The sequence below is a fragment of the Hetaerina americana genome, unplaced genomic scaffold (genome assembly GCF_022747635.1).
Source record: "Hetaerina americana unplaced genomic scaffold, ioHetAmer1.1.p SCAF_18, whole genome shotgun sequence".
Classification (NCBI taxonomy): Eukaryota; Metazoa; Arthropoda; class Insecta; order Odonata; family Calopterygidae; genus Hetaerina; species Hetaerina americana.
The window spans coordinates 3,715,520-3,787,608 of NW_027286741.1; the positions used below are offsets into that span (position 1 = coordinate 3,715,520).

At 39.7% G+C, this 72,089-nt stretch overlaps 2 protein-coding genes across 2 annotated transcripts in view; both read right to left on the bottom strand.

Moving 5' to 3' along the window:
• Positions 1 to 9,936: 9,936 nt before the first annotated feature.
• Positions 9,937 to 35,324, bottom strand: alphaSnap (Alpha-soluble NSF attachment protein). Its single transcript, XM_071584339.1, has 5 exons — positions 35,181 to 35,324; positions 22,350 to 22,546; positions 19,102 to 19,391; positions 10,901 to 11,074; positions 9,937 to 10,117 (listed from the first exon to the last, which is right to left on the bottom strand). Exons 1-5 carry the CDS (start codon positions 35,270 to 35,272, stop codon positions 9,968 to 9,970), a joined length of 903 nt encoding a protein of 300 aa, XP_071440440.1. The 5' UTR covers positions 35,273 to 35,324; the 3' UTR covers positions 9,937 to 9,967.
• Positions 35,325 to 47,325: 12,001 nt separating this feature from the next.
• The window catches only part of TfIIA-L (transcription factor IIA L), a 34,214-nt gene continuing 9,450 nt past the window's right edge, over positions 47,326 to 72,089 (bottom strand). Inside the window, exons 2-7 of the mRNA XM_071584376.1 lie at positions 71,708 to 72,023; positions 65,705 to 65,911; positions 60,638 to 60,834; positions 58,999 to 59,220; positions 53,253 to 53,342; positions 47,326 to 50,458 (exon numbers count right to left, since the gene is read on the bottom strand). Coding sequence (XP_071440477.1) covers positions 50,351 to 50,458; positions 53,253 to 53,342; positions 58,999 to 59,220; positions 60,638 to 60,834; positions 65,705 to 65,911; positions 71,708 to 72,023 — 1,140 coding nt within the window. The 3' untranslated portion in view covers positions 47,326 to 50,350. The remainder of the gene's footprint in view (positions 50,459 to 53,252; positions 53,343 to 58,998; positions 59,221 to 60,637; positions 60,835 to 65,704; positions 65,912 to 71,707; positions 72,024 to 72,089) is intronic.

Below are 72,089 nucleotides of genomic sequence, written 5' to 3' on the forward strand. Positions count from 1 at the left end.
TTTGGCAGTCGTGTCGACCGGCAAAATATGGCTAGGTCGTCCACATAGAGCGATGCTATCACCGGGGCATTGATGCATTCCACCACGTCGTTGATGGCTATGGCAAATAACGCCACGCTCAGTACTGAACCCTGGGGTACCCCGTTCTCCCGTGTAAAAGATCGGGATAAGTGCTTCCCAGTCCTTACTTTAAAAAGGCGGTTGGTTAAAAAATTTCTGATAAATACGGCCATTTTGCCTCTAAATCCCCACTTGTGCAACGTGTTGAGGATTCTCCATCGCCACACACTATCATAGGCCTTCTCCAGGTCGAAGAAGACTGCTATGACGTGTTGACGTTGGAGAAAGGCTTCCAGGATGAAGTTCTCAGTGCGCACCAGATGGTCTGTCGTGGACCTGCCACGCCGAAAGCCGCACTGAGCGTCGGAGAGCAGGTGTCGACTCTCCAAGCACCACATGAGACGTCGGTTTACCATCCGTTCCATCATCTTGCACAGGCAGCTGGTGAGAGATATGGGACGGTAGTTATTCGGGTCATTTTTGTCCTTGCCCTGTTTTGGGATTGGTATCACGATGGACTCTCGCCAGGCATTTGGAAAACTGCCCTCGTTCCAAAGTTGGTTGAGGGTATTTAGGACCTCCCCAATCGCAGTTTCCGGAATGTTCCGGAGAAAAGCGTTGTGGATTTCGTCCGCCCCTGGCGAGGTGTAATGGGAGTCTTCGATGGCGGATTTAAGCTCCCAGGGCGTGAAAGGCTCATTGTAATATTCAGATGTAGGACCTGCACCAAAATTGAGAGGGACTCTCTCGCATCGCCTCTTCATGTTCGCAAAGTCCGCGGTATAGCCCTCGTCACTGCTATTGGCCGCGAACTGACTGGCAAATATGTTGCTTATTTCGGCAGGTGAATTAACCACCCGGCCAGCAACAAGCAATGGCGAGATGACAAATGAGCCCTTGGACCCGGAGATTTTCTTAACTTTGTCCCATACCTGACCAAGTGGCGTGCGATGGTTGATGGTAGAGACGAATTCTATCCAGGAAGCCCTCTTGGCCTCCTTGACGGCCCTTCGAGCTCGCGCTCTCAGGCGGCGGTACGATGCCAGATTAGTTGCCGTGGGGTATTTTTTAAAAATAGTCAACGCTTTTTTCCTCGCCCGGATCGCCCTGTCGCATTCCCCGTTCCACCAAGGGACAGGAGCTCGATTAAGATTCCCGGACGTACGAGGGATACTTTTGGTAGCTGCCGCCAAGAGCGTTGAACTTAGTTTCTCGACGTTGTGCAACGCGTCGAAACTTGCGTCATGTTTATATGTAAACGTACGCTTGAAAAGTGGCCAGTCCGCACGGTTAATACGCCACTTTTCCGGAGGTTTTGAAATGTTGGGCGAAGAGTCTTCTTTAACGAGTAGAAGAGGAAAATGGTCACTCCCACAGAGATCGTTGTGGGTGGACATTTTCAGCTTTGGGGCTAGACTTCTCGAGCATAAACAAAGATCTATTGCTGAGAATTCCCCATTGAAGCCGTTAAAGCGGGTTTTTTCGCCGCTATTTAATAAAAACAGGTTAAAATCCTCAATAAAGTTGGATAAGATGCGACCTCTCCTATTACTTTGGGTTTCTGGCCCTCCCCAGAGAGGATCATGGGCATTAAAATCTCCCATCAAAATGAACGGCTGAGGAAGCTGGCGGACAAGGGCTTCAAGGTTCAGGCGGGTCACCGGTGCACCCTCTGGCAGATACACGTTACATAACGTCATCCTCTCAGGGGTGTGCACCGAGACAGCGACGGCTTGGAATGGAGAGTTCAGTTGGACTCGGGAGGTGTAAAGGGCCTCACGAGTCACAACTGCTACTCCTCCTTGGGCTCGTTGGCCACTTAGGTCATCCATTCTAAAAACAGTGAACCCCTTCAGAATACCTTTATCTTCAGCCTTAAATGGGTCTCTTGGAGACAAATACAAGAGGGTTTAACATCTTGGATTAACATCCCGATAAAAACCATTGCAGTTCCACTGCAATATTGAACACATTTAAAGTTCTAAATTAAAATGAATAAATAAATAAATAAGTTGACTAAAAAGGGAGATGACCAACTCTATTGAGGTTATCGCTTGAAGCGATGTTTCCTCTTCCACTCGCTTGCGAAGACCTCTGTATCAGAGATACTCTGGTCCTCTTCAATTACCTCCGGCTTCTTTGGCTTGACTGGAGGCGGCGGGGAAGGTGTATTCTCACGCCCTTTTGGCGTGTTCCCCTTGGTAGTTTTTTGTGGGCTCTTCTTTGAAGGGCCCGCAGGAGTAGGTGGCTCCTTGTCCACCTTACTCTTCGTATCCTTTACCCTTTTGGGTTTAGGCACTTGCGTGTCCATTGGGGATTCTTTCGGAATCTCTGTCTGCGTGGCGATGGTACACTTCACACATGGCGTGGTTGCAACGGAAGCAAAGGACCGGGAGAAAGTTGGGGCGATTAGCGCCCTGTATTTTCTCCTCGCTTCCGCATATGGGATTTTTTCCAATGTTTTAATCTCCATGACTTTCCTCTCTTCTTTCATCTTCGGGCAATCACGACAGTACACTGGGTGTGTACCCTCGCAATTGACACAAAGAGGTTCCGAAGAGCACTCTTTATCCTCGTGCGCGTCTTTGCCACAGCGCGGGCAGGTGGCTTTGCCCTCGCAGCGCGACGCGACATGGCCGAACCGTTGGCATTTGAAACAACGCACGGGATTTGGGATGAATGGCCTCACTGGTACCGATTCATAGCCCACAAACACCTTGTCGGGTAGTCTATCACGCGCAAACGTCAAGATCACGGAGGTGCTGTTCACGTTTTCTCCGTTGCGCCTTGTGGTGAGTCGACGACAATCAGTCACTCCCTGAGAGAACATTTCTCTCTTGATTTCTTCCATGTCCACGTATAGGAGGTCGTAGTGACTGATGACTCCCCGACAGGTGTTAAGAGTGCGGTGCACCTCCACCTTTATCGGAATGTCATGGAGCATTCCCATAGCTAGCAGTTTTTCGCTCTGTGTATCGTTCAGGGTCTCTATAAGAAGTGTACCATCCCTGAGCTTCTTCACGCTCTTTGGGTCCCCAGGCACAATCTGTGACAACACTCTGCGAATTAAGAAAGGAGAAACCTTTTTCAAGATCTCACCTTCCTTTACACACGACATAATCAAATAGCGCTCACATGCGCCGATACACTTTTCTCCCCCGCCGGTGTCCGGACGGGATCTTTTTAGTGGTGGAAAGGGTTTTTCCTCCATAATAATAAATTATTCGTCCCTCGTCCTCCCCACCCGCCACGGAGCCACACATTTGGGACGCCACTCCGCCAAACCGGAGCGGTTGCCAGGGCTAACTCGAGGGATATAGCGCTTCAGGAGTGGTTGTCTGTTTCGGGGTGAATCTTCGGTGCAAGGGCCCACCAAAACCCTTACATCTCCGACCTCCCTACGCAGACCCCCACAACCTTGGCACTCGCCACCGGAGCGAAAACGCGACGGAAGCCGATTGACCGGGAGTGGCTAGCTCCCGGCCTCCCGTTTACACGAAATCCGGGGCCGAAGAGGGGTATCACTCCCCGGTCCATACAGGGCATCCGACACCCTGCTGGGAACCAGAAAGCTCACCCTCCAGGATCCCCTTCTCGCCCTTACGGGTCTCCAGGCACGGCAAACACCTGGGCGGATCGCAGGCCAGATGGTATGGCCGCTCACAGACAGTGGATCCACAGCACTGTCCGGACGCATCCCTTGCTGGCTTGGGGTTTGTTTTCGGGGAACTGATTTTACGAATTCTCCGCCCACTTTCATTCTCTCCTCCAGTTCTTCCCATGCCTTTTTAATCATTTCCTCTGCATACAGGTTGAACAGCAACAGTGATAATGGGCAACTCTGCCTTACACCTCTTCCTAACACTGCCCATCCGTACTTCCCATTCCCCACTCCCACCTGAGCAGTCTGAGACATTTACAGGTTGCGGATTAGCCTACTTTCCCTCAAATCTATTCCTATTTTATTTAATATACTAATTGTTGTTCCCAATTCACTCTATGAAATGCTTTTTCGAAATCTACGTAAAAGGAAAATACATTCTGTTTGTACTATCCATTTGTTGATGATCCTGAGAACAACTTAAGCTGCATTGGATATCTAACTTATTGTTCTGGAGTCTTCATATGATATAGCCTTTACGTTTTTCGGAATAGGGACTAACACTGATCTCACAAAGTCTTCCGGCCAGATTCCTACCTCATTCCAAAACAGTCCATAAAGTTTCTTCTCCCCCATTTTCCTAATTATTTCAGTAGTTCCGAAGGAATGTTATCCACCCCCACGGCCTTTTTTAATTTTATCTCCCTTAATGCCCTTTCCATCTCATCGTCGAGTACATCTGGACCAAAGTTATCTTCATCTACATAATGCTCCTTTTCTATGTCTAACCTTGTTGGCCTAATTTCTTTACCATACAGTGCTTCTACATGTTCTTTCCATCTTTTTGTATCTTTTCTATGTCAACTATTATCTTACCCACCTTATCTGTAACTGTTGGCATAGTTCCTCCCTTCTTACTTCTTGATAGTGAGTGAATCTTGCTGTGCAGCGCCCCAATTTCACCCTTCCTCTGCAACATTCCATATCCTGGCGCTGCATTTTCCACCATGGTTCATTTGCTTTATTTGTTGCCCGTGTGAATTTATTACTTAACTCTTTGTACTTCATTTTCCCTATCTTTGTGTTTACATTCTTCCATTTTCTTCTCTCATCCATCTTTGCAATCATCTCATCTGTTATCCATGGTTTCCTTCACATTTTCCCGTTAACAATTCCTATAGTGTCTTTTGCGGGTTTGGATATCCCTTTTTTGATACATTCCCATTTTCTTCTATGGTAATCAGCTCTTTACCATCGTCCATGATTTCCTCTACAGCCTGTTGATATGCCTTCCTTGTCAATCCATTTAATGCTTCTACTTTCCATTTTCTAACCCGCTGTCCCTGCGTTATCTTTTTAAAACGGACGCTACATTTTATATTCTATGTTGACTACGCTTCCTCCTAATTTCTCTTCATTTAATACTATGGCTCTCAGGGAATGTTTCTTGTTTTTCTATCGCGTGTGGTTTGGGTTTGGCCTTCTGTCGTCCTCTTAATGCTGTTACGTTTGAACGAGTTTAGATCGTAGGAAAAGCTTATATTCAGTTAATTTATTGCATGCTTTTATGCTCTCTAATACAGTGAGCATGATATGGGCCAACCAAGTCGACGAATGAAGATTGAAGGAATCAAGTACACGCACTAATCGAGAATGGACAAAGAAGCAAAGCGGGAGAAGGTTTAGAAATTAGACAATTAGGGTCGATGCTCATGCAACATGTCGAATGAAGAAAGAGGAAACAAGGGACTGGCTTCCATCACGCTTCTGTGTGCGAGTACTTAGGAAATGTTTCGTTATCCCTTCTTTCCGTTTTAATATTAGATGCAGGGTGTTACTGGTCAAAGTTTAGCAATCTCTTATTTTATAATGTTATAACGGAAGCATTTTCTGCCATTTTATTCATATACGTTGTTTTAATCTTGAAAATTAATCGTATAATGTATAATTTACTCTGTTAAGTTCAATTTTTCAACACGCATAGTAACTTCTTGGGATGTATTTTCATTAAATATATATTTCCATCTGAAAAATTAAAATTTTCTTATTAATTGAGTCTGACTTCCTCTTGATTCAAGAGGAATTTAGACTTACTAATAAATTAGATTTTTTAAAGGTTAATTTCATTTAAAAAATCAGATTCTCAGAAAGAGACCAACTGGGAACACTTAATTCTAGTACACTTAATAGGAAATGCTGATGATAATGCTGACATGTATGCTGATGAAAAATTAATGTCAATCAAGTTTGTTTGTACTTGTTCCTTGGAGGGCAAGCATTGTTCGGTATGTGTATGAATTTTAAGTTAAGAAAATGCCTCTTAACCCCCTTCTATCAGCCTAAGCATAATAGTCATGCAAGTCATAATATGGAGTTACATTGCTCCAGGCATAGCTATTGAATAACTTGCAAAATCAATTAATGAAGAGACTACATTATCACTCAAATTGAATGGCCATGCTTATTTTAAGTCGAGTATAACTTGGAAGAAACCACACAGGCAAACATGTTAATCTGTTCCAGGGATCACAAGGTAGCTCAATGAATTAGAATTGGGAGTTTTAAGGGTGTTCAAACTACCCAATTAGTAAGAAAATATGTTGGGTTTGGGCTTGGTCTCGAGAGTAATCAACGAAAGAAATAAAATATGTATTTAAATCACATTTTATTGGATTGAACACCTATAATTACAGATAATTGAGTGCTGACTACTGTAAAAGTAAGCCATGTAAAAAAATTAGCCCTCAAAATTACAGCTTTACAGATATAGAACAAAATTAACTTATCAAGGATAAGCATTGTTCAACGCTTTCAAAATGCCAACCACCACATTGTTCCTGCGTAGACTATTCTAAACTCACTTAAATTTGTATTTTGCATATTTTCATTACCACTGCCAAAAAAAAGATATCCAAGTTCTGTGAACAATTGAAAGGATTGAATGGATCATACATTTAATTTAAACATTTACAAACATATCCAAAAAGAAACTCACGCTAACTTAAATTATATCACAAGAGGACCTTCATTACTCAGGCACAGCCATTGAAATGAATAAATTACTAAATCAATGAACGAAGAGTATATACATTATCACACTGATTCGAAAGTCCAGTTTTATCTTAAGCAAAATGAAATCAAGCAAACATTGGTTGGCCACTCCCCATCACTACAGTGATGCCAGTCAACCATAGGCTCCACAGTTTTTTTATTCCCCTCCTCAATTGCCTCCTTGCCACTAACTAAACTGTCTCCACAGAGCAAAATATACAGCAGCTAAGTATACACGAAATTTTCCTTGAGCACAATTTCTCAAAATGCCACTTTCCTGAATGCCTTTCTTTTTTACTAAATTGTACATCAGACTTAATTCTTCTAACAGTTGATGGAGTAAATTTTGGAATGAACACTTACACATTTGCCTAAAGGTGCTGAAAAAACTAGTCCAGGACAACAGGAAGTGGACAAGGTCCAAAGACACTGGTCACTTCTTATTAACGTGCGAACAACCAACAGAGGACTCCGTGACATTGCATGAACAGCACTCCACTATCGACAAATATTCATTGTCATTAATACTCGTTGAATATCAGGCAAGATCTTAAATGGAAGGAATAGTTACTAATGAAAATTAAATCCAAGAGCAAGGTGACAGAAATCAAATAGCTGAGCTGATATTGCCAAGGCTGACAGAAATGGATATGAAAATAAGTAAAATATGGAGTTAAGGTGTGAAAACTTCCAGTCACCTGCTCCTACGAGGGATTAATAAATTTTGCCTAAAATTCAAGCTGGGTATTACACATGATCGAATATCTTTGGTGAATCTTGATCTTGACAGAAGCATTACTTTTTATGTTCCCTTACCTTGAGGGGGTTGATTAACTTTTGAAAAGGCATACTGCGATTTCGATTGTCTCCTCGAAATGAAAACTGCTAAATATTCCAAGAAAGAGGAACAGTAAAATTCAATTCCATCGGAAATGATATTCAAGCAAAATTTGGGAAAATTATCATCAGAGAAACTGTTTAAAAGTGGAGCCAAATGAGAGAGGAGAAATTTCACGCGTGTGGCCTTTGATTGGCAAGGCAGGGCTTCCCCAGGGATTCACATCGCAATCTCAGCTTTCACTCAGCTGAGCACACTGCCCATTAAGCATATTACTAATTGCCTTAAATGTTCCAAAAAACACACAAGAGTCATGAACCGTTGAAGGAATAGCATTTTACTTATTATTAATATATTTTGAGGGATTTTAATACAACAGTTATTTTAAAAGTATTTCTTGTTTCTGTGACAACTTTCACTTAACTAACCAGCTGAATACAAAGTTTAAAAGAAGTACATAATTAATACTTCAAATGTTTCAACATAATATGAATGCTTCAACATATATTTTCAACCCACTAGGATTTCATCTTATTTATGTTATTAATTATTTTTAAACCTAATAAAAATAAAGATATAAAATATATATTAACCCAAAATTAAAACAGTAACGCTAGTGCTTAACAAGTGAACACCTTGGTCCACCCTATAAACAAACCACTGTGCAAACAATGCATATAGATTTCCCAAGCAATAATGGCTGAACACTAACTTGCATCAGTTAAGCTCAACCTAGAAAAACCTCTGGGGCATATTTACACACAGACGTGCCCACACAAACACACACACACATATATATATATATATGTATATTATATATACACACCCACATGTTTACATGTATGTGTGCATATATAGATAACATATATATATATATATATATATATATATATATATATATATATATATATATATATATATATATATAATATATATATAATATATATTTATATAAACATATATATGTACATATATATACACATACACAAACATGTACATATACACACATATATACACACACATGCACACGCATATATACATATATAACAACAAAGAACTCAACAAATACTTTCTTCAAGCGATATTTCCAAATAATTTCACTATGTACCAACACAAGAGTGAGCTGAAATGTGCAGATCATGCTATTACCACCATGGCAAATACAACCATGGACAAAAAGCTGTCAGAATGCAAGTTAAAGGATACCACTTAAAACCTCTCAAATATCCTGCATTACCAATGTAGTGGGTAACTCTTTACTGATATTAACTACTTTCTCTCTCTCTTCACTATGAGAAATATTTCATGTATACACAACTAGATATGAATCCATAATATGAAAACTTGGTTCAGTATTCCTTAATAGCATCGACAAATATTCATTACTCATTTATTATGTTAGGCAATGCAACATTTTTACGCATTAACCGCCTCTCAAAAACTTTTTGCTAGGCATATTAGGGGATAGCTCATTATGGACAAGGGTGAGAATGCTGTCGTGGCACGACTGAGGGGGTAGAGGTGTGCGAGGAGGGGAGAGGGGCTGGAGGAGGGGGAGGGGGGGAAGGAGAGATCAGACCCCCTCCCCCATCAAGAGGAGCTGCGGCACACTCCTCGTGCAGTGCCATGCATTCAGGTGGGGATGAGAGGAGAAGAGATTGGGGAGGGGGAGGGGCAGGGTTGGCACAGCTGCCACCCCCCCCCTCCCACAATCCTGCCCAAATGCAAGGGCTATGGAGAAATATGACCCACACACACACACAAACACACACACAAACACACACACAGGCATGCACACATTCATGCAAATGCATCCAACTCCCAAATCATACGTCTTCCCAGATTGTGAAAATGGAATGACTCCACCAAATGGAATACAAACCTCTCTCTCTCGTGGGAGAGATATAAGAGGACACACTAAATTTTATTTGGAAACCTCATTATTCTTAGCTACATCTTAAATCGGCTAGTTGCTATGCAATAAATATTCTTTAAATCAACAATTCATTTCTTTACTCACTTAGCGTACCAATTCACCATCACCACCACCTGGGTAATAATTATCCGTCCAAGCCTGAAGAGATTCTGAACGACAAATTTGAATGAAGGGAATTGACAATTTTGTTCATACACTCGGGATGTGTCCAAAGTCAAGTTTGTCATGAGAGTAAGATAGCACTGCAAGTTAGTTGCAGCCAAAATACCTAAGACCAGGGACCAAAATTACTTAGTGTGCCATGCCCTTATGTACAGACTCCTCTTTAGACATAATCCCACCAGAGAGGCCAACTCGGGGTCACAATGATTTAAACCTTAGTGACTTCGCGCTGACTCCCTCCAACGACACCCCCCCTCCTCCTCCCTCCCCTCCCCCCCCCCCCCAGCATCTCGCCTCGCAGGCACCCCTCGCGGCCAGCTCAGCGTAGGTCGGAGTTGTCATTGATTTGCTTCTTAATGCGCAGGAGCATTGTGGTGTACCACTGGTCCAGCCGTGAGATGGAGTCATATTCCTTCACCGCTTCCGTGAATGCCTCCACATCCTCCTCCTCCATGTGATCCATGAGCACCTGTGGGAGCGTGCGTGCGCAAAACGCAACAAACAGGGAGAGAGAGAGAGAGAGAGAGGCAAACGTTTAAGAGTTGAAGAGGAAGATGGCCAAGGCATGCGTGTCCACTGAACGAGGGTGATCTCTCACCAGACAGAAACACACACTCTGACTAATAAGATATTCGTTTACATATTATGGATTTTGGATCAATGATTTCTGAAGTAGTAGCCTCAATATCACATCCAAAACTAATAACGTACCACTTGTACATACCACTCATGAGAATCAGACAAGAATATTTTTTTACTGTTTAAAATATCCATTCCACAAAGAAGGCAGAAATTCACCGTTAATGTTTATGAAGTTCTTCTTTAGTCTCCCAAAGGACCTTGTTCCATTATTATTATTATTATTATTATTATTATTATTATTATAGGCAATCAACCATAAGGTTATATAGGTTTTTAATGGACCCAATAACCAAAATCATACCTAGCCTCTCCCAAGAAAACACCAACCCAATATCTTACTTTAACACAAGCACTTCTTCATCTCTCTGTACTTCCTTCAACCCATCCAACATCCCTATCCTGTTCCTGTCCATTCCTTGTTCGCCCAACATTCTCCCCTCTATTACAGTCTTCAACATCGCACTGGCAATCAATATGCCCTCCATCCTTTTTTTCTCTCTCCTTATGATTTCTTCCTACAATCCCCTCTCCTTGCCCACCATTCCCTACACACATACATATACTTACATATATTTTATAGATGCATGGCCACTTAATTTACATCACTCACCTTCAATAGTTTACATTCCCTGGAATCCTGAAAAGCAGGATACAGATCTTGATATCGCTGGACAGCTTGCTGGGCATTAACCAAGTCGATGCACAGGTGGCACAGGGCTGCTCGAAAAAAGTATTCCCTTGCACTGTATTTGAGGAGGGAGTTCTCGAGTGAGGATGAAGCAACCTAATTTAAGAAAACAGAGGAAACCACACATGTAAACAACTTTCACACACGACAAGGGTTGAATAAATAGCATCGGTAATAGGTGTTCCCTAAGCCGTGCATGAAGTGCTAAATTCAGCCCTATTTAGTGTGCGCATGATTGCAGGTCGTATTGACATTGACAATGTGACAAAGGACATCATTCCCAAAGGTCATGACGGTCAACCAAGAGCAGACGGGAGTCTCTACTTGCGATGACCGTCTAAAAAGGAATCGCGACGATTACCCAACCCCATTTGAGTCGCAAATAAGCACGGGCAGATTATTTCCTATTCCCTATAAAAGTGAAATACTCCCTCAAAGGACAGTGCCATGGGACCCTAAGTGCTGTCAAATAAGCTTGAGTGCATACTATTGAGGACCTTACGGAATACGCCCACCAGGGAGCCTTCATGTCTTGGCGAAGCGACTGTCAAGAAAAGTGTGTCGACGCTCAAGGGATGCACTCCAAAGAATTTTGAGCCATTGTATCACTATCTGAAATAAATTTACTTTTCCAAAACTTTCCCAATACTTTTTATGCAAACTATGCATGCTGCACGACACTGACATTTGAATTTCCTTTCAACATCTCCACTGTTAGTTTAATATTCTTAAGGGCTTCACTGGAATTTGTTGCATTTTAAGTCAAGTGACGATAAGAAAGAAGACTGAATAAAATATTTCAAAAAATCACTGAATAAATAAAATTAGTACTTTTCCACAAAAAATAATGTGGGGGACAGCTTTTGGGCAATATGGTGGTAGGAGTTTAAGGGAAAAACATGGTCTGTAGAGGTTGTCTTCTGGCAAATTGCAAATCATAAGTCTTACATGGTGTTCATAACTGTGATATTAATAGAATTCATTTTATGTTGAATAGACTTCTAAACTTTCCTCATTCAATTAGTAGCTTTCTCAGAGAACATGATTGAAATGATTGCAGTGAAAAACATATACAGTCAGGACTTCATCGTAAAAATACCTAATATGAGCATTGTCCAAAAAGTAAATCACGCTTTGAAATAAAATATGAACTATTTTTCCACATAGTCGCCATTCAAATAAAGGTATTTAACATCACGATACACAAACTTTACAATTCCATCTCTGAAGAAATCTGCCACCTTCCATAATAACCACTTTTTTAACCACAGCATGTAATTCTGCCTCACTGTTGCAAGCTACATCTAGCAAGAGATCTATAGTCATAAATCGACAATTTTCACGAATGTTTTCGTTTATATTCACGATCAGTTCATCTGTCACAAGGCTAGGCTGTGGTCCTCTTTGTGAACATTGGTGTTGTGGCCATTTTTAAACGGAATGCACCACTGCCTCACTCCACCTTCACTCATTATTTCCATCTCCATACACTTCAAAAAGTCACCCATGAATTTCAATTGCCTCGTGGTTTTTGCCAGTAAAAACCTAACCACAGATCGCACTTCACTACTCCTAGGGATTTTCTATTGCAGCACACATTTTAGCAGTTCGCAGTATGCAAAGTAGAATAACCACGGTCTGCTCACACTACCACAGCAGGATGCATACTGAGTGTAAGGACGTTTAGACACCAAGATCATGGCTGTAGACCAAACCAACCTCCACAAAAGGCCGAAACATAAGTTACTTTCTGGATAGCACTTGTAAGAAACTCTCTACAAGAGCAAGAAATTTAATGCATTCATCCTTAAGGTAACGAGGAAGAAAAATTTCACAGGTGTAAACTTCCATGCTAAAATCATTTCTCTGAAAAAATAGGCGATCTATTCCCAAAAGAAGAATTTAGGATTGCACACAGCAACAGAAGCAATCTGCTAGCATTTTTCAACATGACCAAGGACAGAGTGAAAAAAGTGGCATTTACAAACTTAAATTGAGAAGATTGCAGCGCAGTCTACATATTTTATTTATTTATTTATTTTTATTTTATTCGGTATTAGTCCGAAAACAGCACATTTTGGCCTTTACATCGAACTATTAACAATGATAACAATGATCACATTTACAAACACCCAAGCCCTAGGTGGAGGAAAACTCACCCAGGCGGGAATCGAACCCGCGACCCTTGGAATGGCAGACGAGGACGTTACCCCGCGCCATCAGGGACAAAGGTTAAGATTGTTCTAGCTACGCGCCGAGGGGCACAAGCGGAATCTCAGGCGGAATGGGTGTGTCACCCAATCCTATTTCACCAAGCACCAATGGGAGATGGACCACAGCAGTGAGCTTGATCCGGACATATGTCACCTCAAGGAAAAGGGACATAAAGTGGACACAATGGAGCAGGGAGAATTGAGTGCACATAATTAGTACACAGTTAATTTCTAATCATGTCTTTTATAAAAATGGTAAGTTCCTACATTTTTGTATCACTCGTACTGTGGAAAGTGAAAGTAAATACAAGAAAAAGAGTTTGATATTTTTCAGTATACTAGGGTGATTTGAAAAATTCTCATTCTTGCCCATAGATGGCATTACTACTCCCATTATTTCTTTTCTCTCACGCTGGCGCAAATGTGAGTAGAACACCAAGTGAAATTGCAAGCCAATCCATCCAGCAGTTTGCCATTGGCAGTCATTTGAAACCGTTGTGGTGCGTGTCTTGTGAGAAAAGAATAAAAATTAGGTATTGTGCAGTGATCAAATTCTTCATAAAAGAGTGTTTGATGCGAACTGAAATTGATTCAAGTATCAAAAATGAAATTGAATACTGATGCAAAGGAATGCAGGCCGTGCTGTTTCCCACTTACCAGACCATTTCAAGGTCAATACATGAAGCCTAAAGGTAGTCATATTCTTATTTTATAAATAAATTGTTGAAACATTCTTTAGTAGTAATATCCTAAGAGAATTGGATGTTCATATGTTGAGCCAAAACACAAACGGTAGTCAAATCCACCTTTCAGACTCATGCTATGCACAAATCGAAATGTTTCAAGGGCTGTTGACAAATCTTTAAGAAATATTCAATAATTAAAGTACGAATAAATTACAAACGTAGGTATAAAATAATAATTACAAATAAAGTTGTTCGCGTGAAATTTCTATTTATAATTGTGTAAGTTTCAATTTCTGCACCAATGATTTTCCATAAAATGCATCAAATGATCACTTATTCAAAAACTGTTTAAAACGTAATGAGCCAGATACTTGCAAATTTTTATGTAGATATCAAAACTAAGCATTATAACATTTTGCAAAAGATGATTTTTACAGGAATTAGTAGAAATTTGGATGGAGAAAATCAAGAAAAAAATGATTAGCCATTTTAAGTCATGTTAAGCCAAATGATGTACGGCTGCAACCATGTAAATGTTTGATGCAAAATAGATTTTAAAAATGATACATCCGAAGGCTGAATTTTCAGTTGTCCACTCAAACCAAATTTATTTGAATTTCAACATGATTTATTTATTTTGAAAACTACATTAAATTTATAGTCATGCATTAAACTAAAAATATACTCATTAACCCTTGACATATTTGAGTCTAGGTTAAAATGTTACAAAATTAGACTAAATTGGTGCTACTACTACTTGGTGATAATACTATTTAATTGGTACTATTTACATGCATGCTGCTTATCTACGTTGTCTATCTAGGTCAATTTTTCTTTTGCTACCTTTTCATGCTGTTAACAAGAGAAATTGCAAGTGCTCGAAGAGTGAATGTTAATGAAATTAAGAATACAAAGTAACTTTCCAGTGTCCTTTATTAGCGTACAACCGGTTTCAACGCTCAAGCGTCATCATCAGGTACAAAATAAATCAGTCGCAGTCCACTTATATACCAATCATGAGGGAGAGGAGGGGTGGGTGCGAGAGGGGGGGGGGAAGAGAAGGAGGCGAAAGAAAGTGGGGTTGCGATTGGCATTGATGTGGAGGGGGTAGAGGGGTGTTCAGCGTCAGGACAGGTGCTTGGTGGGTTCGCAGTGGGGTGGGAGGTTTGTCGGGTCTATCTGTGAGGGATAGGGGTACTTCCAGGATTGGGGAGAGGTATTCAAACAATAAATCGTTAACCAAATTAGCCGTTTATAAATTCTTCCTGATTTACAGCTCTTCCCACTTGTCCATCCTCATTCCTTTTTCCATCTGGTGTAAGAGTTCTGGGTTGAAATCACTGCCATGATTTTCTTCCCATAGATGCTTGGCAAAGTGTGATTGCTTGAGGTCACACATTCTAAAACAGCGTTTATGTTCCTCCGCCCGTGTCTTTAATGACCTCCAATGACACTTAACACCCCTCTCCCCCCTCCACATCAACGCCAATCGCAACTCCATTTTCTTTTGCCTCCTTCTCTTCCCCCCCCCTCTCGCACCCACCCCTCCTCTCCCTCATGATTGGTATATAAGTGGACTGCGACTGATTTATTTTGTACCTGATGATGACGCTTGAGCGTTGAAACCGGTTGTACGCTAATAAAGGACACTGGAAAGTTACTTTGTATTCTTCATTTAATTAAAATGAATTTCCACAAGGTTGAGCCAGGAACAATTGAATAGTGAATGTTAAGTTTATACCAATGTTGAGTTCCAAAGAAACTGCGGGAGATGCCACAACAGTAACTTTTAACGGAGTCATCCGCTAATGTGCATTTCAATGCAACAATTTCAGAGTGTAAAATTCATTCGCCTTGACTGGGATTCGAACCCAGATCCCTCGATGTCCAACCGAGTGCTTAACCCAGTTAAGCTACCGAGACGTCCTCTTCAACTCTGAAATCTGGGGGGCTTTAAAGGAACAAGATGTCGAGTTTGAAGATACCAAAATTTCAGAGTTGAAGAGGATGCCTCGATAGCTTAACTGGGTTAAGCACTCGGTCGGACATTGAGGGATTCGGGTTCGAATCCCGGTCAAGGCAAACGATTTTTACACTCTTATATTGTTGCACCGATGATGAGTGCAGAAAGAGAAGTCACTCTTAAAATTGAATCAATTGATAAATTGGTGTACTGCGATAAAACTACAAACGAGAAACGGCAATACACGCCTGTCTTCTTTACAGGTTAAGTTAACTGAGGGAAGGTACATGCGTACCTTAAAAGACCCAGCAAACCTGCACACCTCCCCCCCCCCCCCCAACCTTCAACTTCCCCCTCTCCCCTGTCCGATGGCTAAATATTCAACAGCTGTGTGTGTCACTTGTACCTGATGATGCCACAAGTTCGTGAAACGCATTGCACTGTGAAATAAAGTGTGTGGGAAACTAATAATTCTTTTATTATGGATATCTAATGCTAAATCTGGACATTTTTACAAAGTTTTGAAGTGTTGGCACAAAATATTTCTCTAGAGAGCCTTCTATTAAAAAGGAATTAGGTACATATCATGAATAAGTAACGATTTATTTCAATTCTATTTAAAAACTAGGTTAGCATTCTTGGTTGCTTCAATCCGCGAAAGAAAAAAGAGGAACATGATCCAAAATCTAAACAATTTACATACGAGGTGTGTCTGAAAACTATCCGACCTGCGTTCACATATATCTCCGCATTGGCAATAATCTTCATGGTCATCCGGGCCGTGTGGCATCCTTCGAAGTAGTTTTGCCCATTGGAATTGAACCACACGCTCCCAGCAGTGCTTCCACATCTTAAAGTCGTCCTCAAACGCAGATTTCGGAATGGCCTTCTGCTCGCATTACTCTGAACCGTCTCGAACCGCTTTCCTTTGAGCACCTTTTTTCACTTTTGGGAACATCCCCTAAAGTCGCAGGGAGCTAGAGTGTCGGGACTGTAAAGGAGGAGGCTGGCGAAGCCGTATGTACAATCTCCTGTGTTTCGCCATAAATTGCTGCACAACAAGGCTCGATGAAAGCGCTGGTGTGTGTGTTATTGTGGTGAAGAAGCCAGCCAGTCACCTCGCTTGACCAGATATACACGGTCATTTTCTCATCACGCAATCTTTTAAGAACTTCAACATAATATTCTTTGTTGATCGTCTGACCTCTTGGAGCAAATTCGTAGTGCACAACACCCTTGCTATAAAATTAAAACGTAGTTCGGATACTTTTCCAAAACACCTTGTACATAATTTTCTTTTACTAAACCTTGTATGTTATTTTTTTGGCATGGAAAACAATATCTTATTTTATTTTAAATTATATGCAAAATGCTGTTTCACTAAATGAGTATTTCTCTTTACAAGGAAGATCGTGGAGTGAATTATGATCGCTGAATGAGGTTCCACCGTTCATTCACTTTCACTGGTAATATCACAATTTTTCCTATTTCCATGCTTAGCACTTAACTACTTTTGGCTGACAAAGGACCACCAAGTGCAAATAATGGGCAATTGGGAATTTCTTCACAAACCCTATCAATAAATTATCATCAAAAAATTTTCTCTTTCTGAAATAGATAAGTTTCAAAAATGCTTAAAGATGCACTTTAAATAATAAGATATATTGGAAACAAATTAGCAGCATCAAAGGGGTGGCACTTATACAGTTTAAAGATTTAAAAACTTTAACATTAACATGTTTAATCAATCAACTGTTTGAAAACTTTTATTGGAAATTGAATTTGACATAATTTAGCCTGTAAGTGACCCATTACTTGTCCATTTAAACAGATCTCATCTGAAGAGTAACGGTAAGTCTGCACTGAGAAAATTATTCGAGAAAATTTTTTTTTCTAAAATGGAAAAACTCTCCTCCAAAATGTTCAAATGAACTTTACAACTTTAAATAGAATGATGAAAAACTATTAGTGGTTAAATTAAATTTTAGACTGAGCCATCACATTGAGTCATCTAATGCCTTCTTACACTGATTCTACATGGTGAGATAAGGTCATAAAAGTTTGATTTTATTGAAGATGAACATTTGGAAACATGGCTGTAATTTGGCTGATTTTTGGATTTTTGCAAAATAATAAAAATTACACATTTTTTTCAAAGAGACAGACCTGCCATTTTAATGTAAATCTGGGGTTTAAGGACGGTACCCTGGGAAATAAATGAAAATGCCTGGATATATAGGGAATGGCAGGATTTGATTTTGAAGCGGTGTGTTTTGTGTTCATTACTTAACTTCATAGCAAACCTTCAAATGGGTTGCTAAATCATTCTGCAGCAGTCTGGTACAATAGGTAATGAAACTTTGGCACATACTATTGCTGTTGCCTCGCCTGCGCCATCGCCCCCAAGACATACATAGACACACCCTTCGGGGCACCAGCCATTGTGACCACTCTACACTGATTAATAATACCAATTTAAGTAGAGCCAAGTTGTTTTCAGCATAACTTCAACAATTGTTTTTAATACACTATCCACTTTAAACTATAAAAGGAATGAAAATGATATATATTCCGAGAAATCATTACAGAATCATGCTTACTAAAACATGTCATAAAAACTAAAATTTAATCTAATATTACATGGAATTATATTGATATCTGCACGTTCAGAAAAATTTATTCTTTAAGAAAATGGTTTGTGGATTACTAATCATTATATCAAGCAATAACTTGTGACATTGTTAAGTTCCAATGACCAAGATCACTAAAATGCTACAATTTAAATTTGGGGTGGATCTTGAAAAATAGGGACGTGGTAGCCTATTGGGTACAATGACGTGGTGCTGACCAGAAGGGCCTGGGTTTGATTCAGGGTGACACCTTTAGAGCACTCATCTCTTCACAAAACTGTGGAATTTTTAGGGGGCCGGTTCATCCTGGGAAACCATAGGCCACATACAGGGAATAAGGGAACACGCCCCCTTCACTGCAATAAGCATGAATTTAACACGCTACTGGGCTTCGTACTAAGTGAGCTCCACCCTCGCCTATTAAACCAACCTTTGGTTTGATCAATACAGTTTGTTAGACCTAGACAAAATATTTGAAAGCAACAAATTTTTAAATCTGAATCCACCAATTCTGACCATTTCAGAATGCAAAAGGTTCTCATGCCCTACCAATTATTGACCAAATATTACTTCAGCTAGCACAATGAATTTACTTTGACTGTGTAATGAAACAGTGTCCATAAAACGTCACCTGCTCATAGATCTGGACAGCCTTCTCATATTTCTCCAGTTGAGCGGCATACTGGGCCACCTTCAGGAGGCATTTGTTAGCCGAGGAGTTGCTCTCCTCCCCTCGGAAGTAGTCGGCTGCCTGCTCGTAATGCGAAATTGCCCTGTCAAGGTCAACAGAGCCTCCACTGCCCCCTCCACAGTCTCCACCTTCATAGAGCTCAGCAATCGACTGATGATGCTTAGCCGCCAGGGTGAAGCGACCCATGTCCGTGTAGATCTCAATTGCCTTGAGCAGGCACGTCACAGCATCTGGAAGGGGCAGAACAAAACAGGCCATCAAGACATCTGGAGGTGACACTCCCCTTCCGAGGCAAATGTATACATTGAGAAAATTCAGAGATTTTTGTCGAAGTCTAACTATGCATCCCTTTTTCTATTGTGGTGTTTAAACTAGATCATAGCTATGACTAAAACATTTCCTCTGGTTATAAGCAGCAATCTGTGGGCACCTTTTATTCACCTATTCTAGTTCGAATTGAATAAACAGTCTTGATTCAAATCCAAATTAAATGAAACTTGCGTAGTTATGCCTTCTTTAAGTGACTTCAGTTATTAGACTAAGTTTTGAGCAAATGTTTTATCCTTTTTATTCATTTAAATAAAATTCCTTGTTTATCTCAAATCAACCCTCAGAAAATCTAGATACAATACTTCCAACTTGACATATTTAAAAATTAAGTAATATAAATAAATCCTAATCTTAATAAAAATAAAGTTCTGGTTCTGAGACCAATCACGACACCACAGTACAAATTAATGGATTCTAATGTTTGCATAAATAGGATACAAATATGCAAGATAACAAAGCCTCAGCCCAAGTTGGACACACGTATTTTTCTGGGAATTTTTTTGAAATGAAAAAATTTGTTAAAATTTTTAAAATTGTAGCAATTTCTTTTAAATTTATTTTATGAGTGCATAATTTTTACAAGAAGCTGCTACCATGAAATTAATGGTCTTAAATTATTTCTTTAAGAGTTACCTTCAAAGAAAAATGGCAAAACCACAAATGTTGTATACAAAACTAACTGTACTGCAATACTGGTCAATTTATGATGCATACAATACTGTATTGCATTAATCATGCCATATTTGTTGCGATATCAGCATTTCAGTACTACATTGCATATTTACAAAAGGAATTATTTCATCAGGAATTATTTATATATTTACATACATGACACAACCATCCAAAGGCCATACACGAAGGCCTTTAATACAAATTATACCTGTATACAGTCACAGCAGTAAGGATAAATTAGTCCGATAAAGCCCAGGAATAGCTACTGGTGATGTTAAAAAAAAATTAATTAGTGGGGAGCATTAAAGAAATGAAGTTATGGATTTTACAAAGTAAAAAATGTAAATTAAATTGGTAATCCTTTAGAAGTCAAGGACAAAATGCAGCCCGGACACCTAAGTCTTCATTTCTTGGACAAAAATATTAGGTTCACTATGGAGAAAGAACTCAACGAGTCCATTAACTTTTTAGATATAACTATAACTAAAAATAATTGGCAACTGGACTTGACTTATCAAGAAGCTATCGAGTTGTCTTCGTGAACCAGCCCATACACAAAATATATCGTCTACGTAACAGAGCCAACAGACTATGTTTTTCACCAAGTTGTTGGAAGAGGAGAACAGAACACTTTCCACCTGGTCCATATAGATGTCCGCTAGTAGAGGAGATACAGGTCTGTGGGATCATTCACTCCAGGTCAAGACATCATTTCCCACAAATATTAGCGGCGTTCAACTCAATGGTCCACCGTTTGACTAGCATTCTTTTATCTCCACAAAATACCCAAAAAGAACTTAAAATAATAAAAATGATAGCTGAAAAAAACTGTTTTTGCTCCCAGTTAGTCAAAAAATTGCATTGAAAAAATTAGAGAAAATAGCGGTAAAATGTATTTTCAAATCAACCAGATTCTTTGCAGGAAACAATATTAAACCAGCCTTCTATAATAGAGCCAACTTAGGGAACTTTTTATCAAACTGCAAAGACCAAATTCCCATAAGGGAAAGGAGTAGAGTTTATAAATTGTGTTGTGAGTGCTCTGCCTTCTACATTGGACAAACCGGGAGGAAATTCAGCGATCGCCTAAAAGAACATCACACCTGTTTTAAACATGGGAATCTTTCTTCCAATTTTGCCCAGCACCTTATAGAAAATAACCCCTCCATTGACTTTGTCCCTAAAATTCTACAATTAGAGAAAAAAGGCTTAAGATTAGATGCCTTGGAACGGTTGGGAATTTCAAAGAACAATCATCAAAAGAGTATGTTATTCCTCATGTTCCCCCCTCCTGGACCTCCCTCTGCTCCATGGACCCTCTCCTTTCCCCCCAGATGCCATACCCAACAGCCTTCTCCCCCTCTCCCTCATTCACACACACACATACCACTTTCCCTTCTCTTTCCCCTCCTCCCACTTCTCAAACACCTGCCCCCTCCTCTTCTCTGTCTACTATATCAAGCTCTGTGTCTTTCTGTACATTACCTGATGATGACTTAGTAAGTAGAAACCCGGTTCGTGTTTAATAAAATATACGTGGAATAACTAAGTATTTCTTTTCCAAAAAGCTACCATGTTATTCAAGTACCTCAAAGACGGCTCACAGAAAAATCAGAAGCAAACTATTTAGTACAGTTCATATTAACACTTCTGCCATGCAATTACTTCTTCTATTATGATTTTAAAAATGATTACAATGCACCAAATAGCCAGGTAACTAATTTCATTTAAGTAACAAATAAAATGCAAACAAATTACCTAGATAGAGAAAACTAAAGAAATATAATATTAAAAAAATGTTATCACTGCAGAGGTAGAAAGCTTTTACATCTATTTCAGCGTCATAAGTGTAAATTTGAGCAATTTGCTGAAATGATTTAAATGGAATTCAATCTAAACCACTAATAAATTACATAAACTCAAGGACTGCCCAAATATGGGCTATGTAATTTCAGTTTTCTACGAATTTTCTTTCTCATTCCCATAAAACAGATGGGCATTTGTCAAAACAATTCCTTGCATGTTTTGAAGTGATTATCGGCACATAATTGAGTCATCATGTTCACCAAACATTTTAATAGGCAAAGGAGTTTACGACTACACAGTTACATTTCACTTCACTCCCTCATATCAGGCAGACACCCTTCCACATCCATACATAGCAAAGATTCTAATACAATGCTAACCGTTAGGGTCAGATTTCTTGTAACAATTGGCAGCATCTACATAGGAAGTGGCAGCATCATGACGTGAGCCGGCCTTGGCATGAAGGGCTGCCGCTTCACAGAAGGCATTGCCGGCAGCAGCCCATTTCTTGCCCATCTTGAACGTGTTGGCGGCACGCTGATAGCATTCAATGGCATCTTCCACTTTGGCTGACCCTCTGTCAAAAGCAGATAGTGTGGCATTATAACATAAGGAAATACAATTGGTGACAAGCAATAACAACATCAAAATTTTGCCCACCAATGAACTAGAAGCTGTGTAATAATCTAAAGCTTCCAATCAATTGGCCACTGTAAGTGGCTAAAAATAATTGGGAAAAAATATGAATGCATTTTCAAATGTTTCAGTTCTAGTTGGTAAAAGTCGTATGCACACTTCAATCATTATGTGCTAATTAGGATTGAAGTTGATGAGAGCGTGGTGGTAATTAGACAAGGAAGGTGAATCAACAACATGTAATTGGATAGACTTCTGTCTGCTTCTTCAGGAGGGAATGCACATGCATCCCAATGGATGAAATGCCTCATGTTACCACGGCACACCACGCGGTATGCAGCATGTACCCCACAACATCCCTTTCTATCCGAGTCAACTGTTAAGGAAAGCCAGCACATGGCCATCCTCCCACATCTCAAGGATTCAAGATCCTCCCCTCAAATTTGCCCAAATCAGAAGCATGAATTATGGTAGGCAGAACCACACCCGGGGTTTAACGAGGCCACCAAAGAAATATGGCGCAACACTAACAATTTCCAATCAAGGGAATTTTGCCATTTTAGTGTCTACTGTTATCTTTTTGTCACACTTACAACACCCAATGCCATGGTCATGACCATGTCATATACAAGGTCAGGTAACAATTTTTCCTGACTTACTGAATCCAGAAACATCAGTGCGCATGATTGTATAGGCATTGACAGGATGGCACTGAACACCATCATACTGAATATTTGGCGATGTGACAGATCCAAGCTTAACTTGTCCCAAAGGAGTTTGGATGGACAACTAGGAGCAGAGTTGAGTATCTACTTGAAGACCACCTGCAAGTACACTGTTGCAAATCCTCAACCCAATACAGTCCCCACTTAGCACCTCACATCATGCTTGGTTGCTATAATTAAAGTGTCAATACCTTGGAATGCTGGAAGTGATTTAGAGGCATAATATTTTCTGCTAGAGTGTTCATGCACATTGCATCATTTGACCAATGCAGATGAATTTCCGGGATGTGAATAACACCCAAGATTAGTAAAACACCTATTAAGTTATTCATTTCTGCAAGGGTAACTGGTACTGAACATTTACGGCAGCATATTATCTGTATGACAACTTGCACTACCCTGTCCAATAAATACGCAAACTGATGCCATTAAAAACTTTATTTAGCAAAATTTAGCCCACATTGATTTTGTCCCCCTTCAAAGCACACTCCATTCGCATGGCTATGCACTTACTCCATCTCCTTCTATTCCACCATTCAAAGCACCCTTTTGGATGTCCTCAAGGCAGTTAGGCTTTTTAGTTTTCTCGCCGTTTCTTACTTTACTGTGTCTTCCGCTTCTTCCCAGTGATATGTCTCCTCAACATATTTTTGTATTTTGGGAATAGGAAAAAGGCGTTAGGGGCGATATCAGGCGATTAAGGAGGATGATCAAGGATCAAGGTGATTGAATTTTTTGCCAGAAACTGGCGAACAATCAATGCCGAATGAATGTTCAGGTGCATTGTGTCATGGTGAAGGATACATCCATTATGCTCGGCTAAAATAGTGTGCACTGTTGATTCTCCTGAATCCAGTCCATTGGCTATCATTCGGACAGTTTTACGACAATCGGTAAGAAGGACAAGGGACCGCACACGATCAACGTTGTCGTCAACACAGGTGGTTGAAGGTCGTCACGGCCTTGCATCATCACACATGGTATCTTGTCGGCTATCTTTAAAACGCTTAATCCACTTGAAAACAGATGTGTTCTTCAGAGGATTATCACCGTAAACAGCTGTCAACATTTCAGTTATTTCTTGATAACTTTTACCGCACTTACCCAAAAACTTGATGTTGATTCGTTGCTCCGTGATTTCGTCAATTTCCATTTTCAACAAACAGTAAAAACAAGGGCAACAGAAACTAACATCACTGGCACCATTATATGCACAGCTTGATGATCTGCCAAGCACAGATGGTCTCAGGCAACTAGCGCTGCTAGTGGGCAGGGCTATAGTCAACGGCATGGCCACATGATTGCACCAGTTCGTGCATTTATTGCACAGACCACGTACAGTGCAAAAGAACTTGGCTCAATCACTATCTCACGCTGATTCCTCAAGCTCTGGGCAACATTCTGGTAATCAAGTATGCTTCGTAACTGAATCCCATGCACTGTTAATTACTCCTAGTCCTATCACTAGATTAATCTGATGTCCCTAATCCAAATTAGTAGATTCAGATTCGACTCAGAAGAATAAAGATTTCTGATAAGTGCCCCTAATCTAGGCAAACAACTTGGTTGGCCCAGATTTTCTTCGGAGTCCTCAATAAGCTCACTGAAGCAAGTCTTAAATCAACACTCTCTTCATCTCCAAAAATCAAGAAAAAAAGTGGTACACAGTTTAGAATGAACATAGAAAACCACGAACACATTAATCAACCCAAAGGTCGGTTTGGTAGGTGATGGTAGAGTTCACCCAGTACTAAGCCCGACGGCGTGTGAAATCCACACATCAGGGTAGGAGGGCCAGTTCCTTTCCCTGTGCCGGTTATGGTTTCCCAGGAAGATCTGGTACCCGAAAAATCACATAGCTTGGGTGGAGATGCAGGTGCCCAGAGTGCCTTGCCCGAGAATCGAACCAGGGACCCTCCAGGCAGCAGTCCAACGTTTTACCCACCGGACTACCGCGACCCAGAATTAACATATTACGGTAAAATATCTCCCAATAATTCAAATGAGGTCATAATATTTTAAATGCAAAACCAAATAAACTATTTCAATATGACTTACAGAGTTAGTTTCCGAAAACCCAGTCCATGTTCACTCTGATGAAGGAAAGCTATGAAATGCATTCATACTTTCAATTCTAGCACAGTTTAATTCCAATACACTTATCTAATGAAATTCTTCGCCGTTGGACATATAAATGCGGCAGAGCTTAGTAATTGTAATAAGAATGATCAATACGAAATATTGATATATTTTGGTAAACTTTAATCTTTCAGGCTAACTATACAACGTTGTGAATTCCATAAAAAGTACTACATTATCTTTTGCGTGGAATTATCCTACACCTGATATTAGACACACTGAGGCTGATACAATCAACATGAAACAACTGCCTATGAGAGATGTATTGACAATAAACAAGCAGAGAGAAATGCACATAAAAAAAATTATTGATACAATACGATACGATTGATACGATATATAAGATTATGAAACTTCGTAGTTATGTAGTTATCGGACCGCAATAATAAGTCTCACTGAAGTGATTCACCATTTTGACTCCAAGTCAATACTAGAACAGTACCTCAAATTGATCATTTCATATCCATTCCAATTTGCGGGACGGCCTGAAATAGCATTGGATGACAATAGGATTGAGGATACATACTTAGTAATATTCATCTGAAGGCTAAGGAGCACGAAATCTAATCTATCATTTTCAGAAACTCTTGAGTTGGGAATTTCTGTTTTGGTGCCCCACTTGACCATTCTCAAAATACTGTTGCCTGGAAAAAATGACATTGATTGACGTGTCCACGGGTGGGTCACCCCACCAGATCAGGAAATTTTAACTACCAGACTTGGTGAATAAACCACAACTAAAAGATATAAAACATTTAAATCGGTATGTAAGCAATTAATTTGAAAAGAGTACCATAAAATGTAATAGAAAATCTAAAATTTTAAATTGTTAACCCACCACCCGATATGCACTACTTTTCAGCAGCAGCCACAAGGGCATGAATAGAAAATCGCATGCCAGGTTGGGCACGTCAAGCGAGGTACTGACTGCAGGCACCACTTTTGATTTGACCCGGCCCTCTTCTCCTCTCCACGCCCACTCCCGCATCCGTCGGCCACCACCTCTCCCTCCACCCTAAGCAAATCCACCAACACTATGCCTTCCCTCCCACCCCAACCACTAAACATCACCAAAGACCCACCTGACAGTACGGTGGCCTCGCCTTCCTCTCACACGGCTCAGTCCCTCACCAATCTATTCCCTTAATTAAGGGGTAAATGCGCCCCTCCATCCCTTCCACCCCCGAGTGCCTATCCTGACTACTAACCCTCCATCCTATATTTTATTTATTTTAAAACATTGCTCACATACAGCAGTGGCGCCAATTTACAGTGAAAAATATAACAAACATAAAAGAGGACAAAAGACAATAACAGTATAACAATAACAACGAGAAACAAGCATGGACCGGGGAAAATTTTAATTTACCATCCCTTCATAGCACCCTGTTTCACTCCCAAACACAATCCATCCTAGAACGCTAACTCTGCCACCCAAATCCTCACATTTTTGTAAGCCTGTTCCCCTCCGCAGTATCTTTTTCATTCCTTCAAATGCCAAACTTATCATTCTGCAGCTGGAATCACCAATCTTAAAAAAGCTCTCCCAACATTGTTTTTACTTCCCAAGACAAAGGATCCACAGGATGAGTAGCCAACACCTATAAATACAATTAATGAAGCTAGCACACAGATGTCTCTCCGATACCTCTGATTACACACCCAAACCCAACGACCCAAACCAAACATTTTATCAAATCAATTTTTTTCTCAAGAGGTCCAGCAGGTTTATTTGCGATGAACACTTCCATGCTTGTCTTCCCTTCTATATTCCTCCCGTAATTTGAAAAGGAATATTCCTGGCGGGCCCATTGTATCTCCACACTACTAACTACTTGACTGAAAGAATCTTCACATTTGTCGAACCTTCCCTTCCAACAAGTTTCCACTCCCTCCCTTTGTCAAAGACACCAGCCATTTGCAACTAGCTCCTGAACTCAAACACTTCCTCAAAACGCCCTAATCACCACTTTAACCAATTGCATCATCTCTCAATTGCACTTCTTCATTTCTTACCACATAGGTCACTCCTCCTCCTTCCCCTATTCCAGCCCTGGTGGCGGTGGGGTACCGTCCTCGCCTACCAACCCAGAGGTCGCGGGTTTGATTCCCGCCTAGGTGGATTAACCTCCATCTAGGGCTTGATTGTATGTGATTGTCTTCAATTTAAAGTCTGTAATGTAAGGGTTAGGTGGAAGAAGGGACTATAGGTCTCAACCTTGCCCAATTAAGTCGGAAATAAAAATAAATATTCCTTTCAAAATATACCCTATATTGATACTGCATCCTAATTCTGAGATGATTTTGGTGAACACGTCGATTAAAAGTAAAACTCCTTAACTTAGTTGAATCTAGTCTGAGGGTAATTTAAGAAGTTCTTGGAATGGAATAGAAATAAACTACTTACATCAGTGCCACTTTTTTTATTTTTTACTTTAGTCTCCCTTTACAACAATGCACTTGGTCCAGCGATGTTCCAATGTCTTCGCCCCATCTCCAAAATTAGATTCCTTCAGGCCAGCAGCACATCCATCTACTTTGGCTGACAATTTTTCATTTGAAGAGAATCCCTCCATCCATAGAGGAAAATTTTCAGCTCGGAGAAGAGATGAAAATCCGATGCATCTAAATCAGGCAAACACGGTGGGTGAGGTAACAACTTGCATCTGAGTTCACATGTTTTTGCCATGGCAACTTGTGTGGGCATGCACTGCCTTGATGAAAGATGACTTCCTTCCTTGTCGAACATAGCCTTTTTCGTGTATCTTCTATTGTAGTTGGTCCAGGAAGTTGTAGCGTAGTATTGTCCAGTAATTGTTTGAAGAGTGGAAGGTTAATCCATCGGCAGAATCCCTTTTGCATCCCAGAAAACTGAACCCATCACCTTTCCTACCGAAAATATTGCCTTTGCTTTCTTTGTGTGATGGAGAATCGACATGTTCCCACTGCTTTGACTGCTGTTTAGTCTCTGGGGTGTACCTTAAGTTTCACCTGGGGCCACAAACTGACGTAGAACATCTTGCATCATGGTTGCCCTTAAAACAGGCCAAACATTGCTCCGAAATTTCCATTCTGATGCATTTTTAATCCTGCATCAAGAGTCGCAGCACCTATCCACCCGATTATTTTCTCATATCCGATTCCACCGTTAAAAAGTGATATTCCCTCTTGACGACAGCCTTACAGCTTCAGTGATTTCTCACTTTCAGTGGATGATCCTCCATGACCATTTTATGCAAAGATTTCTGGGGTAGTGGCATGTTTTGACCGACCTCTTTTGGGGACCATCATCTAAGTTGTCCCAAGCAAACAAACTTGTTTGTCCACTTGGCAAGAGTTGAATATGAAGGAGCAGAATCCCCAAGAGTGTTCTGAAAGTCGGTATGAATTTCCTTTGCTTTCACACCTTTCGTTATGAAGTATTTAATCACTGCTAAAATCTTAATTTTTTTCCATCTTCACAAATCACTAGATGGGAACACAAACAGAGAGCATCCGCACCCCGGATCTCTTCACAGAGCACCCACACATTACATGTTTACTCAAAGAATTAACCCTTACTGCATGGGAAACTCGTTGTGCTAGCGCTGACATTTGGTGGCAATTCCAAGAACCTTTCAAACTACTTTTGTACATGATCTGAAGTTCATAGTAAAAGAGAGGTGCATAATCTCATATTTATCTGTCTTCTCTACCCTTCTATATATGAGTAACGATCATTAAGTCCAACATATAACTTTGTACAATGGAACATTGCTATGCTTGCATTCCCTAAGCTTAATGAGCAATGCTCATTAAGCATAGGAAATAATTCTCATAACAAGCAAAAATACTTTTTTAAAGTGAAAAGATTACTAGAATAATTGTGAACCTGCTGCTTCAGTTTGTTTAGCACTTGTTCCACTTGCATCTTAGTGTAACTTGTGATCAAACATTTATCTAACTTGTGTACAGACATTATGTTTTATTTTTTGGCCAAAATGTAATAATATTTTGAGCCAATTTTTAAAAATATCCATGAAGAAATAACCACAAAGAGGACAGCCATAACAAAACAAACATTAAGCGCAGGAATAAATAGTAAAATCATTGAAAGGCCAGGACAAGGTTTCATCATGGCTGATCTGGCACGCACATGTAATCGATTTCCGTCGCAGATTTCCACAACCCTCAAGAACAAGGGCAAGATTAAGGAGGTGGACCCTTCAAAGAGAATAACAAGAATATCTTTGTAGTGGTTAAGTATTCTCAAGACTGTTGAAAGGTTGCTTCTCATATGGATTAAAGAAAGCAATTGCAATGCGACACTATTTACGAGAATATCATTTGTGAGAAGGGAAAGTGATTTTCAAAGACTTTGTTATGAAGATGCTAAGATCATAAACGGGTCAAGAAATATTTAAGGGGAGCTGTGTGTGGCTCGGGCAGTTTTATGAGAAGAACTGGCATCCACGGCATGGTGAGGCAGCAAGCTCCGACCCAAAGGCTGCAGAGAACTTCATCAGTGACTTCAAGAAATTCACAGATTATGAGGGTTACCTGCCGCAATAGTTATTTTATTGTGATGAGACGGTTTCTTCAGGCAGATGATGCCAAAGAAAAACATAAAACATGAGAAGAGAATGCAATGTCTGGCCACAGGCCAATGAAAGACCATCTCACGCAGCCATTGTGCACCAATGCATGTGGCGATTTGTACCCCTGCTATTATATTACACCCCTGCTTGATTACCATTCAGAAAATCTTCAAGAATTGTGGAATCCAGGAGAGCACAGGCTAAACATGATGTGGACGTCATAGGAAAGCATGGGAAATTGTTGCATTGTACACTGAAAAACATCACCCAAATAAGGTAGGGATTATGCACATTACAAATTTATTTAATTCTAATTTTGTCGCATTTCCCATAAATTTTTAAGCTTTGAGATGCAAGTGAAGAAGGAAGCTTAAATACACAAGTGAAGATGAGGAAAATGTATTGAAAAATCTAATTATTTAACCTCAATTGTTTCTTCACAGCTGTTTGCGAATTACACTCTCCCGCAGAGTTCTCCAAAGTGAAATATTTTGCAGATGACTGTGGGCCCAATGTTTCAACACTTTAAAATTTGTCATAAGTGAGTCATTCAACAAGTCCATAGAAAAATTGAAAAAAAAATTATACCGGATAGATTACATTTATCTTTCCACAAATCTTCACTAACTCTCCTGATCAAGAAAAGCCTCAAATCTTGTTACGAAATCACACTGCTAAGAAAAACAATTTGAAATAGGAATGGATAACCACAAGATATTTTTAAAACCATTAAAAGTCTTGAGACTTTCAACAGTTAGGCATTATGCCTCAATCAACCTTTGTAACACTTTATATGAATGCATTGCTGAACAATTTACTATTATTTTCAATAGTTATTTCCAATCTTGTATTTCCCCTTTAGCTCTTAAAAAGTCGGAGCAAAAGATGACTCTCAGTGCCACCACCCTATTTTTGTAATTTCTCTAAATCCATAATCAAATTTCAGCTCCACAACTTCCTGGAAGTCAATGAAATATTCATTCCTCACAATATGGCTTACACTTAAGTAAAACTATGACTCATGCTCTTCAGCCTACCACCAACACCATTTTGAACTCAATTATCAACGAAATATTTATCAATTTAATATCTATCAATCACTATCCATAAAATGGCGATGGAAACCTTCATGGTTGGTTAACTTGTCCCAACTCCCTCTTTACATGTCTGGCGGAGTGATCTTTTAATACTGTGGCAATGGCCTTTCCTATGCAAAACAAGTCTTTGAATGCTATGGCTTAAGTAACCATCAGAACTTCTGGACGACCAATTTTTTTAAATTCAAAATAAAGCCACTAAAATGCAAAATCCAGGTTTATTTTTGCCAAACTCATTCACATATTGTCACTTAACTCGTGGGAGAGGCAATGCGCAATTAATTCAGCAGTCTGTTGCTGTTATCTTAGAAAGGTCCCCATCACTCTCCATTGCTCATTTTTTTACATAGTGCCGCCAATTAATTAAAAAAATAATATTAACTAAATAAAAAGTTAAAAAACATAATTATATATGTTTAATTACTGTAACCAGGTTTAAAACAGAATTCCAAAGGAAACTTTTTGGTCCTTTTATCTCAAGTAACATGCAAAGAGGACCTCGATAAGAACCATGTTTCAGAAGAATGTACAAATCCTAGAAAGAAAAATTACCAGATGAAGACCAATTTGAATGTCTGACAAGCCAGACAATTGAAAAGCCATTTCAACACTTACACAGAGGCCAACAACCATTAGGGATCAGGATGGAGCGGTGGCTAACGTCCAGGCTTCCCACCCTGAGGGCCCAGATTTGAATCCCTGAGGCAGCAGCTTTTTTTCAGTTGCATCTTGATCCCTACTTGAGGTGCTTTGCGGAGATCACTTTAAGTGAGTAAGATGTCCATCGGATGGGACATTAAACTGCGGACCCCTAGGTGCATTTCGACAAAAGTAGGCTAATGCCGACCGACTGCGGGTTTCCTCCCACCCCTTCCTTCCCCATCCATCCCTAATGGCGCAAATGACCTTAGCTGTCAGTCACCTCTCATACAACTACTACTATTACCAATGCCAACAACCATTTTGGCTTAGTTGTGCAGAGGAGAATTGGAAAAGACAAAAAGCATTCATAATGTACTTGGATTCGTAGAAAACAATCTTAATATCGACCGGCATGCAATGCTCCCTCTGGAGTAGACCTGGGATTACTATCAAAGAACAGAAGAATGATCCATATCTCGTTTAAGGACCAAACAGTTCACAATACAGACATAAGTTTACACTGATGGTATTGATGGGAAGTGAGTGCTTTAGTAATTCCTGTAGCATTTTTGCACTTCCTTAGTTCTGAAACAAAATTATATTTACAAAATAAAATATTAATCAAAATATTTTATTACTCTCAACTTAACCACCTCTTTTTGAAACCAATGAAAAATCAAGCCACGCTTTGTCTATGGCTTCATATTTCCAATCAGTCACGCCATTTCAATCAGAATATAACCACTACTTTTACATGGTTCCCCGGGATTGATTTCATTTACGAACACTTAAGACTGAAAAATATTTTGCAAGTGCAACATAAAAAACAATGAATTCCATTAATTTTCTATTATCTAGTCACAACGATTTAGGGGAGGAAAGGTTTAAACAAATGTTATTACTTCAATGGGTGAAATAATTATAAACAGTATAGCACCTCAAATCTTGAAGGATTATTTTAATTGCAGATTATATGTTTTTTGTTGGGCTAGAAATTGTTATATACAGCTGAAATCAGGTAGCCCAAAGATGCAGATTTAATATTCTTTACTGAATAAGATTCTACTATTTTGGTGTTATATTTAGGGACCACATTGTGTTTCCATCATTCTTAGTATATACAGTTCAGCACTGATTTGCATTATTGAAATTGGAGTTTCCTGCAATTTACAACAGGGAAAACTAGGGACCAAAGAATTTCTGGATTTCGGGCACTCAATATTATAAAATTAAAGGCAAGAGTTTACAATCCAAAAGCTCACTTTAGCCTCACCTGTTACCATTTTTGGGCTTCCCAGAGCTTGGAATTCCAGGTGGAAAGTCCTCCACTTTGTTACAGAAAATTCGGAGGTATCAAACTTAATGCAGAAAAAAATCAAGCTATTATCGATTCATAAAATACTGGCTAGAATAATAATTAAATCAATAAATAACTGCATTAACTCCAATCTCCAGATCAATGAGATATTTTGTTATGTGCAGTCTCTCCGAGGCATATCCACTCTACAGGGAAGTGTCCCTCCTGCCTCATCAATGTTGCACTCATTCCCTTTAAACACCCTTGCTCCGTCATTTCCACCACCGGCGCTCTTCAAACCCTCAATGCCTACAAATACATCAGGGGCCACCACTTCCACCAAAACCATCAGACTCCAGCTCACCTCGTCTATTCCCCAGCAGCAACCATTAACCACCCAGGAACCATCCCATTCCACAAGTCAGTTCACAGGGGATCCAACCGTCTAGTTCCCTATCATATTTCTCTCAGCAATGTCCAAAGTTTGAGTTACTAATACTATTCCTTAATCTTTACCTATCCTGTATTTCATTTCACTCTTCACCCAACCCTTCCTTAACCATTGACCATTAAATTCAAATCACATAACAACATCAATTTATTTGCACTCACCAAGACAAAACACCCCCATCAAGGCAATCTTATAGTGTAGTGGGGATGAGCCTAGAGCTAAGAACTACATTTCTCAACCCTAAAATGATCATCTCCAATTGGGATGTCCACCCTAGAATAAAATGGAATAACTACAGGCAGTTGTGAACTAGGAATGCCTCTCACTGACTGCAATATGTCAATTACCTTTACTGTAACTTCCCATTTCAATTGAGGGCTTTCATATCAAGATAAAAATTTGTTATGACTTAATACTAAAAAGGATTTTTTTTCACTCTTAGCCATTCCTGAAAATACACACTTCACAGAAGAAACAAATCAAACAGCAGAATACCTACAGTGATAGAGCATATTCATAATCATCAGAGAAGTTGTAATGAAACTACATCTAAAGGTGTGAATGAAGTCATTGGCTTCATCGGTGACTATGAATGAAAGAAATTTAAGACAAATTATTGAAATTGGTCCACGATTCAAGTCCTGGGTATGTCCTCAGGTGGCCCAAAACAATGACAAGTAAGAATAGACCATGTGAGAACTTTTTGTACTGGCATAATGCTAATAAACGGCAAGGGAGAAACCAGCGATAAAAATGCCAACGAGAAACCTTTTCCCCAAGAGACAATTGGTTATGCACTCGATTACCTCAGATCCTTTGACATCAGTATATGAATCGCTGGATGAATAAACACTGAAACCTTATCACATAACCTGATGTGTATCGTATCATATCTATAAATACATTAAATTTAAATAATCGGCATTTAAATTACTGAAACGAAACGGCATACATAATAAGTCATATCAATCAAATTTTACTCCGAAATACAAGAGTTACAGAACAACTGTGAATTCAAAAAATGCAAAATCAATAAGAGTTTTCAAACCTGAGCAGAACTTTCGCTGGGTGATTTGAAATCATACGTTCATAGTGTACATACTAGAACCTAAAAAGGGCAGTATTAGACAATAAGAATTGTTCCGCGAAGTTCTTCAATAGAAATTTACTATATTATTCCATTATGCGCAACACAGACCTTGCTGCCATGCTCTTACCTGCTTAGAGCAAGGAAAGACAGCAAGTGAGCAAATACAATGTTTCCATTCGAAGAACGGCTATCCAAATTTGCCATTGAACAAACTCTTCACTTGGCAGAGACTGGACAGTTAGAATAGACAATTACGGTACAACATTCCCAAATTAATACAAGACGGCGAAAATTATTATTAACTTCAAACGAGTGCATGCTACGCAAAATACGTCGAGGACTTCGTCGAAGTCTACTCCGCCAACTGCAAGACAACCACGCCAATTCTGTCTATCTTAGCAAATGATATCAAAATGTATTTCCATGATGGTAAAATTAGAACATAAGAGATGCCAGAATTTTTATACACTAAAAATTCCTTCCATTCGGCAAACATCCGTAATAAGTAAGCAATAGCACTTCAATACGTCATGATTGAACAAAATTATTTTACTGACCCGAAGAGAGAACCGAAAAATCCTTTAGAAGAATGGAGCTTTTTCTCGGCTTCTGCCATTAATTGTAGGGCTTTGTGCTCGTTATCTGCCATTTTTCAGGAAAATTTCTTCGAGGTCCCCCTGACTTGTAACACTTTCTTATTGATAAATTACATCAACTATTAACCGCTAGAGGCAGTGAATTCGTCCAATTGGCCTGCCACCTATCGATGCCAGGCAAGAAGACGGCATTGCGACGACGAGGTGAACTAAGAATTTCTTGCTCGTTAAATTATAGTTAAATATTAATCTCATTCATTGTTTACTTCTATGAAAATATTTGTTTTTTCAAATATCCTGAACAATAGGTTTGCGCTATGCGGCGGCCATATTTTATTTTTTCCAGTAAATGTCAACAAGTAATGCTTTGCTTCAGCAAGAAGTAGTAACTTCTGAGCGAGCAAAGTGCATGCTGATACGAATAGTATGGAATTATATTTATAATAATATAGAATTACTACAATTCGAATAGTCTGAAGCGCGAGAAATATCTTCATACTTCATCGATGGATTTGTAGATTACAGGTTGAAAGAGAAGTCGGTCATAAATACAGACGAACATTCTTTCAGTATTAATGTCATGGGAAATGTTTGTCCTTAGACCGATAATGAGAAAATTAAATCATGAACTTCTGGGCATGTATTTCCAGTGAATCATGAGATATAATAATCTAGGGCACCATGATTTCACTCGGTTTTGGAAATTGCCCAAGTATTACATCTTTCACCCAAAGATATTTACTGATGCATTTCTGTTATTGGCAGAGACAGCTTTCATACTGAAGGGGAAGTAGGAGAGTCTGGGCTCGACCAATTAGAGATTATGATAAGTTCCTCTGAAGGTGTATTGCGGACCAATTAAATCTTGAAACACGTACGTCTCTCGAGATTACAATATTGGGCCTGTTTGTCGAGTATTAGAATTTGTATATTTAATTATTCGTAAATATTATGATAAATTGATTCAGAATGTAAATGCAACAATCTGCCAGAGTAATTGAATTACAAGGGAGCTGAATTTATGAAACATATCCAATCTGTACAATAGGTTCAGCATATATTCTCAAGTAGAAAATGTGTATCTCAAGTTTAATTGAAGCATTCAAATTAACTAAACATTTGAATGCAGCAACAGCATACCTGCACAACTGTGGGAGGCAATCGGAAGACAAGCGAACGAGAGGGTTTAAAACTATTTTATTGGAAGTAAAACGAAATCGTTTCATCGGTTGTTTTAGTGTGAAATGAAGGAATCGCTCCTCCCCAATCATAATCCTCTGAAGTGATTGACATATGAAATAAGCTACTCAGAGTTGTACCATATTTCATTATTCCACTGTCGATGAAAAGCAGAACACTTAACCAATACGTTATTTGTTCATTTGTGCCACTTGCCATGCATGATGTAGTTCCAACATTTAGGTTAACTTAACACCAATCACTCATATTTGGTGGTGAAATCAATGATACTTTGAAAATATAACAACTTCATAAAAAGACGTGAGGAGTGCAAGGAATATACTTCACTTATATTTACCTGTATGACACGTTGAAGATACCATTTGCGAGAGGTAGTATTTGAATGAAAAACAAGCTTTTAAAATATTTTATAAAACCATTATTTGACACCTTTGTTGTTTTTATTGTTAATATTGTCTTGATGAGGTCCGCTGTATTTTATATAGGCACTTAATGGCCATAACATATTATTATCATAGAAGGTTTGTATACAAAGTATCCAGACCAATTTTTTCCTAACGTGTCCATGAATTCCTGAATTCAGACCGTTAAGTTTCCGCATGATCGCAGATCGTATTGGCATTGATAAGACAGGGACCGGGCACGCCATCGTCCCTAAAAATTTGGAACTGAGAAAGACCCGCGCAAAATTCATCCTAAAGGTGTTGATAGACAACCAAGAGCAGTGTGGTGTCTACATGTGAAGAGCTTCTGCTACGGCATCGTGATGATTCCCCAACCCTCTTACAGTTCCGACAGCGAACCAGGAGAATATTTCCTATTCTCTGTAAAAGAGAACTCCGTCAAAGGAAACTACCATTGGACCCAAAGAGCCATCAAAGAAGCTTGCACTAAGGACCTTCCAGAATCCGCCGACCAGGAAGCCTTCAAGTCCTGGTACAACCGCTGGCAACAGTGTGTCGATGCTCAAAGGATGAACTTAAAAGATTTTAAGGCATTTCAGCAATACCTACAATAAAAATAAATTTTTCTGAAAATTTTCCTGAAACTATCATTACAAACTACGAGGGTCATCCGGAAAGTAGTACCCGTTCGTGCCGCATGAAGTGCTGACGACGCGAGTAGCCGCTGGACGAGGTCAGATAGCTTCAGTGGCTTGTCTGCCTTCTCTGAGCCAAGTTGCGTGACGCTAGCATTGCCTGTGTTGTTTCTGTGATTGTTTACAATGTTTAAAAAAATTGAGAACGCCGCCAGTTGTGAAGTGAGGGCAGTGATTAAATTCCTCAATGCAAGAAACGTTCGCCCATGTGATATTCATCGCCAATTAAAGGAGGTGTATGGAGACAATGTAATGGACGAGTCGTCTGTTCGGCGGTGGTGTCGCAACTTCAACATGGGGAGGGGGAACACACACGACGATGAGCGTTCGGAGAGACCGTCTGTCATTACAGACCAACTGGTGAGCTCAGTTGACGAATTCGTGAGGAACGATCGGCGCGTCACAATTGATGACATCTGTGAGCATTTTCCCAATGTTTCTCGAACAATTGTTCATGAAATTGTTAAACACCATCTGCATTATGCAAAAATTTGTGCAAGATGGGTCCCTCGCGTATCTCAATGAGCTGGCGGCGAAGGACTATGCAGCAGGAATACAGAAACTTGTCACACGTTATGACAAATGCCTTAATTTGCTTGGAGATTATGTTGAGAAGTAGTTTAAAGTATCCTCTTTCAAATAAAATTTTTTATGTTTGTTAATATTTACTTTTGTGTCTTTATTTCACGAACGGGTACTACTTTCCGGATGACCCTCGTATGTACTGTAGCCATTAGGAAAGACAGTAGGTGTCTTAGCATGTACATGTACAACTTGTAGCATGGGTCGAGACAGGAAAAGATGGGGAAGGAACCTTAAACTGGCAGAGAACAGTGACATTCTTTTTCAAAAAGGGATAGAAAGTGGGGTCCGCGAGATCAGGGAAGAATTTTCAAACACTGCTGAAGGAATGGAGACCCATGCCCCTTGATTATGCCTTAAAGGGCATTACTATAACATGATGTGTGCTATGAAACCATTGCTGAATGCAAACTAAGTGCATTCTAGTGAATTGTGGAGATTTGCTGCACTGCAGCTGCCAATTATAAGTTCATTACCTACCTATGTAGCTGCCCCATTCCCCTTTCAGCAATTTGTTTTTTTCATCAGTTGGCAAGGAAATTTGTTTCCCTTTGAGTGTGATAGTCATTGAAAAATACTCTTTTGTGAACAAAACCCTCTTTGATACCAATAATTTACATGAAGCCCTTAATTCGAAGACATAATTATCAGAGTTTATGGTTTATAGAGGCTTCCTCCGAAAGAGGTATCTAAAAATGCTAATCTCTGTGAAAACAACATGTTCATTGAAAGGTTTCTTTGGAATTGTATCTTATTTTACTCAGAAAGTAATTTTAGGGTGCAGTGTTATCCCATGAAAAATGCTTTCATTTTTCTTCTAGTTTTATCAGTCATGAGACGTTGATAACCAGAAGAATTTTTCTGAGATTTAATTCTAAGAGACAAAAATAAGTACAGAGGTACCACATTGGGATGTAGGGCGGCATCCAAGATATCACGTAAGATTGTCATTCGAGAAGCCTTCTTATCTTCTGATAGCACCTTGGGAACCTTCTTGTACTCCCGCCTTTCTCACGACCAAATCTTCTATAAGAATGAGATGCACTGTGGTTTTTGGAATATCACAATCTTCTGCCAACCTTTTTTGCACTTGGGCATCAATTGGAATTAAGCATTTTCTCTTACTTTTTACACATTATTATCGCATTATGCCATTGATGGACGTCCAGGGTATTCCTTGTAAACAGCCTCCTCTCCAACCCCCTGGGACATCTCAATGCAACAGTTGTAGTGTAAAAATCATTTGCCTTGATCGGGATTCAAACCCGGATCCCTCAATATCTGGTTGAGCGCTTTAGCCAGTTAAGCTATTGAGGCATCCTCTTCAACTCTGAGGATGCCTCGATAGCTTAACCGGCAAAGGCACTCGACTGGACATTAAGGGATCCGGGTTCGAAGCCCGGTCAAGGCAAACTATTTTTACACTCTGAAATTGTTGCATTGAAATGCACATTAGGGGATGACTCCATTGAAAGTTACTGTTACCGCAGTTTCTTTGGTACCCCTGGGACATCTTGTGCCAGCAGAAAACCATTCTTTGGGGCGATTCTTCATCAGTGTAAGCATCCTTAACCCTGGTTTCCAAACTTGATTTTCCAAGCTTATTACCAAATTTTTTGACACATTGTTGTTCCTTGAAGTCTGGCATTGTGGATTCATCATGAATCTCGATTCACATCATGTAAAAGTCTCGTCATGAAGGAGTCCATTATACCAGTGATATGTGACACATGTGAGAAAATTAAGTGACAAAAACTCCAAAATTGTCACCATTCAGATATTGTCATATGGATATTATCATTCCACAAATTGTACAAAAATGCATTTATTTAACATAAGTCCATTATCAGGTAAGTAACTGTATGGTAAAGAACTTAGGCCTATGACCTATAGGAAGATAGCTTAGATCAAGGCATACTCAATGATGAGAAAGAAAGGGCTTTAAAGGAGATGAAGTCAAATAAGGCCATGGGGGTAGACAACATTCCTGCAGAATTACGAAAAGATTTAGGAAAATGTGAGAGGAAGTCTTCATGACCTGATTCCTAGCATCAATGAGGAAGGAATCTGGCCGGGAAACTGTATGATTAGTGTAAGTTCTAATTCCGTGAAAGGTAAAGGATACATTATGTGAGGACTACAGAACAATAAGTTTGATATCCCATGCAGCTAAAGTTCTTCTCAGGTTAATCAACAAAAGGATAGAGATTAGGGCAAATGATTACTTAGGGGATGATCAGTTTGGGAAGGGGAGAGGCACACATGATGCCATTGCAGTAATGAGATCACTAATCAAGAGGAATATAAAATACAATCAGGATGTAATTGCCTGTTTTGTAGATTTCAAAAAGTAGTAGTATTTAGGGGAGATGACTAACAGCTATGGTCATTCACACCATTAGGGATGGACAGAAAAGGATGAAAGGTGAAGAGAAACATGGTATCAGCATGAGCCTACAATGGACGAAAGGCGCCAAGGGGTCTGCACCTTAACGTCCCATCTGACAGACGGTGCACTCACTCAAAGTGCTCTCTACAAAGCACCTCAAGTAGGGATTGAGATACCACTGAAAAATATTTAATGCCGCCAGGATTCGAACCCAAGCCCTCTGGGTGGGAAGCCTGTACATTGGCCACCCCACCATCTTGATTTCCAGATTTCAAAAAGGCATTTGATAAGAGTGAATAGGGAAAAACTAGCGAGCATATTGCAGAAAACAGGAATAGATTGGAGGAGCAGGAGGCTAATCCTTTGGCTGGTTCACTGATGACCAAGCTTTAGTTTGCCAGTCAGCCAAGGGGTTTCAAGCATTGCAGAGTGAATTGGAACTACAGTGCGATAGATACGGGATGAGAATCGGTGTAAATAAAACAAAGGTTATACAATTTTCCAGAAAGGAATAAGCAAAGGTTAACATTAAAATAGGAGGGCAAAAACCAGAGCAGGTAGAACAGTTCACGTATCTCGGAAGTCTTTTTGGACCAACACGGTCAAAGTGGTAGGGACGCAAGGAGAAGAATTGCACTTGGGACAGAGGCTTTCACAAGGAGGGGGGAGTTGATGACAGGGATGTTAGGTAAGGATGTTAAGAAAAGGTAATGGTAATCATCATGACTTCGATTAATAATACAGTGCCAGTGACTTCTTGTTCTCCGAGCCTCCAGCAGCTGAGGAACACCATTAAGAAAGAAGATCTCATCAGTGGACAATGGAAGCATTCTTGAACAAATGAAGGTGGAAAAGTACCTGGATTTCATGGAAAACAGTCCTGTGTCAACAGATCCAACCTTCACTTTCCAAAGTGAAAGGGAATGTGCAGTTTAATTCGGAGAATTTTAATGCTAGGGAAAAATGGTCCGTGATACAAATGAACCCTTCTGCTCCCAGGTAGTATGGACCACCCAAAACATAAGTAGGCGGTGCCAATTTGGCTTATGGTTTCAGTGGTGTCCGCCCCCACACACTTTACGAGGGTGGTTCAATAAGTACCCGTGTTAGAAATGAAGAAACCATTTTTTCAAAATTATTTTTTTTTCAACATAGTCCCCTTTTAGAAAAATACACTTCTTCCAACGTTCCGGCCATTTTTTTAACCCCTCAAAAAGATAGGATTTGTCGAACTCTCCAAAATACGCCTCTGTCTCGGCGGTAACTTCCTCGTTTGAGCTAAATGTTTTTCCCGCGAGCCATTTCTTCATGTTAAGGAATAAGAAAAAGTCACAGGGAGCCAGCTGGGGGTGCGGCAGCAATTCATAACGTAGTTCATGCAGTTTGGCGGCGACAACTCCTAATCAGCTTGTTGTCCACCGTGAGCAATCGCGGCACCCATCAGGCCAACAATTTTTTCATCGCCAACTTATCATGTATATTAATTGCCGTTCCGGTCGGCACACCCACGGCCTCGGCTACTTTGCGCACTTTTGTTCGTCGATCAGTGAGAGTCATGGCGTGGACTTTTTGAATGATTTCCTCGGTAACCATGTCTCCTGGTTGTCCTGGTCGCTCCTCATCAAAAACAGATATTCGCCCACGTTTAAATTCGTTGAAGCAATATCTAACTGTGGTCATAGATGGCGAAGTGTCCGCATAAACATCATCCAACTTTGCTTTTATCTCCTCGCATTTCTTCCCATCCAAAAACAAAAAGCGAATTACCGAACGATACTGCTCTTTTTCCATCTTAGCGAAAGTCACGAAACAGGTCCGACTCGAACGGCTGCCAAATCCAAACTAACTTTTAAAGCAGTCGGAAATTTGTTTCACCGTCGTTTGATAGATGGCAGCACACGATGATAACATCAACTTCCCTCAGGAATGCCCTTTGTCGTCAAAGACGAGTACTTATTGAACCGCCCTTGTATGTCATGCAAATTAAACAATATGTTCTGATACTACTCACGGTTCAAGCCCAAAACGCAGTCAAAAACTAAATCGAGCTAAATTGCCGAAAAGCTTAAAGAAATTGATGTTCCACGTAAAGCTACACTAGTTTCTTTTGGTATAAATAACCTGTTCACTTGTGTCCCCAAATTGGAAGCCTTACTTTATGCTCAAAATGCACTCAAAGACTCCAACATTGCCCCAAATATTTCAAAAAAAATTAATCCCCCTCATAAAAATGGCAGTTAGTCAAAATTATTTCAGTTTCAACCACAATTTTCACATCATAGCAGACGGTATGGGTTCCCCACTTTCCTCCCTTCTAGCAGAAATATTCCTTAATTTGTTAGAAGAACATCTTTTCAATATTGCCAATGAAAATGGAAGATGTGGAGCTATTGGCTGTTAAAGAAATAATCTCAAGGAAGAAGATCCTAAGGCCAATAAAAATAATTACGAAGAACTCCACTGAGGAGTTCTTCGTAATTATTTTTATTGGCCTTAGGATCTTCTTCCTTGAGATTATTGCCAATGAACATGTAGAAAAAGTGGCGTATTATATAGTGGTGCTACGTAGATGACATTCTCTGCCTGTGGACAGGGTCAAATCGCTACTTAAAGACTCCTTCCAAATTTACCTCTATATGATCTATCCTAATACTTCCTTTCCCATATAAAAAGAAGTTAATGGTACAATCAACTTTTTAGATCCGGCGGTAACCATAAAAGAAAATAGACAGGAGTTCTCTATTTTCAGAAGGAAACCCACACATATGGATCATATTATTCCCAATGATTCCATCCATTTTTTGCACAAATACGCTGCCCTCCACTCGTTGATACACTGTCTCCTGCACACCCTCCTTTCCCCCACAAATTTCAGCAAGGAACTAAGAACAATTACTAATATAGCCACCAGCAATGGATAACAACCAAACCTAGCCAGAAAAATTATTCAGAAAAAATGGAAAACAATGGCCATAAGTCAAATTTCCCTCTGTCAGCCCTCCACTTCTTAAGACTTCAAGTGGTGTTCGATCCCTTTCCTTGGAGACATCTGCTATAAAATATCAAATCGCCTTCCAATTACACTCAAAGCGGCCATTTACCCACCCCTTACTCTCTCCAAACTCTTAACTAATGGCGAAGACAAACAGGATAGACTTAATTTATGGTTTCTGGCATAACTTTATGGAATCGTTTCATATTGGATATGAAAAAATAGTAACTTTATGATTCTACAGAAAAATAATTGTGATATGACCTGGGTTTCATAGTCATTTTCATCTCCTGATCATCCGTCATCTTCAGGTGACCTGAGGATGATGTCGAACTTCAAAACCCATGTTGTATCTTATTAAATTTTCTGTGGAATCACAAAGTTACTACTTTTTCACTTCCATGATAGATATTTTAAATCAGGCATATTCAAACTTGAATGTGATAATTGCAACACATATTATTTCAGTCAAATTAACTACATATCCCCCCTAAAGAATTAAAAAAGTATGCTCTCAAGCTAATTGAGATTCAAAGGCACTTTGCAGATCCCAAGGTAATACTTAGCAATGAGAAATTATACACCCATCCCACCTCTCTCCTTTCAAAAAAACTGACCTTGAGGGTAAACAAATCCAACGGTTCAATGTACTCAGTTAACCTTACCCCATGACCAATGCCACATTATAACCAAGGTACCATGGTTTTTCCGTTTTGTTTATTCCTTTACCCAAATAAACCTGAACCACTGACCTTCACTTCCAGAAAATTCCCTGACCCACCTCCCACTCTTCCTCTTACAGAGCCACCCCTCTCCTCGAGGGTAATCAAACTCAACCGTTTTACGTACCCATCCCTAACCCCCACCCCTCCAGTACCCCAGACCGGAACCAATACTTAGTCATAAGCAAGGTGCTACTGCCTCTCCTTCCCTTAACCAGAAAAGACCACAACCACCGCCATTGAAGTCCCGAAAAACTCAACCCCTCCCAACCTTCAACTTCTCCCCCCTCTCCACTGTCCTAAGGGACATTCAACATCTGTTTGAGTCACTTTTTCCTGATGATGCCGCAAGTCAGTAATATGGACATCAAACAATTTCATGAAGTGAAGCCTGAAAGTCTTAAGTATAATAATAATTACAAGCATAAAAGAAGGAATGAACATTAAGCTATAAAGAATTTGCTTTAAATTCACAAAAATAAGTTCGCTTTCATGATGACACCTGTGCATGCTTAAGCTGTTTTAAATTCATAGAGCCTGCGTTTCTTTTATCCTCCGCAAGGACTACAACCTTGACATGATGGATGGGATTGAACTTTCTGCTGACTCCCAGAGATGGAAGACAGGGAGTGATAATTGCAAGGCCCATCCATTTCAGGTGGATCGAAGGGTAGGATTCACATAAGAGATAAGTCAATTCAGTATCTGTCCCTCAGCTGCAAAGGCATCAGACCCCAGTAGGGTGGCCAGTGGTTGAGTGATGGAGCCATGTCAAAAACAATAATGAAGAAGGTAATGGGAATATGCCTCAGGTACTTTACCTAAGAAATACAATGGTCACAATTAGGCATTTAAATTCTGGCAACTAATGGGATTGGCCCCAGGGACTGGGATGATGCAGTGGCTAATGTACAGGCTTCCCACCATGAGGTCCCGGGTTCAAAACCTGGACAACAAATATTTTTCAGTAATACATCGATCCTTACTTGAGCTGTTTGTGGAGAACACTTTGTGTGAGTACACCATCCATCAGATGGGATGTTTAACTGCGGACCCCTTGGTGCCTTTTGACAGGGGTATATATAATAAATATGTATGTATATATTAATAAAAAATATGATAATTAGGATGCATGTGGAATCTAGAAAATTTGAGCTCTAGAGCCTAGTAACTTAACAAAATAAAATACCATATCTTCCCATCAACAACGCGTGTGTGATCTATACAAAAATGTTCAGATGATTGAAAAAATGACGATGAGCGTCATGTAATGAAAATTGAATAAATACAAACATAGACGTATTTTTACACACATTAAATATAATTTTTACGCATATATATATGCATGTATGTATATATATATGTATGTATATATATATATATGTATGTATGTATGTATATAGTATACAGATGCCTGGCCTCTATACAAGTTCAAGATAACTATGATGCCCTGGGTGCATGGTATCTATACAAATTCATGAGAACTGCAAAGTTCTGGGAGCACGTTATACATAGGGTGTGCGTTATCGATGGGAAAATACGGTATATTTTGAGCTGTTTGATCAAGTATATTGGGTAAAATTAATTAATGTAGAGCAGAAATTCAGAGAAAAATGGAGGGTTATAAGACTTACCTGCAAACTGTACATATCCAAGACTGATCAGGTGGAGAGTTCTGGTGGACAGTTAGAAATAGGGTACGACAGGGCTGCTCATTATCGTGGATGTCTTTTAATGTATCCTTGAAGAAAATGGTAAAAGTGGAGAGGGAAGGACTAGAAGAAGAAATAAAAGTACGTGGGAAAATCCATAAAATGAGTGAGGTTTTCAGCAGATCAGGCATTATTTACCGAAGGGTTTACAAGCATTGCTTAACACATTAGCAAGTTAGTGTGATAGTAAGAAATGAGAAGGAAAGAGAATAAGTGATCTATGAGAGAGGAATACTACAACAAACATTAAAATAGGAGGGCAACAACTAGAGCAGTTTATCAATTTCAGAATTGTTGTGGACCAAAATGGACTAAGTGGTAGGGATATAAGGAGAAGAATTGCACTAGGCAAAGAGGCTTTCACAAGGAGGAGGGAGTAGATGGCAGGGATATTGTGTAAGGATGTTAAGAAAAGGCTTGTTAAAAATTTAATATGGAGTGCATTTATATACACTGTGGAAACATGGCCACTGAAGCAGAATGATAGGCATAGATTGGAGGCTTGTGAAGAGTGGATGTGAAGGATAGAGAAGGTGCAGTGGACAGAAAGGAAAACAACCGAGGAAGTGTTAGGTACAGTGGGGGAGGAGAGGGGATTGTTGGGAGAAATCCTAAGGAGACAAGAAAAATGGAAGCAGAACATTTTGTTTGGCAGAGGGATGTTGAAGACTGTGATAGAGGGCAGAATGTGAGGCAAAGAGAGTGTGTGAGAAGGTGGGTCTTTTGCAGCGTTGAATGGTAGGTGCTGTTTAGTTAGGAGGCAAACAAGTGTATCAATATTGTCTGTATCCAAACAAAATCTACCTTAAATGGTAGCATTCCAATAATAATATTTATTAGGTGTTGTAACCTTTTCATTTGAAGAAATATAATGCCAAAAATTTTGATAATGGTTACAATCTACAAGGAGGAAATACAAACTAATTAAACTCTATCTCACTGTATTCAATTGACCTATTGTTTAATGCCGGTCCTGGTAACATGGGGTTACGTCCTCGTCTGCCAACCCGGAGGTACTGGATTACTTTCCTGCCTAAGTGGGTTTTTCTCCACCTAGGGCTTGGGTGTATGTAATTGTCAAATTGTTAAATCATTGTTTGAAGTGAGATGTAAAGGCCGAAGTGCTGTTTTCGGACAAATACGAAATAAATATGGGTTAAAAGATTTATAATATATTAACTGAAGACAAATATGCTGAACTGTGCATTTCTTAAGTTAGCAAAATCCTAGATATTCTCTAAAAAAGACAATGACATTTTGCTTTAAGATTATTTATCTTTCCAGTTAGTCTTTTGTATTCAATATTAAACATAAGATAGATCTGAAAATGTAATATGAATGTATTTTTGGCACAGAATTTCTTAATTATAATGAACAACGGTGAATAACTTATCGAAGCACTTTTCCATTTGATAAAATTTTTTATTTTACGACTGGGTTTTGATGTATTACATCATCATAGCTCGACTTCCACCACATCACCCCTCAAGGCACTCAATATGAACAATGGTTTTTCCTTGATGGCACCCAAAGCATTCATGCCTCCATGGAATATTGTATGATGTTGCATACTGACACTTAAAAACAAACAACTATTATTATCATAAAATAACAATCTAACCAAAGATAATGGCAAACACCAGGATAATGGCAAATTGTCTGCTGTGGGCATCGGAACCTGGCCAGGAAGCACACCCCACAAGGGACAACTCCCCCTGATGCCACTCAAACATCATAACCACGTAGCTACCACACAAAACAAAGCAGCAGCCGCGTACAAAGTTGCCTTATGAAGGAAACTGACTGAAAAGCCAATGCACTGAGTGCATTCAGGCCAAGTCACGAGGGGTGAGATGGGGGCAGGCATTGCCTCAGATCTATCTCGAGATGCCAGTCACTTTAGCAATGCATGAGCCAAGTGTCTTTCAATGCCTCCAGATCAATGTAAAAACCTCATTTTTTTTCTTTAGGCTGAATAGCTACGACAATTTTTTGTGATGCTCACAAGAAATTTATCTTTCACTCAAGTTTAATTGTAGGCCATATGCCAAATGGCAAGAAAAATGTTTTTCATACAAATTATTCCACTTTCATAACAATATATGGGAAGATACATGGGAAATGGGTAATTATTCCGGGTTGATTACTATGCTTATGATTTTTTTATTGCAATAAGCAAAAACTCAATTATTGTGCGTAAAAAAAATTGCTACTAACATGCCATTAACTGAGATTTTGAAAAATCTAATAATAGATGCAACTGTTAATGTAATTGTCAGGAAGAAGTTCAAAATCTAGGGTGATGATGTTATACCATCCACAATGCAATTTTCAAGAGAGAAGAAATCAAATTTTTTGTTCCCTGGAAATCTATTACATAAGGAAAATAAAATTAAAGGAGGACTGACTTTCAGCCTATCACCAGAGATTTCTTACTTTTCAAAAAGGATGAATGGATCCCTTACAGGGTTTTCCATCACAGACCTTTTCAGATGGTGCTTTGTCTCCTCTGACTTGAAGCACTGCCACCACAGCATTATTCCCAGGGTCAATCGAGGGCTCTGTGAGGGTCTCCCACCAGACGAGCAGGTCCACAAGAGAAGCAAGGGTTAGAGGGGGTGGCAACCGCAGTGACCATGTTGCCCCCCACTTCCTCCCATATGGATGAAGTACAGTTGAAACATGGGCGGGACCAATTTAACATGGGCTAACTCAAACACAAGCATGCTCCCAATGCTTTGGCCACAACTTATACCCAAATGTTTGAATTTGGCTCTCAAATTCAGATTTTTATGTTCTAATACAAACTCCTTTGATTCTTAAAATGTAGTTCCCTTCATTCTTTTCACTCCAGTGGAAATCAATGGTAACAGCCAAGTCAATTTTATTATAATAATTTCAACAGTACATATCCACTAAAATGACTCCAAATTTGTCTCTTCCAAGAGTATTAACCCATTAAACATATCAAATGAAAGTGCAATATTACTTGCACATTGATGAAAGTGTTATTTATTACATGTATTTAACATCAACTTATACCACCAAGCTAACAAAAAGAAGCCCGCTTGATAACTGAGATGAGGTGTCTCATTAAATCCCTCAAATTTAAGGCATAATGAACAAATAAAACAAAATGAGAGATAATTTTAGCAGGCTGCAAGAGGCTTCTTTTACTATTATCATCAGTGCACTTCAATCAACATAAGATTTATAACAATTAGGCCACTATAAAACCAGGTAAAAATCAATTTTTGTTTGGGTAAGGCAAGGGTGTTTTATAGAGTAGTCAAAACAAAATATCTAACCATATACACTGCCAAAATGGCAACCTTTTCTCCCAGTGCCAGGGTAAAATACCACTGAAATATTTCACTTCAAAAACCCTTCCGTCTCTCCACGAACAGTCTCACCCAGGCACTTGAGGGGGGGGGGATAAATCGCACAGGATACATGATGAACAGAACTACCTTCAAAGAATAACTCAACATTATCACACAACAATATTATTCTAATGCTTTAATATTTGGCACAGGGAGCAGGACTGCCCAGTAAGAGAATAACATAGATGGTTAACCTTAGAGTACAATATACCACTGAATTTGTGCCATTTTTTCAACATATCTGTGTGCCAAGGAATCACAGCAATGTATGTTTAATCAAATATCCACACTGGAAAGCCCTCCCATCGATGCAATCACTACTACGAGCAGCAGCACACTCGGAGGGAGAGCAGTCCCAAAAAATGATTTCCCACCAAGCAATAACCTCTCAATGAACAATGTCTCCCCTCCAACTGGAGACGGTCATCTCAACCACTGAACTCCCTTCCTGGCTGAGAGGACAGATGCAACCAGAAGTCCCTCCTCTCACCATCGGGTACACTGTAGGTCCCAGAGCACGACTGTGTATGTGTGTGGAGTCACTGACAACAATGAGAGAGGTGAAAGTCGACTTTGATGGGGTCATTCCACACATCCCTCGTCTGCAGCCATGCCCACACAATCATCCCGAACCCACCAGGAGAAACAACTGAATGCGCACAATGGGTGGTGTGCGCTCAATACTCGAGTGGCAGCTGGCAACTCATCCAAGCCACATGCCATCCATCCTCTCCTGGGGCAGCCGAGCAGGGTGGTGGGGGAACCCTCCCCTGGTTCACACATGCAGGGGTCGGTGGGAGGAGGGCAGGAGGGGGCAGGAGGGGAGAGGTGTTCCCTCCTTGGCACACGGCACACACACTCAATGATTGCATGGCTTTGGTATGCACTACAATGAAGACCGTGAGTCAGCAATTGCTTCAAAGTGTCAATGTCAGGACGGTACACACCAACAGGTTCCCCTGTCCACCTTGAAACCCCCTTGGGCCATCCTTCCCGCACCCCAAGGGGCCACCATACTAACCACAGCACGGCACTCACCGACCCTCCTCCCCTCACCACTCGGCATCCCCATTGGCCCTTTGGAACACAAAGTCCTTCCCGCCGAGGTTCATTATGCCATCCTTCAAGTAGAACTTCCACTTGTTGCGGCTCCTTGTGATCTGTATCAAAGACAAAGTACTTGTCATTGATCAGGCAGACATGGGCGAGGGGTGACCCAAATCAATGGGAATATTTCTTTGAATACAAGCACATCTGAAGGAACAAAAGGATTCATAATTAGTAAATTTCAAAGTGAAGCCAGGGGCAAAAGCAAGATCCACGTGAAATCCATTACGCCTGATAAGATTGCTGAACTTAAATTCAATTACACAATCCTGGATTGCCCTAGCCATCTGATTTCACAGTCAGAGAAATATTTCGGTACGCTGCAGGTAGATCAGGGAAAGGAATTGCTGGCCCATTGGCAGTGAATCCCTATCCTATTCCAACCCCGTCCTTGTTTGCCCAACATCCTCTCCTTTATCACTGTCTTCAACAACCCACTGCCAATGAAAATGCTCTTCATTCATTTTTCTGTCTCTATGATTTCTCCTAACGATCCCCTCTCCTCCCCTACCACACCCAGCATCTCCTCATTTGTTTTCCTTTCTGTCTACTTCAACTTCTCCATTCTTCTCCACACCTACATTTCAAAAGCCTCCCCCTATCATCCTCCTTTAATTACCATGTTTCTGACCCATACATAACTATGCTGGATATCATAGTGTTCACAAGCCTTTTCTTCACATCCTTCCTCGACATCCCTGCCATCAATTCCCTCCTCATGAAAGCTTTTTTTTTCTTCTTCTTATGTCCCTAATACTTTGACCATTTTGGTTCAAAACATGAGATATGCCTCCTGTTCCACCTGCTCTAGTTTTTGCCCTCCCTGTACTAAACCTTTCTCTTTCTGGAAAATGGCAAACCTTTGATTTATTTATACTGATTCTCATTGCTTATACATCACACTCAATTGCCAATTCACTCAGCAATGCTTGCGATCCCTTGGCTGACAGACAAACTAGAACTTAGCCATCAGCAAACCTAACTGATTTCACAAATTCCCCTCTGACTTTTATACCCATTTCCAGTTCTTCCCATACTGCTTTAATCATTTTCTTCAAATTGAAGTTGAACAGCACCGGTGATAATGGACAACCCTGCCTCACTCTTCTTAACACTGCACATATGCACTTTCCATCCCCCACTCACACCAGAAGAGTCTGAGATATTTACAGGTGGTGGATTAGTCTCCTATCTCACCAATCTATTCCCATTTTCTGCAATACAAGGTTTGTATAAAAAGTATCAGTAAAACTGTTTTCCTGATACGTGAGTGAAATGCTGCATTCCGACCTTTGATTAAGGGTGTGCATGATCGTGGATCATCTTGGTATTTATAAGATGACAAAGCCCACCATTATCTATGCATATTTGGTGATGTGAAAGTATGCCCCTTGGCATCACGCGGTACGTTTCATAACATCCTCAGGATATATCTTGGTAATCAACTCAGAAATTTCCATGAATGATTTGTAGATTTTCACGCGAAATTTCACTGAACACAACTGCTTCTTCAAAGAGCTCATTTCCATGGATCCAATTGTTTGCAGGACTCTAAGAACAACCTTTCACATAAACGGTCCTAACAAATCAACATAATAAGATATCAACAAAGTGGTTGAAGGCAGTTATTCGGAAAGTTTCCACGGACACGACGCCCCAAAGTTGATTAAAAAATAACCAGCTGGAGGCATGCTACTTAAAAAGTTCAGGAACCTTTTGAACAGACCTCGTCAGGTGCATCATCGAAGAATGGTGGCATGGAAATTGATGACTCTGCATATTGTGATGGGAACATAAAGGCAATCAAATTGAATGAACTGGATGCTCTACACCACACATCATTGGCTCGGAAGCAAGTTAAGGAATCCACAATATATGACTGCTTTAGGAAGGCAGGATTTTATGTTGATGGTGATGAAGAAACTCCAGTTGATGTTATTCGTGATGATGATGCGATACTATAGACTTGGCCATGCTATGAATTCAACAATGAAGCATGTAAAAGTGAAAATACTCCTTTTCCTACTATTTGCATTTTTCCATATTTCACACTTTTTTCAGGGGGTTCCTAAAAAAGTGCAAATAAGGGGTTTTGCCACATTTAAAATTCCAACTAAGGTGAAAAACATTGAAAGGTATATGATAAAATTATAAGAATCACACAGCAGTCTTAAATTAAAAAAATCATTAGGCATTTGCTTGAGAAGAACATGCGGACACAATGGATATGCCATGGCTGATAAAGCAGCCAAATGCAAACAAAGGCAGGCTGTGTATGAACAAGGATTGTGTTGGAGAAAACCACTAAGTTGACGTGCGATACCTGAAGTTAGTGGAAGCTGGTCAAAAAGGTAAAGGGGAAACTTCACATAGATTAATGGGAGAGGTGGGTGGGGGCAGGAGGGCAATGGGGTTGGGGACCCTGTTTGAGCGCTTGGCAAGTGGAGGGGGGAAAGTAGGAGAGAAGGAATATTGAGACATTTCAAATTTATATTCCAGAAAAAAGAATGGACAACACACAATTTGGTACAACTCTTTAAATTATATTACATACAAACAAAGGCAATGGAAGCCTAATTCTGCCTTGAAACATTTATGAACTGTAAATTATTTTTTACATGCAATACTATTGAACAACATCTTTTGCCCAGAAATGGCTGAATGATCAATTAAAATTATTATTATCATCAAGAACTTTTGAGATTTAATAAAAGAGCTAATACCCCCATATGTTGGAGTGAAATCCCTGCTAAAAGCAGTTCCATCACGACATGCATTGAAGAAAAGTGACAAAACACTTGCCTCATCTCATGCATTGGAGAATTCTATCAGTCAACTTTAACTCACCTTATCATACTGACACACAACAACGTTATCAGTGTCAAACAAGTCGGTTGGGTCCTCATCACTGACATCGTCTTCTGAGTTGAGTGGCTCCTTTGGAGGTCCCAGGGAGAAAGGAGAACATTAGCCAGTCCCTATCTCAATTACTTTTACATGCTCTTGAGAAATACATCAGTGAAAAGTTACTAAATAGGATTAGGCCATCTTCAAAATTTGACACATTAAAGACGCTATTTAAACATAAATGCAAATAAAAAGGACACTCACATATATTTACATTTCAGTGGTCATGCTAACTTTGTCGAACTAAGAACAACATTGCTTTCAGATAGAGTGTGAGAGGAAGTCAGTTTACGAGGCCAAGGGTCACAAGGAAAGAGGCGTGGGTGGGGAGAGAACGATCACTACTGATCAACAGTGTGCAGGGTTCATTTCGGAACACTCATGAGCTTTCTCTAGCCAAATATATGCTGTGTCACTCAGTTCTCCCCTCAAAGCTGCCTCCTGACACCGGAGCACTTCTGTTATAGTGCAGGTAAAGCAAGCATCTATCGCATGATTGATTGTGGGAAGTTGCATGCAATGACTGAAGAATGGAGGCAATTTTAAGGAGTAGCGGTGATTATTGATACAGATGGAGAAAGTGACAGTTTACTCACCAATGCATAAGAAAGGCATTGCACCAATGCATAAGAAAGTTATTGGAGAGGTTTTACATGAATTTTGTTTTCGCTCTAGTGGCATTTTCAAAGCAGAAGAAGTAAAATTCTACTCCTGCAGATGGCATAGGGTGGCCGCCTTGTGGCTCTAAAAGGTCCACTATCAATGACTGTCACAACAATATTTCTATAATTCTTTTATTGTCCATTTAAATAAATTAATTCAAGAGGCCTTATTGGTGAAGAGCTTATTATTTGTGGATGTCGGTATGTGGGCATACAACGGAACCTCAATTAACTAACACCTTGCACAACAAGTAACTTGCACCAGAGTAATTTGCATAATAGGCAAAAATTATTTAAAAAATAATCCACTTAACAAGCAACATTTTGCATAATCAGCAATGAGGAGAGTGGAACACTCGGATGGATTGCGCACCTCCTACCATGGTTTGCATTTAGCACTTGTTCTGCTAGTATCTTAGCATCACTAGTGATCACACATTTTCTCAAACTTGTGTTCAGACATATTACTTGTGATTTATACGTGCAAAGTTAAATAATATTTTGTTCATAGACTTAAAAATAATCCCGAAGGAAAAGCCACAAGAAGACAGCAAGAAGAGAATGAAAATAACAGAAATGAAAAGTGCAATCATTGAAAAACGAGAATGAGGTAAGAGCATAGGTGATCTAACATGCACATACAATTGGTCAACATCAATGATTTGCACTGTCCTCAAAGAACAAGGACACAAGTAAGGAGATGGATGCTCTAAAGGCAGTGACAAGAATATATATGCAATGCTTATGTATTCTCAATGATGTTGAATGGTTTGCTTATCATGTAGATAAACAAAAAGCAATTGCAATGTGGTTCTTGGCATTCACTTTGCAATGCACTTGTGGTAAATTGAATTTCTTATCAATAACGGACTTTCCTGAGGGTACTTGTGTTTATAATAAAAACTGAACAGTAAATAATAACAAAGTGTAACATTTAAAATGTTTTTGTTTAGAAGGCTCTCTTCACCGCCGCTACTACCTTGATCAACAAGTTCCCGGAATAACCACCGTGTGGCGCTCCCATCGTTCCGATTTGAGTTCTGTTTTTTTTGTTAAATTGGTACATCTGTTGTTGATATTCCCTTTAAATCTTAGTGCCATAACTTGACATTTGCAAAAGTTACGTAGCCAAGAGTACATCTATCTCTGTGTGTGTTGGCGATTTTTTACAATTGCAGAAATGGATTTAAATTTGCAACAACGAACTTGTATTAAATTTTGCGTAAAAAACGGATTTAGTGGCGCACGGACGTTGGAAATGTTGGAAAAGTGTTTCGGCAACGATTCTCTAAAAAAAACGGTCGTTTACCAGTGGCACGAGCGGTTCAGAAGTGGTCGTGAGTCAATCGAAGATGATGAACGCAGTGGCAGACCATCGACATCGAAAGTCGGTGAAAAAATTGATAAAGTAAAAGAAATGTTGGTCAATAACCGCAAATTAACCATCAGAGAAATAGCGGAGGACTTGAACATTGCCTATGGATCCGCCCAAGACATTTTGGTTAATGATTTGGGTTTCCGTCGTGTAGCAGCAAAGTTGGTGCCAAAAGACCTCAATTTCATGCAAAAAAGAGACCGTGTTGACGTCGCAAAAGACATGATTTGCGAGGCTGAATCCGATCCCACATTCATCAAAAGGATCATTACTGGAGACGAGACGTGGGTTTATGAGTACGACACGCAATCCAGACATCAGGCAAGTGAATGGCGTTCACCAAATGAGCCGAGACCAAAAAAACCACGTCGTTTTCAGTCAAAAAAGAAGGCAATGCTGACGGTTTTCATGGATTACAACGGTGTAGTGCATCATGAATTTTTGCCAGAAGGCCAGACAGTAAACAAAGAGTATTATTTGGGCGTTATGAGACGTTTGCGTGAAGCAATTCGCCGAAAGAGACCAGAAATGTGGGCAGAAAACTCGTGGATTTTGCACCATGATAACGCACCGTCGCACAGTGCTATCATTATTCGTAATTTTTTGACGAAAAATGCAACAAATACCATCCAACAGCCACCGAATTCACCTGATTTGGCTCCCTGTGACTTCTTTCTGTTCAATCGAGTTAAAAAACCATTACGGGGAACGCGTTTTAGCAGCCGAGAGGAAGTAATGGAAAAATCGCAGGAAGCACTGATGGACATACCGAAAACCGAATATAAAAAATGTTTCGAGGATTGGATCAAGCGCTGGCATAAGTGTGTTGCAGTCGATGGGGATTACTTTGAAGGGGACAATATAGATTTAGATGAATAAACTTGTATTTTTAATTTTCTGAATAAATTCCGGGAAATTTTTGATCAAGGTAGTATGTCTAAACATTTGTTTTATGTGAGAATTTCCATCAACTTCCCAAAGACAAATGAGCTTGTTTCAGTCATCTGATTTTAACATCATGTTTCCCTATGGCTGATATTTCAACACTTGACCTTTCTAAAAGCATAAACACTTGTACCCATGTTATTGTGATAACATGGTCAACATCAATTTAAAAACAAACAAATGCCAATATAAATGTTTGTTCAGGTCACGCCATGAAAAGCAAAATAGGACATTTATATGTTTGTGATTATTCTCTTTCAACCAAATATACCAACTATTTCTACAACTCTTAAGTTAATTAAACATGGTTTGAAGTTATTCTATCATTTAAACCATAACGTATATTTTAACGTATATTTAATTTTTTATATATTTTGTCTCTGTATTGTCTACTTACGCAAAGACAAATTTCAATGCTGGCCTTTCGTCAAGCGTACAATAGGAATAGCACCAAAATGCATTAATCATAATTATTCATGCTAAAGGATTGGGACTCGGACCTCAAGGAATGAATGTACCAACAAGGAAAATGTCAACTACCAAGAAACTCCCAATGAGAGCCCACTGCATTGACATGAAAGACCAAAAACATCAAGAGTTTTTCACCTATTTTTCACGCATTGGCACACTATTTTTTCTCAACTTTTCCCTCATATTACTATTTATTCCTAGAAAACTAATCCATCAGACAACAGTATATAGCTGGTGAAGCCTATTGCTGTTCATCTGTAGCTTTCTTACAAAAACATGGGAACTGGACAAAACCATGTCCATAATATAAAATATGTATAAACTTTAACATATGAGGGAATGACAGTAATTTCACTCATTGGCATATTATATACAAAAATCACCATTGGTTAAATATTTTTCACATCTTCACATATACATTTATGGTGTTTTTTAACAAATTTATACAAACGGTACTTGGTACATTATTTTTTCATCAATTAATTTTAATAACGAGGTTATTGCACGTCATTGTTTAGTCACCATACATGATTTTGCTATTAGTTGATGTTTGACAGGTGAATTCTTTTCCCTGCTGTGCTACATCTGTCAGTGTGTTCTGTTCTAGCAAGAATTTTGCTCATAGCTGTCATTTGTTGTGTAGTTTCTACAATCAGTGGTATTTTCTGCATCTATCTGTTGCTATATTTTCTTTCATATACGCATTCCATATTACCTTGCTGCTACTAATTAACCCTGTATTGCAATTACAAAACCTTCATGTTTCTGGAACAAAATGTCCACTTATGAGCAATGTACATAAGAAAAAGTTTTGCATCTTTTTTCGGTTCTATACAATGCTACAGCATAACCCATGCTGAAGTTTCTAGGCACAATTCTAGGACTAAGACCTCAATGGAAAGAATTTCTTTTGTCCTTAATGGCTTTTTCCCGTATAAATAGAAAAGAGAGGGCAATAACCTAGGCAATAATGATAATAATAAAGAAACTTTCGGATACATTTATCAAATCTTAATTCCAAACTGAGCTCTCATTAATTCAGATTGAACTGCGGATGGCTGAACCTGCCATGACAATTTATCTGGCTTATATACAAAGCAAGGTTTCTATATGGAAAGTATATGGCCCAAATTCTTAACTTACATTGCTGATTAGAGGAGATATTTGTTCAATTAATGAAGTCCTTGGATTTTTGCGACACAACAAAATGATATAAGTTTGATAACAGCATTAAATATTAATGAAGTATAAGTTTACTGAAATTGGGTTTCTGTCAGTCACCTGTTTCAGGCATTTTTGTTATTTCCAAGTAGTTTATAAAACACAATTAAAAATGGGTTCAAGCTTAATATCCAGTAACAAGCTTAGTATGCAAAAACAAAATTGGTTTTTCTCATAATGACGAACTTCCACTTCATCTCGCCTGAATCTGTTGAATATATTAATCTACAGTAGTTAGTATCTCATGCCATCCCAATAATAACAACCCTCAAAATTACTCTATTTTCTATTATCACTGATTCTATCATCACTTTCAACAAGCGAATTATCAACTCCATTCCCCTAAAAATATCTCCCCTTCCGGCCATTTTTGACAAGAGCAGGGCAAATGCATGGCTAAGGGTTCTGATTTGCTGCCCACATAACGCAAGCAATCTTCTGAGCAGACATTTCAATGACTGAGACAAGGGAGAAGAAAGACATGAGCCATTCCATTAGCATGAATAGTCTTTTACATAGTACACAATTCCCACGTGAAATTCATTCTTTGAGAGGTTTTTTGAGTTTTGATGGTGCTAACCAAATGGAAAGAGTGACATAACCCCTTTACTGTCTTGGCATACCCATGACACAACAAGTTGCATCGGGGAGAGAGAACTGATCGTGGATATCGAGTGCTAATTAAGGCTTATTTTCAAATTACCATGTGATGCCATGGAAATATTACTCACAAAACTATTAGACGCACAACAGTGAAATGTAAGCTATTAAATTATCATGTCACATAATAAATGCGAGGACAGAGCAAAAATGATAGCAAGAACATAAAAAATGAATGCTTGAATAGTTTCTGCATAATAAAGAGCATTGAAATACATCTCAAGTATGGGATTGGTGACTTGCAATCATCAATCATAGGCCAGTGAGTTAAGTCCAAATGAGTTCTCACTAAACTATAGCCGCATGCACAGTTGAGAGGGGGAGAGGGGGGGGGTGGGGGGTCACCACTCACCTCCTCTGCACCCCCTTCATTGTCCTCGCCGTCCTCCTCCTCATCCTCCTCGTCTCGTTCGTCCTTGTCTTCGCCATCGTCCTCCCCATCCTCCTCCTCGTCTTCGTCATCCTCCTCATCTGACGTATCCCCTGCACCATCCAGTTGGCGCACCACCCCCTTGGTGCCACCCACGGCCATGACACCACCGCCGACCACAGCCACCTTCCCATGCTGCTGTTGCTGCAAAGGAGCGACAACACGCAAGTTGTGATTTGGAGGGCAGAGCACGAACCCCTTCGAGACTAATCCTGATTTTGCTCCAAGGCTACATGAATATCCACACACATGCAATCAGTCTGAATCAGAAATTTGCACTCTCCTAAAGGGAACAAGGACAAGATTAAGGAGATGGATGGATGCTTCCCATAGAGTGAAAATATCTAAGCAACATATTCTCCCAGATTTTGGCAGGTTGCTTCTCGTATTGATAAACAAAAAGCAAGTGCAACGTGACACTACTTACGAGGATATCATTTTCGACCTGATAATGACAATGTCAGGGTCATCAATGGCTGAAGAATTATTTAAGGAAAGTCGTGCATGATTCAAGAAGTTGACAAGAAGAAGCAGCATCCACAGGATTGTGAGGCATGGTAGAGCAGCATACCTCAACTCTAAGGCAGCAGAGAAATTCATCGAAGACTTTAAGAAGCTCGCAGATACTGAGGGTTACTTGCCACAAGAGGTTTGTAATTGTGACGAGACGGGTCTCTTCTAACAGAAAACGACGAAGCAAAGCTATATTTCGTTAAAGTAGAGGAGAATGCATTGCCTATAAAATGCCATCTCTTGCTGCTGTTTTGGACAGACGGCAATTTGAAAATTAATCCCCTGGTTATTTAACAGATGGAAACTCCGTGAGCCCACAAGAAATGTTAAGTCCCGAGGAGCAGGCTAAATGCGATGTGTGGTCATGTGATACTGTTGCCATCCTTATGAAGCATTGCCTTAATAAGGCAGTGGCTGTGCATGCAAGAAATTTATTTAATGCTAACACAGAATTGCATTCTCACAACATTTTTAAGCATCAGCAAAAGCAAACGTCTCCAGGCAGCTTTCTAGCAACAAATTCTAAGGACTGTGTCATAGATAATAAACTAATTTTTTCAATTCCGAGATTGCTTTTACAAATAGAGTTCGCATTCCATTTTGGTTCATTCCATGATTCTTCAATCATGAAAAAGATGAAGCTGATTCTTGATCTTAAACAAAGGATACATTATTTTCTTTAAATATACCTTGAACATAATATACTTTTACAGCAGGGAAAGAGAATGTAATATTGTATTTTACATTAATTTATACAGGAAAAACTGTTTTACTTAATGAGTGTTTCGCTTCATGAGAAAGATTCCAGGACGAAGTATGCTCGCTGTACAAGTACGGGTTGTTGAAAAACATGGCAACACATTCTGAGATTCTAATACATTTATTAATGTTTTGCAGGCTGCCACTTAAAGAGATAACGCACATGTATAAAATGCGCCTTTTCTATTGAGTCTACCAAGTAGTTGTTTATTTTTTTGTTACTGAAGCTCCACATAGCCCCCAGCATGCATGTACCAACAAATTTCTCCAAAAGGAAGTCATGCATTACCAATGAAGCTACGTTGTTGGCACTGATGACTGCATTGTTGTTCCCTGCAGGTAGGACACTGTTTGCGGCTGCTACTTGCATCTGCCCCTGCAGGGCAGTTGTCACATGCTGCTGCAGTAGTGAAGTGGCCAAGTGAAGCGGCAGTGCCATTGTGGCCGATATCACCGGCCCCGACAGCACAGAGTGCAGCTGATTCCCTGCAGGGCATGAGAGCATGAGACTAGCATTGCTGACCTTTTGACCTCATCCCAGGTCACCTCCTTCCCCTCTTACATGCACAGATGGAGGAGATGCATGCAATATTGACCTCTTCTCCTCTTCCCTTGCTATTCATCACTCACTAATTAAATTACATACTATCTTGCTATTTGATGTCATACATTTCTTAATGTTATTCCACGACTGGTACTCTATTTCTTCACCTTTCAAATATCAAGAATTACCTGAGTTATATTCAATATTTATAATTATTATTAATTGAGAGAATGATTGTCAAAAATGTTATCATTTGCTTAATGTTTTTTCAGATAAATAAGCAATATAAACACACTAAACTATTAAAACTATTAAATAGAATAGAATTACATTCTTTTTAGATATGCTTCAGCATACTATATGTTTATAATTATTTTTGCTACGGAAATTAATCATTTCCTGGGGAGTAAAAGAAATGCTTATCTTTATGCTTACGTGAAAGTAATTAATTTTATGGTATTTCTATCTCTCAGTTTACAAGAATGCATTTGTTTTCTCTGATACACATTCTGCATCATACCCTTCTGGCTGGGTTACAATGCGGAATTTATTTTATTAACAGTTAATCAGCCCAATTTGACAGCTTTTCTATTTGACACACCATCCAAAGGTAAGACAATGACTTCAGCTCTGACTAACTACGATTTTCCTGCAATTCCCTTCAACTGCCCTTGAATCAAAATGGCATCCGTTACTGCCAGGTCGAGGGTGCTAAGGAAAATTTGGGCTGGTTACACCTTCAATGATGCTTTCAATGAGAAAACAATTTTAAATGCAATACTGTACAGCAATCTTCTCTATTCAGATTCCGTGACGTTATAATCATTTGAACCTTTCACATAATGTTTAGTTTTTGCTATTATTTTGATATTAACATAAATTATAATAAAAGCAAGCATTTTCTATGCCTTTGCGAAACTAATAATATTTCACGTTGAATCCCTGTAGACTCAAGAGTTTATCAGGAGACATAAAATGTACGTGCGTGCGTGCGTTAGCAGAGGGGCAACATCCCTCTTAGCCAAATGCGATTTCAAGGCAGCACCACACCTGAGATGAAACTAAATGCACTGCACTGCATAAATTCACGATTTATTCAGGAATTCTTTTAGGAAGGTCTTTCAACTAAATATTAAAACTTTCTTGATTACTACTGACTAAAAACAGTGATATTATCAATATTTGTAATCATAGCAACAATTTTCTATGACTGATGCGAGAAAAAATATTTACTAGTAAGTATTTTTTTGGCAAATGGCTTGAGCTTATTTGTCGAAATCATAATCTCAATACTCCCTGATGATTCAGGCTGGTTTTAGAGCTTATTATGATTCCCACCTTCCTCTCAGGCAAGTGTGCTGCGGAGCCAGTCAGCTGTGCCTTTTAGACTTAAGGCTCTTACTCAGTCATTAGTTCAACTCAATTCATGTCAAGGAAATACAGTTTTAGAATAAAAAATTTTCTTGCGTACTTAAGCCTAAGTAGAGAGGATGACCAGGATTCTGGATTTTGCACAAACAGAAACAAACAGTTTTAGAATAAAAAATTTTCTTGCGTACTTAAGCCTAAGTAGGGAGGGTGACCAGAATTCTGGATTTTGCCAAACTTATCCTGTTTTTCCAATTTTTGTGATCATATGAAGGGGCCTTGTTTTGATTGGAGTGAAGCGACCTGCTGTCAAGGACATTATGTGCCAAAAATGAAATAAATAATGAAAATTGTTGCAGCTTTGACAATATGGAAACTTTCCACATTGGAGAGAAACGATTTTTAACACTAGTGATATCGAACTGATAGATTTGTGCAAATGTTTTCACAAATTCACAGTGTGCATAAAAATAGTACAATACTACTCACAATATCATTTTTCTCTGAAATAAATGAACTTGAATATTAGATTTTTAAAACCTAAATATTCCTGTCGTGGTAAAATAAAGAAATCAAATCTCAAATGTTGGCAAAATTTGGGATTGGACCCCTATCTACAATGGTGAGATGTCGGCAGTTAGCCTAGATTACTAACTGCACTAGGGAGCACACTATGAAACATGTGTTTGGACAGTACATGCTATTTTTGTTCATGTCAAAGAACCTCCGATTTCGAGCCGTTCATTGCCTACACCTTGGTGGTAAGACCTTGCCAGCAGCACTGTTTTATCATGCGATGGAGTAGAACTCGGCAAAAACGAGTCTCGGTATGATGCAACAAAAACCTCATGTTTAAAAAAGCATTTTGGCAATCAAACACACAAAGATATTGAGAGGTAGGTTCTTAACATACACAGGAAAAAATTACTAATGATAGAACAATAAAAAACAACCAAAACATTAAAATATCTTATAATAAATTCCAAAGAAACTGCGGGAGATGCGGCAACAGTAACTTTTAACAGAGTCATCCTCTAATATGCATTTCACTTCAACCATTTCAGAGTGTAAAAATCCTTCGCCTCGACCAGGATTCCACCCCGGATGACTTTGGAAGAGAAAGCGGCGACTTCAGCTCCCTCTTAACGCAGGTTCGTTCCACGTCACCCCGTATCGCTGTGTGCAAATGCCTATGGCATTGCATGCACGGTATTTCGTCACAGCAGCTTGTTCCTTTAAATGCCCCGAAAATTTAAGACCACGCCTCGATAGCTTAACTGACTAAAGCACACAACCGGACATTGAGGGACCAGGTTCGAATCCCAGTCAAAGCGAATGATTTTTACACTCTGAAATTGTTGCAGTATCTTATAATACATAAAACTTAATTCACAAATTACCCAGATAGTATATGATGACAAGAATACACCTACCTGAAAGCATTGAATGCACTGTCATCATAATAATTTAACAAGCAACAGGGCAAAATTAAAGTTAAAAATAATAGTAGGGAAATAGAAAGGTTAAAGTAACATTTTTTAAGAAGTATACTTGTAAAAGATGTGCCATTACATTAACCTATTCAACTGTCTCCAATGCAAACCATTTAAGGCTTTCAAGTTCTCTTAATATGAATATCAACATTTTAATTGCATCTGGATCTGGAGAATTCCATTAATTCCATGCCATAGGGAATGTACAGGAATTGATGAAGAGTGGAGAGAAACCCGGCGTCGGCATTAGCCTACTCTTTACGAACGGCGCCAAGGGGTCCGCAGCTTAATGTCCCATCCGACGGACGGCGTACTCACACAAAGTGCCCTCCACAAAACACCTCAAGTACGGATCGAGATACCTCTGAAAATTATTCAACACCGCCGGGATTTGAACCCGAGCCCTCTGGGTGGGAAGCCAGTAGGAAAGCATCATTAGAGCCATTGAACCTCATTCTCCATGATCAATAAGCACATGTTTTGAGGGAAATTTGATATGCCAAACTAAATTAGTCTCATATGAGGGCTGTCCAAGAAGTAATCCCCGTTTGCGTGTAGTGAGCGAAGTAGTGAGGGTAGCCAAGTGTTAGCCGTATTGGCACACGGACACCAGGGCAAAGCGCCTCAAGCCGCAGCAGAGTTTGGAAGGCCACCCACCTGCCGTTTGTTTTGAAAGTCAAAATGAGAAATAGAATTGGAAATCACACCAAATGTAAAATCCGTTTAGTGATAAGGTTTTTAATGGCAATAAACTTCAAATCTGCTGACATTCATCAGGGAATTTGTGCTGTGCAGTGACTAAGTGATGAGTGACTGTGATTGCTTCAGTGGCATTGTTAGTTTAAGAGTGAATGGACAAGTGTCCATGATGTGCAAGAACTGGCCATTCGTCAGTTCATCTGTCACCACAAGGCTAGGCCGACCACTGCGGTGTCCTCTCGTCATGAACATTGGTGCCGTGGAATGCACCACTGCCGCACCCCGCCTTCACTCATTATTCAATCTCCTTACATTTCACTAGGTAGCCATTGAATTTCAATTGGCTTGTGATTGTTTGCCAGGAAAAAATAAATCGTAGATTGCACTTCGCAACTCACAGGATATACTATTGCAGCGCATGTTTCAACAGTTTGCTGAGGGAGAAAAGCAGACGAACCACAGTCTGGCAACACTACCACAACAGGATGTGCACAGAGTGTGTCTGGACGTTTAGACACCACAATGGTTGTTCTAACCCCCTACCCACCATCACGCTAGGCCGAAACAGAGATTACTTTGTTCACAACCCTTGTAATTGCTTTTAAACATTTATTGGCCTATTGTACTGTTTCAATTGTTCCATTGTTATTATGACCAAAACCAAGAAATAAAACAGTTTTGGAATCAAGAAATCCATCATTCAATACCAACTGTGGGTTACGGGCAGAACAGTTGATGGTCAGTTCCGAATTTTCAACATGAACAACCGTGTTCTGCCAATACTCAGTTAAGACTGCCATAACCTTTATACAGGGTGCGGCGCTTGAATCCGGACATATTTCAATTTGAATTTCCTGCCATATCGTAATTCCACTGGAGGTCGCGATTGGCATTCTTGAAAGCTATAGGCATCTAGTAAACAGTCATAGCCTCAAAATGGCTGAGGTGTTACGTATAAGTGTAGAGTACAATCGAAGAGCTGCTATTATCGAAAGTGATCGCTCTGGGCATTATATTTCGAAATAGTTCGATTCTTCGGGTACGCCACAGATCAACTGTTTACAATATTGTGGCTAAGTATAATGATTTGGAGAAGTGTGGGGAAGGTTTCGCTGACCCGGCGAGGAAATCTCATTTAAGGAAACGCATGCTTGTCCAGATTTAAGCGCCGCACCCTGCATTCACTTTTTTATTTTGATCGCAGTCGAACTTTCACGGCCATTGCTATATGTGACAAGAGGAGTGCACTAACCTTGAAGGGCAGAGGCAGGAACTTGTATGGTGAGCACTCGGGGGTGGCTATCATTTGATCCAGCTTGTGGGGGAAGAGTTATTTGAACTGGAACAGTCTTGTTGGCATCTGCAATAATTGCTGCGGTAGGAGCTGGATTTGCTGCAGCCGCGGGATTTGAAGTTCCTTGCTGTGGTGGATTTGAGTTTCCCTGAAAATGATTGTTTCCTATTGGACAGAGATGACACAAGTTAGACAGAGGTTTCCCAAGGGTATCACCATGCTTACTCAATTCTAGCTTTAAAAAAAATTAAAGACATTGATATTTAAAATCTTGGGACAATAAACCACACCTTGTTGATACATAAAAATGATTTACAATTGTAATGAAAACGCCAAACCTATGGTGCCGAAGGACACAGTTCAAGACATACTATTTTAAAAACTCATATATATGTGTGGATAGTTTCTCATAGGGTCATTAGATGGCTGCACTGTAATACTATGTAGTATACTATGGTAGTGTAAATTATGAATTACCAGTACCCCATGAATATTTAACTTGCTCAACAAAATGCTGCACTTTGTGTTGCAGTGGCTTATTTGGTTACGATGCTTGGCCAGTTCTTTCCATATGGCTTTGTAACTTCAGGAGCACGTGCCTAATTATTTCAATTTCTTCTGGCGGTAAGAAGGTGCAGCAAAGCCAGCATCAAAAAAGTGTGGCGCAATAAGAAAATGCACAACTTTGAACATTGTGGACAAGGTGAGGGTCTTTGAGAAGTTGGAAGCTGCGTTCCCTGTCGCTAGTTTCGTCCATGAGTTTGCTACAGCTAAACAGACTTGTGTCTCAACTGAATAAGGAGAAGGGAAAAATGAAGGAATTCCTTCTCAAGTTTGATGTCAATGCCCAGGACGTCAACTGGAAGCCTCAGAGAACACTTCAGGTGCTGCCAGAAGATGGAAGCTGTGAGAAAGCATCCTTTGGTGCTGTGCTCATCAGGGATCAAGTGGTGAAGGAAATCGTGGGGGCACTGACATGTGGCACAAAAACATTCCACACACACTAACACACAGAGGACTGCAATGCAAGTAATGGTTACTTATGGAAGTTTAGGAAGAGATATTATTTTGGTGATAAGCCTTGTGGGGTCATGAGTGCTGAGAGTGATGCAGGTGAACCACTTGGGATGAAACTACAAGCACTGTTGGTTGAATATGATTTGCAATTATGTCAAATGAATGAGGGTGATCTGAAAAGTTCTCAGCTTGATGATGAAAATGACAGTATATGTTTCCAAAAAAGTTTTATTTTTCAACATAATCGCCTTTAATACTAATGTTTCATCCAGTGGTCTTCAAGTGCCTTTATTCCATCTCTGTAGCGTTCTTCCAGAAGTGCTGCAAAGTACTCAACTACAACCACAACTACTTCTTGATTGGACAAAAAACATTGACCACAGATGATAATGTTGAGTTTTTTGAAGAGGTGGAAGGAGGTCTGAGGGAGCTGAATCCATGAAAAGGGTGGATGTCCACAGTGCAGTTCATAGTTGTGCAAATCCCTCAATTTTCACATCGCCAAAACACTTTTGCGGCCAGGGGCACTGTCCCGATGGATAACAGTTTTTTACCTTTGCAGGTCAATTCTGCTTTCAGGAATTTTTACGTCCAGTTTCATTAGAAGTTAAGAATAGTATTCCCCAGTCATTGTTCAACCTGTTTCAAGACAGCCAACCGACAAATTCCTTTTATATCCCAAGAAATTGACAACATGACCTTTCCTGCTGAGGACACCACCTCCGCCTTCTTCAGAGCTGAAAAATGCCCTCTATCCGCTGTATGGACTGTTGTTTTGATTCTGGCGTGCAATAGCTAATCCATGTTTTCTCTATTTTTATGCATCGATGCAGAAAATAACGCTTGTTTTTCTTAAAACATGCCAAGCACTGTTTGGAAAGTGTTGTCCAAATGCTTTTTTGATCTATGGCGAGCACAGCGGTACTCATGATGGCATGCTAAACTTTGTCATGTGCAATTCCTTATTCAAAATGTGACCGATGTGTTCTCACGATATCTCCTACACATTTTCAGGAATTTCACACAACTTCGTGCACCGATCTTCCAAAATCATATCGTGCACTATTCCCATGATTTCCGGTGCGTGGTTGCACTTTCCGAACGTCCTTAATGTGGATGATCATCTCAGAGGCTTTAATGACTCTGCTTTAACTCGGACTCCCCTTTCTTCGCAGTGGATATTTATGGAGAACAGTTACATATACATTCCTCAAATGAATTCAAATTTTGGCATTAACCCTTTGCACTCTGGTGCTTTTTTTCTCGATTGCCTTCGTCTACTCGGGATCCAATTTTTAAACAACCCAAATTTACTAAGCTTGGCACTAGAATGAAAAACTGGAGTTTCTTTTCATACAAACATATTTATTTGGATTTTTTGACATAATTATTGATAAATTAATTGATAAACCATAATTTAAACTTTATAGTTTTTCATGGTATGATATTTTTGGAAGCATTCACCAACATGAAGACCTGGTTTACATTCACATGTCTCACAGATATATATCGTCTCTCTTCTTCCTCCTTTGATTTCTCGGTTAGAGCAAACCGCACAATCTTTATGTTTTTTGTTAGGGTGAGGTGTGATTATATGGAGTTTTCCATCTAAACGTTGCTCTATGTTTGTGGATGGTAATCTAACCCTGGAAGTTTGTGTACCATCTCGTAATTCTCCAAAGAGATCGTGTACTAGTTTCCTCACAAATTTCACATGCAAGATCGGTTTTTCATTTTTTCTTTGTTGGCATTCTTTGTAAAATATATATGAATTTACATCACTAACCTCAAGCCCCCAGAAAAATAATTTACGCCACCATTTTAGAGTCTTACTCATGAAACAGTACGTGCTTGTGTAATGATCAGCTGTTTCAACTCCCTCCATAAACTTTGTATAGTTTGTCACAACCTTGGGTTTGAAAACTATTTCATTCCCACCACCACTAACTCTCCTTTCCACAGACTCAGTCTCTGCAGTGTCTCACCTACAGAGCATTGTGACTATCCTCTTGTCTCTCCATGCAAGGAGCATTACATTTTCATCCCTGTAAGCCACTATCTCTCCTTTCTTTAGCTTTGAATGTTTGATCACAGGTGAATTATCTTTCCTATTGAGCATTATTGTCCCAGTCAAGTGTGTTTTTTTCCTTTAGCAATTCACTTGCAAGAGTGACACTAGTGTAATACCTGTCAGTGAAGAAATGAAAGCCTTGAGAACCAGATACTGAGTTTTTCAATCTTTCATGCAGTTCTAAAACTATTCTGCTAGTAAAAGGGAGATCAGGTCTCACCAATGTTTCAGTTGTTATTCCACCATAATAAGGGACAAATGAATGCACGCCACCACATTTGGAATCTCAGAGGACATATAGACGAATACCCCATTTTGTTGGCTTTTTAGGATTATACGTGATGAAGTGTATCTTTCCCTTGAAACCAACAACAGCCTCATCAACAGAAATCTCCCTTCCAGGGCAGAATCTCTCCCTAAATTTCATTTCAAGGTATGACAAGAAGCAGCTTACCTTCTCGGTTCTTGTTCTCAAATCTTTACTTGACTTTTGATCATTTTTCAAGTGTAAAATCCAAAATATTTGCAAGAACCTTCCTCTTTTGAAAACAGCTCGAAAAAATGGTATATGAGACTCAAAATCCGTGGACCAATAACTCTGTAAGTTAGGGTGATTCAATACACCCATATTTAGTATTACGCCAAGAAAAGCCTTCATTTCCGCAATCGTCACATCTTTCCAATTATTACAAGTGGATCGCTGCGATAGTTCTTTCTGGCTAATTTTATGCCTAGCATACTCGTTAGTTTCTTCCGTTATATTTTGTATCAATGTGTCTGTAAAAAACAACTGAAAAAACTCTATAGGTGTGGCACATTCAGAAGGAACTCGAGGTCCAACACGAAACTGACCAGTGGAGAAGGGGATTCTGCTAGGCTCGTGGTCATTCACAGATACAGCATTCCACTTCTCTTTTTCTGGTTTTCTACTATAAACACTAATTTCACTGGGCCTTATGCCCGGATGCACAATGCTATCACCTATATCTCTACCACCATCACTTGAATAAACAATTGTGTGTCTTCGTTTTGTCTGTATGAATTCAACATCACTGTCACTACATTCACCCTGATCTTTGGACGTTTTCTTTTCCATAGTTCCACTTGGACCAGCGACTGGTTCATCATCTCCAAACGCATTCTCAGATAACTCACTTTCGTCACTACTATATTTGTCAATAAATCCGTCAGTTCTTCGTCGCTACTTTCTAATTCTTTGGAATACTTATCCATTGTGAGGAGGTGAAAATCGTTCAGAATGAGCAACTACTAGCTGGCAAACCATTCGTCCAACTAAAGGGAAAGCATCTGTTGTAAGAGAACCCTGTGTCATCAGGGAAAACATCTGCGTTATGCTTCTATAAATGTAAGCAAACCTCGGGGACATAGATAAGGAAGGTTCTTTACCACAGGAGGATGATGCAACCTCAAAAAAGCACGACAAAGAAAAGGTGCTAGGGTTCGAGTTACTATGAATCAATCACTTTAGTCTTGGACACTCCTCAAACAATGATGATGCAACCCCAAAATAGCATGACTCCAGGTAAAGGGCTAAGGTTTGTGTTTTACTATGAATATAATAGATCACATCTTGGACCCTCCTACTCAAGATTCCTGACTATGCAATAGATAGGAAGAGAGCAGGCAGAATCTTTGATGAGACAGCGGACACTAGGAAGAAAAGGAAATTAAAGAGTCCAAACTAGAAAGCAATGAACTACAGAACAGCTGACTGAGGTAAATTTACATCTGGCGATCTTTTTTCAGACACTGATAATATCTCAAAGACATTGCTTTACATTTAGCTGACTTCTAAGTAATGAAGGGCAAACAATGCAAATGAAAAAGAACTTGCAACACAGTAAATAGATAACAACAAACATCTGCATAGGTGGTGACATCCTTTGGAGACGACATTTATGTCGATACTATTCATTTATAAAACAAGCCATGCTTTTAATTAAGCTTTACTTTACTTGTCCTTTCATGCAGATGATGACAAGTTATTGGAAAAATAGACAAAAATCCCAATTCCCCTCGTGGTGAAACTCCATGTCTGGTATTACTCGACATACAAGCTGCTGCCGTTGCTAACCGTGTCAAGTCATACTCGATATCCGAGTGCAAAAGGTTAAACCTTCTTGCACTAAGAATTTTATCACTGCACGATACTTAATTTTGTTCCCTTTCACAAAACACACCCATTGCAACTGATACAAATGGCTGCCTACAGCAAACTGCTAAAATGGAATGGCTTGTAATTTCACATGGTGTCTACTCAGTTGTGCAAACACGCGAGAAAAAAAACATGTGAGTAGTGATACCATCTATGGGCACAATATCAGTGAGGAAGGAGGTTTCTATGCCTCCGTACGACAGTGCAGATGGTAGCTGTAAGTTGAAAGTGGTTGTTGTGGGGAAAGTTTGCAGAAACACTAGGAAAGTGCACCGAGCTAAAAGGTAAAAATGTTAAAAATAAAAAAATCCACCCTAAGTAATTGGTTTTTCTGTTTTTTCATTAGAACTTGCTGAATCACCCCTGTTATTCATATCTACTTACGGAATAGCTCCAAAAAACCATGTGATCTACTATTTAACCCATGACATTTTCACACACCATAAATATCAAATTTTTCATGCACATATATTCAATTTCCAGTTACAGAAAAAAACATCGACCCTTAAAATTATACCACTGACCAATGAATTGTGAAACTCTGGCCTCCTGATTCATAATGAAATTGTGGTGGTCGAGTTTCACCACAGGAGGGCACTAAACTCAGTTTTGCTGAGTGACTCCGACCCCCTCCCCGCCCCCCAAACCTGGGAATATTGAGAGCACAGCCAGGGGAAGCAAAGAAGACCTGAATGACCTGATTGGCTCCCAGGCGTCACTGCTGTCGAATGGGCACCAGTGGCGGTGGTGGTGACAGTGGTGGTGGCTGTGTTGACCAGAGGTGGTGGCGGAGTCGGGTGGTGGTGGTGGTGGGCAACGGTGGTGCCAGGAGTGACCACTGGAGGCTGGGGCTCTGGTGCCTCAGGGTTCAGGTCAATTGCCTTTGAGGACAGCAGCTTGTTCTCCCAAATGTGTCGCAATTCTATGAGCACCTGCTCATCCACACCATCGTCTAGGAACAGCTCACGGACACCAGCTATCACGTCCTCCATCACGCTCCTGTACACCTTCAACTGAACAATTGGATACACTCACTATAGAGCTGTGGCCAGGGATCACAGATGTTGAAGGACAAAATT

What these genes read in the sequence shown, in the direction of transcription:
- alphaSnap (XM_071584339.1), bottom strand. Translation starts at nt 35,272, where the DNA reads ATGGCAGATAACGAGCACAAAGCCCTACAATTAATGGCAGAAGCCGAG. An exon ending in TTTTTCGGTTCTCTCTTCGG is followed by an intron (nt 22,547 to 35,180) that starts GTCAGTAAAATA and finishes TGCTTTTGACAG; the next exon opens with AGGGTCAGCCAAAGTGGAAG. An exon ending in CAAGAAATCTGACCCTAACG is followed by an intron (nt 19,392 to 22,349) that starts GTTAGCATTGTA and finishes TGCCCCTTCCAG; the next exon opens with ATGCTGTGACGTGCCTGCTC.